Raw genomic sequence first — 63435 nt, 5'->3', positions numbered from 1 at the left:
AAGGAATGATTACTTTATCCTTATGCAAACCTCAGCATGCTTTTTTATAACTTCTGGAAAGCTATAATTTGGATTACAGAGCAGTAGTTAGGAACAAAATTTGTCTCTCCCTACCCCCTTTCATTTTCATGAGAAACCAAAAGATCTTATGGGAGCTGAGAAAACTTTTTGATTTCAGAATCAGAAAACCATATATTAAATCCCATCATGACATAGTTTAGCGCTGCCCAGGGCCATACAAAACAGCCATCTTCAAAGCATGATTGCTCCTTATCCAAAACCATCACTCACTCTGTACTTCCTTGGTTTTCAGTGTCATTACTTAAACTATCTGAAATGTTTCAATTTAAAAATATACAATCTAAACATGGAACATTCTTCCTTGTTCATTTTTCTTTGTTGCTTGAATATGAGACAGATAGTCCAGTGGTAAATTTGACATAAAGTATCTCTGCCTAAAGGAAAAGAACAGTGAGGAAAAAAAAGGAAAGGGACAAAAACAGCAAGATTGTGTTAAAGCACACAAAAAGGGACATAGGTAGAAAAAATTCTCCATATCATAAGTATCCTGCTCTCTCTCATTTTTTTTTTTCTCACTAATGCTATCCCTATTCGTAGGATGGATTCCCCCTTTTACCAATTTCTACCATCTCTGTCAATTGAAATTCCTTCTCCTATCAAGTCTGAGAGTAGAAACTCACTCCTCCATTGAAGTCTTCCTTATTGCTCCCCATGGAAATAATCTCTCCTGCCTTATATTTCTTTTACACTATGTTTTGTCTTATCCTTTGCAATTTCTATATTCTGCCTCATAATCATTTGTATATACACTTTATTTTTTTATTAAAGGTTTTTATTTTTCAAAACATATGCATAGATAATTCTGCAACATTAGCCCTTGCAAAACCTTGTGTTCCAGTTTTTCCCCCCTTCTTCCACCCCATTTCTCTAGATGGCAAGTATATGTTAATATATGTTAAATACAATATATGCATGCATATTTATACAACTATCTTACTGTACAAGAAAAGTCAAATCAAACCTGTTATGGACCAGAACTCTGAACTTGAAACAAGGTACTAAGTGGAACTGATGAGACAATAATTATCTAGTTTAGCATGATGTTCTCTAAGTTCAGTATGATTGATTTAATCTTACAACAAATAATGGTTTCCTAGTGACATAATGATTGGTTTATACTCAGTGTAGGGCATATAAATTAGGAGCCTCAGCCAGGATTCATCTGGAGAGATTCACAAAGGCAGAGAAGACAAGAGACCCGGAGATAGGAACCTCTCAGAGAGGTAGAAATTCAGAGAGCCAGAAAAGACAAGTGGACAGAAAGCTGGAGGCTGGAGCACAAGTCCTTGGACTCAGATTCATCCCATTTCACACCACCTTGGTGGCAGGCTCTCCTGTGGCAGGCTCTCCTTATTTTCTCCACTGAAACCAAGACTCCGGAAGGCCTTTAAGAAAGCTAATCAGCCCCAGGAAAGGAGCCAAGATTTTGAAAGAGATAATAAAGAATTTGGGCTTTAACATCTGGCTACTCTTATGATTACTGAACTGAAATGAAGGCTGCTTCCAGAGACCCCCAAGAAAATCAAACCAGAGAACATTACACAAACCAGAAAAGAAAATAATGAAGAAAATAAAATGCAAGCAAACAACAACAAAAAAGTGAGAATACTATGTTGTTAACCAAACTCAGTTCTCAGTCTCTCTGGGTGTAGATGGCTCTTTTGATCACAAGACCATTGGAACTGGTCTGAATCATCTCATTGTTGAAGACAGCTATATACATCTGAATTGATCATCATATAATATTGCTGTGGCTGTGTTCCTGGTTCTGCTCATTTCATTTAGCATCATTTCATTCAAATCTCCCCAGACCTCTCTGAAATCATCCTGCGTGCCATTTCTTCTAGAACAATAATACTCCATAGCATTTATATACCATAACTTATTCAATCATTTTCCAACTGATGGACATCCACTCAGTTTCCAATTTCTTGCCACTACAAAAAGGGCTGTCACAAACATTTTGACACATGTGGGTCCCTCTCCCTCCTTTAAGATCTCTTTGGGATATAAGCCCAGTAGAAACTCTGATGAGTCAAAAGATATGCACCAGGTCAAAAGAGTTATCTGATAACTCTTTAGGCTTAGTTCCAAACTGCTCTCCAGAATGATTGGATCCATTTAAAATTCCACCAACAATGTATTAGTTATACACTTTGTTTTATTAGACCATAAGCTTCCTGAAGGTAAGAACTATGTTTTACTTTATCTTTGTATCCCCAATGTCTATCACGGAGCTTTTCTTTAAAAGTATAGCTCAAGCATCACCTTCTACATGAAGTCTTTTATGATCCTCATCCCCCCATTCCATTGACCTTAATGTAAACAACTAATGTGAGGCTACATTCCAAAACTTTTTGGATGAAGGGAAAATGTCTATTCTTGATCTTCTTAAAGGAGATTCCCAACTCACTGTTATTTTATTTCTCATATTATCACATAGTTACCTCCTTTCCATTAATTTGTAGTTTTCTTTATATTTGTCTTTTATGTATTTTGTTTCTTGTTCTTTACTGCTACAAAATCTACTACTATGAATATTTTGATTATATGAGACCTTTCTTTTCATGTTTGACCTCATCTGGTCTATACACTGGGATCTCTGGGCCAAAGAATATGTATATTTTAGTTACTTTTTTAAAAGCATAATTCCAAATTGCTTTCCAGAACAGTTTGGCTTATTCACAATTTCAAACCCAGAATATAAGTTTATCTTTCTTTCATCAACTTTTCTAAAACTCACTATTCTCATATTTTGTCATTTTTGCCAATTTGCTAGGTATGAGGTAAAACCTTGTTTTGATTTGCATTTTTCTCATTATTACTGACAGAGTATTTTAATATGGTTGTTCTTTTTTTTTTTCAGTCTTTTTAGCATTTGTTCATCTCACTTGGCCATTTATTCATTGTGGATAAGCTCTTGGTCATATATATTTTAGTAAATTCTGTCTATATCTTTATAAAAGACATTTGGTAAAATGATTTTCCCCTGATTATTTTTCTTTTTATTCTGATGTTGATTTTGTTCATTCAAAAGCTTTTCAATTTCATGCTACTAAAATTATTTTATTTTTGTGATCTCTTTATGACTATATATTTAAAAAAATAAATTTGATGCTTTTCAAAATATCACTGTCACTTCCCATTGACTTACTCTCCACCCCAATATATCATGGAAATACAGTTAGGAAAAACAAATAAATACATTGGCCAAGACAGTACATGTATCTTGGGCAGATACTACAGATGAACAATGAATGAATTAAATTCAGAATGGACTAGAAAAAGAGATAGGAATCAACCACATCTAGGAAACTATATATAAAGTGCTTTTAATGATTTAAACTTCTTCCTGTTTCAAAACTTCATCTTTTAAACTTTGGTTTTCTCCCAACAATGCAACTAGCATGCAATGTCCATTAAAAGTGGCATGAATGAATATAGAAAAAAAAATCAGTTATTGAGTATATATTTTGTGCCAAGTACTGCTTTTAAAAATAGCAAGTGTAATGCCGGAGAAACTGAGACAAGAGGGAGATTAGAGAGTTTTTAATATTTTATTTGAATGGGAGAGATTTACGGCACCAAATAGATCCATGGTTTGGTCCCAGGGCTGAATGAGACTATGGTCTCCAAGAATCCAGCATCCAGCCACCAATTCAAGTTCTCAGTGACGTATTTATACACAGTAGCTAAACAAAGGCAGGGGGGTGGAGTCCAAACTCTGGTAAGCTGGAATCTCCAGGCAGAAACTATCAATCGTTCTGATAGGTTGGGGGGTAGGACCATAAATTCTTACTAACTGGGAGATAAGAAAGTGTCTGGCTAGAGACAGAATGTCTGGATTCCCCCTTTATGAGTTTACACATTGACAATTTATAACCTCTGAGTTATACCAGTTTTCATGAACCAGAGGGGGGGGTTACAACTAAGGGGATTGAGGCTGAACAATTAAGGAAATTGAGGCAGGACCAATTAGGGAAACTGAGGCAAAACAATTTAGGGAGACTGAGGCAGAACAATTAAGGTAACTGAGGCAGGACCAATTTAGGGAAACTGAGGCAGGACCAATTTAGGGAAACTGAGGCAGAACAATTAGGGAAACTGAGTCAGGACAATAAAAGAGAACTGTGGCACAACAAAAAATAGCCTTTTCCTTCAAGGAACTTCAGGATGCAATAAAGCATAGAGAGAAATGGTGTCAAGGGGCAATATTAAAGTTTTGAAAAGTTAAGAGATGGTAAAATACAGGCATAAATATAGACATAAAAACATGAAGGATATGTATAATTAGAAAAGGACTAAACTAGTCATGTCATAAGGATTGAATGGATTAATACATGCATCACAGTCTATCTGGCAAGGATTTGGGTGGCTGACTTATGAAGGAGCCCAAGTCACTCAAGTCCCTAGGAATTTTATTTCTTTGTAGTTCAAGAAAAATTAAGCAATTGAAGGGTCAGAATGGAAAGTCCAAGTTTTCTATTACAATGGCATTTTAAAAAAATCTCTCAGGAGAGAACACAAGAAGAGGGAGGCAATGTGAACCAGCAACATAGCAGGAGTTGTGGGGACATTAACAGTTCCTCCTTACAAAATCCACACTTCTTGGGTAACCAGAGAGATAAAAGTCAGTTGGACAAGCAGCAAATTATAAGATTTTTGTTTTATTGTGAAATCTCAATAGAGTAACTAGAGCACTAAAATAAAAACAGATACACTGAGGGGAATGTGAAAGAGTTAATGGTCCTCTCTCCTTTATTTGCCTTACTTTAGTAGGGTGAGACCACACCCAATTCTGCATTCAAAGACTGATGTGATCCAATTTCTTTTACATTCTTGTCATTAGTCTGTGCATTTCCTTGAGGTCATTGGTTCAAGTCATTACGGAGTGACTGTTCCTTGCATAGTCCTGGGATTCCAATCCATTGTTAGTTTTCTCTTTATAACCGAGGCCATAATCACTAGTCATTTATATGTTTCACTTACACTTCCAAAGGCAGAATTACTAAGAATTTGGGTCTTTTAGTTTTTCCCATCAGTTTCCAAACATGGTCCTATCATGATACTTAATATGTATCCTGTATGTAAGTACAGGAGATGCTTTGTAAACTTAAAGCATTATTACATAAATATCAGCTATTATTTTAGCATTACAATAATAGATGAACAGTTCATGTTCCATACTTGTTTAATCATGGTCAATAAAAGAACCAGGGGAAAGTCTTCGATCTGTTGGGATCTTATATCAAAGAGTGGAGTCCAGATGTTTCAAGGTGCTAAGACCAATTAAATAGATGTTAAGCCTATTAAGACAAGCATATATGGGTGTATTCAAATACATACATACATATAAATATAAATATATATATATATATATATATATATATATATAGTTTATACAAATATATACTTACAAAAACCATAATACTGCTCCCAAACCATCATTTCTCTATATGCCTTAATGCTTCCTGTTAGAATATAAGCTTCTTCAGGGCAGGGGCTATGTTATTAGTACAATACTTAGCACAAAATATACATTTAATAAATGATTTTTATGCATTCATTTATATTACTTTTAATGATTACAGCAAGAAGTAATAATGTAGTTCAAGAACAGGATGACTTTTAGTTAATGATAGTAGTTAAAAGAAAGTGTTCATTTTGCTTAACATGAGACCAAGTTATGTATGATTTGTGGTATGTGTGTGTGTGTGTGTGTGTGTGTGTGTGTATGTTTACTAGGGTAAGGGAAAAGTCCTTACACTTGCATTTTTCCCACATGAGAACTTGTCTATTTTAAAACAAAAATAAGCAAGGGAGGTGGTTCTAATCACAGTCACTTCACCAACCTTTGTCTATTCCATAATCCCTATTATTTTTACTTTAAATATATATATATATATATTAAAAATATGAACTTGATAATCATCCACAAACATCAATATATACAAAGAACTGAAAATTAAAATTCCTGATAATATCCTAGATTTACTAAGTAAAGTTTCTTTTTAAAGGATGTCACATGGTAGTTAATACTGTTCTTATATTTGCCTCTTCTAAAATTCTTTTTTTTTCTTTTATGTATTTTAAAATTTCATTGATGCTTTTTTCTTCTCTTTTTGTAATATGGGAGGCACCTGCCAATGGCTGCTGGAGGTCTAACTCAGACCTATAGAATGGATCTCTTCATGTGAGAGGATGACGATGACAATACAAGGAGACTGAGAGGCAGTTGCATTGTCTGACCTCTCTCCTGTTCCCTCTGCCTCCAATTTATCTCATTCCTAGTCCATAAGCAATACCTGTGTCAGCAAAGGCTGCCCTGCAACTCCTTCAGATATTATGATTCACAGTTATGGAGGCTCTTGGAGAATTGACCTGCCCCTTCACTTAGCCATGGTCCTTAACATCTCTTGTTTTATATCACTATCAATATCTTCTATACTCCCACACAACATTCTCCCTTTTGATAAAAACTTTCTCTTGCAACAAGTAAATATAATCAAACACAATAAATGTACATTGTATTGGTCATATCTATTGCATTTTCTCTGGGCTCACTCTTCCAACTTGTGCTGATACTAGTGGCATGGATTTCAGAGGGGGATATTTATTTTGTATATACTTACAGCATATGTATACATGTTTCTCTGGGTAGAATGTAAGCTATTTGATGAATTTCTTGTTTGTCTTTGTACCTCTGGTACCTAATACAGTGTCTGGGCAACATAATAGATTCTAAATAAATACCTGATTAATTAACTGATTGATAATTGTATAAATTCTATGATTCAGTAAAACCATAATATTTGTCACCTTCCATATATGCTCTGTCTTTTCTCAAGCTATTTCCTGTGACTAGAATGCTTTTACTTGTTGAATTCCATAGCCATTCTTTGTGGTTGTTTGTCCTTCATTTTTTTCTAAACATATTTCCACATTTATCATGCTGCACAAGAAAAATTAGATCAAAAAAGGAAAACAAATGAGAGAAAAAAGCCAAGTAAGCAAAAAACAACCAAAAAAAAAGTGAAAATACTATGTTGTCATCCACATTCAGTCCCCATAATTCTTTCTCTGGGTTCAGATGGCTCTCTCCATTACATCTCTATTGAAATTGGCCTGAATCACCTCATTGGTGAAAAGAGTCAAGTCTAGATGGTGGATCATCACATAATCTTGCTGTTGCCATGTATGATATTCTCTTGGTTCTATTCACTTCACTTAGCATCAGTTCATGTAAGTCTCTCCAGGCTTTTCTGAAATCAATCTATTCATCATTTCTTTTAAAACAATGTTCCATTACATTTATATATCACACTATGCTTAACCATTCCCTAGCTGATGGCATCCACTCAAGCTTTTAGTTCCTTACCACTACAAAAATGGTTGCTACAAACATTTTTTGCACACATCAATCTTTTCTCCTCTTTTATGATCTTTTTGGGATACAGACCCTGTAGAGACACTGCTAGATCAAAGGATATGCAGAGTTTTGTCCTTTTATTTTCAAAAAGGACCAATGACATTATGGGATGATATCTTAACCTGAAAGCTAGATTTAAGTGAGATAGAGCTAAACTAAGCCATCAATTTCATTCTCACTTCCTGAGTCATTGAAGTCAAGTGGCAAGGCAAAAGTTATGACTAGCAATAGCCCAAGGGTGCAATGGATGAGCTTGACTTCTTTGAAGTCTGACCAAACTTAAAGCACTTCTCAGAACCTGCTTCAGTTGCCTTTACAGCTGTTCGAACAAAATGTTCTTATTTGCTTACCCATCTACCCAGTGAAGTCTTCACATGCTTGGGGTAGTCAGCCTCCTAATTCATTAATGAGTTTAAGACCTGTCAGATCCCCTAGACCTGATCTGTGCAATTACTGAGATGGTTTACTGGGTTGTATGAAATGTTTAAGGAGGACTAACACCTCTGGTGTGAGGGCTGCTGAGCCCTTTTCTGTCTGATTATTTGGAGTCTTTCCAGCATGAAGAAGAGATTCTTCTCCTTGCCAAGGAAAACCCTCCTACATGCACCATTGATCCAAGTTCATCCCATCTTTTTCAGTTATCCCTTCTATTATCCCCATACTATCCTTAATCTTCAGTGTTTTCTTGGGTACTGACTATTCACTCTTTGCCTACACACTCATGTTTTCCCTATCCTTAAAAAAAGACCCTCAGTTGACCCAACCATTTCTAGTATCTCTCATTTCTTTATTGAAAAAGTCATCTATAGAATATTCACTGTTTCTATTTCTTTTTCTCTTACTTGATTACAAATCCTCTGTAATTAAGTTTCTGGTTTCATCATTTAACTGAAACTGCTCTCTCTAAAGCCAGCAATGATATAATTTATGATATCCTTTCTTCAATCTTCATCCTTCTTGACCTCTCGGCCATTGTGCTAGGGAAATAGACATAAAAGAAACATTTTGTACTTGAGGAATTTACAGCCTACTGAGGGATATAACAACTAGAAGATAAATAAATATAAAGCAATTTCAAGAAAGGGAGGAAGGAGAGATAGGTAGACACACACACACACACACACACACACATACACACAAAGAGAGAGAAAATTTCTACCCCTAGCCTAGTACCTTGCTCATAGCAAACATATAATAAAAGTCTCTTGAATTGATTTGAATTCCACAGTCCAAGAATCTTAGAAAACTTGTGGCAGTCTAAGTTGTGGTCTGTCTTTATATTTTCACATTGTCACTAAAGTGGCTTGGAAGAAGTTTGATCAATTATGCCTTCCACTCAATATTGGCTTCCTCTAAATTATTTATTCATGTTAAGTAGTAAGAATAAAATTCTTTTGGAGAATCCTAGGGAGGGGGTAGAGAATCTGTGTCAATGGAAAGAAAAATAGGTTGTTTAAAATAAACTACAGGAAAAGAAATTTACTACAGGACAATTTCTAAAAGTTATTGAATCTATAATAATATCCCCTTAACTATTTATATTTGGGGATGATTTTAAATCATGTATTTTGGCGCTTGTTCAGACTGGCCCTTCATAGTCTGTACTGCAATAACTAACAATACTATTCTCTTCATTTGTTTGTTAGATAAAATACCCAAATCAGTCCAAATTACATGGAGACCATTTACACTTTAAATTACTTTATTCCTTTATTATGTTGATTCTTTTAGTGCCAGAAAATTATAATTTATTTATCTTTGAGGCTACAGTGAATCCTTGGAAGTTTTCAAGTATTTATTGACATACTCATCTATTCTACCTAATTAAATACTAGGATGACACAAATGGAATTATTATTTAGCTTAATCCTACAGTAGAGCCTGGAACAAACCATTTAATTATTCCCAATTTCTTAAAAGGTATGAACTAGCAAATTCAGGGAGAGTCCCACTATATCAGGCTAATATCAGTATTATCAAAAGCAAGGATGAAAAGGAAGGAAGAAAGGGAAAAGGGAGGAGAAGGTGAAAAAAAAAAAGCTTCACTATTCTCCCTTTTTCTATTTGGGGTCCATTTCTTTAGCAGATTAAGAGTAATAGTGCATGTAATGAAGCTTTGCATATGGCCAGATCATCTAAGATGGAAGCATCCATTTGGGAAATGCCAGGGACTCACTTCTGAAAGAAGACATTCTATATTCCTCTCCCTTGTGGGTGTGGTAAAAATCAAATGAAATGATATTTGTAAAAAGTACCCAGAATATAGTGGATGACAAATAATTATTTAATCCTTTCTCCTATTCCTTCTCCCCTGAGAAAGAGCAGATAAGTAAAGAAAAACCTTGAGGGTGGTGTCATAACCTAGAAGTATCCATAACAAAAGTCAAAAAAGATAAGATTTGATAAAAAGCCAAAAGACATATTTGTCAATTTATCAATTAAGAAATCACTAGTTATTTTAGAAAGAACAATTTCAATTGAATTATGAGATCAGAAGCCAGATTTTAGAGGGTTTAGACAAGAGTGAGAGGAGAGGAAATAGAGGTGCTGATATACTTTAAAAAAACAGAATGGTAGTAATAGAGAGTCTAAACATGTCATTGGGAAGCAAGCAGTAGTCTTGACTCCCCCCAACACAATCGGTATATGTATATATATATATATATATATATATATATATATATATATATATATATATATATATATATACATATATATAATCAGTCTAGATATATAAATAAGAGTAGGTGACTAGAGAAATAGTGTGATTGAAAAAGGCTCAGTCTCAGAGTTACAGAAGATAGAGGGAGAAAAGAAGAAATTTCAGATAAAAAAAGTTTGTATTATGAAATGACATCCCAGAGGACACACAGAGGAAAGACTAGATCTATCTGGAGTAGAACATTGCAGGGGAGGGTTGAAGATGATGGCTATAAAGGATTTGAAGAGTAAGGATTGAGTTAGTTTCATATAAATGTAGATAATGTTAAACAATGCAGAAACAATGCACATGAAGATGAAGGCAGGAATGTTTAAATCCACAGTGTTGAAGGCAACTAGCCATCAGAATTCTGTTCAGTGAAATTTGAAAAGCAAAATCCAATAGTTAAACATTCAACATACCCAAGGGAGGAAAGATATGTAGAACTGCTTCATAGAAATGTATAATAATGAGCTTTGGAGAAGATCAGGAGGGTCATCAATCTGAAACTAGACGGCATAAAGGACAATAGACAATACAATAGACAGGTTGCTTGATTATGAGACTAAATTCCATAGGACCACACATGGGAAACCAAAAACTGAAAGATTTGAAAGAATAAATCAATGGTCTGGCTCTCTGGAAAGATATGGTAAAAGTGAATGTAGTTTCACTCATCTTTAGACAATATCAAAAGTCATCTAGTTTAATACATACATTATGTAAGACTATGCTCTACAACATGCCCCCAAAGGAGTTACCTAATTTTTTTTCTTAAAGCTCTTTAGTAAAGCAGAATCTATTATTTTTAAAGGCAGCATACTGAGCTTTGTATATAGCCATAAATGTGTGGAAGACTTTCCTAATATTGAGCCTAAATTTGCCTCTGAAACTATCTGCTGGTTTCAAACAAAACAAGCTTAGTCCTTCTTCTACATGACAGCCTTTTTAAGATCTGAAGATAATTATTATCTCCATCTCCTTCTGCCTCTTATTCAAATTAACATTCTCAGATCCTTTGACCAGTTCTTCTGCAGCATTATTTTAAGACCCCTGACCATTCTGGACATCTATTTCTTGACATTCTTCACCTTATTAATGATCTTCCTATAATGTGGTACCCCAAATTGAACATCAAATACTCCAGGTATACAGTATAGCAGGACAGTCATCTCCCTAGTCCTATACACTATGCCTCTCAACATAGCCTAAGGCTATATATATTGCTGCTTTTTACTGATACTGAACTTGCTACTCAATAGAATCAAAGTATTTTTTTTTACCTTAACTCTTAGTATAGTCATATTTCTAGTACTATATATGTGAAGTTGATTATTTGGAGCCAAGAACAGAATGTTGCATTGATCCACATTTTGTAGTTTTTAGCTTATAGTCTGTTGAATCTTTTTGATTTTAATTCTATTATCCATCATATTAACTCTTTTTTCTCAATGGTCTGCAAATTTCATAAGCATGCTATCCAAGCTTTCTTATATCCATGCTGATAAATACGTTGAACAGAACAAAAAGAGTCAAGGACAGATTCCCTGGGCATTCTATTAAAGGCCTGTTCCCAGGTTAACATTATTCTAAATCATTCTTTTTTGGGTCCATTTATTCAACCGTTCTGATCTATCTAATGGTATCCCTCCAACTTGTCTACAAAAATATAAGATTTTTCTCAAATGCTTGCTAAAATCCAGGAATACTACCTCTATATTATTTTTTTGACTTTTCAGTCTAATAATCTTGTCCTTTCCCCTCTTCCCCCCCCACCCAGACAAAACCATACTATAGTCATCTACATCTTTGGTATGTTTTATGTTTAAATGATAACAATTTCTCTTTGTTCATTTTCTAGGCTACAAAGTCAGAACAGCACTGACTGAAATCTACATGCATCATCTCCCTCTATGGCAGATTCTATTTAGTCTAGGAAACCCAATATCTGAGTTTTACTGCCAATCTAACCTTAACCCAGAAACAAAGTCTAACAAAAGGCTCTCTTAAGACACTACTGATGGTTGTCACATGTAACTTCATCAAATTCCAGCTCAGTTACGGTAAAAGAAACATATCAAAGAGTCTACCTTAACTGCACTTTCTCCAGGACAATTCAAGATTTCTCTGGGAAATAGGGTCTCCCTATGTCCTCTATAAGCTTTGATATGCCCAGTAATTTTCTATGGTTAAAAAAAAAAGATATAAGCATTCAGGAGTGTTTTAAATGAGAAATTTTAAGGTTAAAAATTTTATTTTCTCAATGTTCTTTCACAAAGAGAGCTCATTTTGTTTTCTATCTACTCTGAGAACTACCAGCTACTTCTGGCTACTAATTTAAATTGATGTCCTAATGCAATTGCCTATCCTCTTTTGGCTACCTTGGAAACTCTGATAAAAACCAGAGAATAAATCTTTTTTAATATATTTAATTTAACATTACTGAGAAAAAAAAACAGATATCTTTCTTTTGGGCAAAATAATATTTTTAGCACATGAATTGATTCTTAAATATAATCTATAAGCAATTAAAATATAAAAGTATTCTCAGCATCACTCAGATCTAAATTTGCAGTATTTTAACCTCTAATTCTGATAAGCAATTGCAATCTAATATTGTAGTCTTTGGCCTCACAATGACTTCCCCTTCTTGTCTGAATGCTTCAATTCTAGGTGATAGTATTAAATGATAATGAATGGATGAGAAGGAATAGAAAAAAGTACAAATCAGGGGATAAACATTGATATGATAAAAACAATGAAATTTTAACTAGAAAATTCTCTAAGGAGAGACTAAAGAATTTAAAAATATGGAAATAGCATAAAAACCCCAAATTTTTTTTTTTGTTTGTTTCACATAATAACAAATGTAGTGTGTTGATCCGGAAAGTAAAATTAGGAACCTGGAAGATACAAACAGACTTAGATTAGCTTTAACTACATCTTCAAGATAATGGTCAATGAGAAAATGACTTAAAATTCATAGTGTAGATAGCAACAGCATAAAGATTCTATGCATCAAAAACTATTCTATAATGAAACAAAAGCATATTCAAGTTGATGAGATTACAGGGTAATAAATCTACTTTTGAGATTTTACATCTGCCTTTAAAATGGGTGGATTTATACATTAATTACTCTTTTTTAAAGTTTTAAAAAATTTTTTTAAAAGTTTTTTTAATTAAAACTTTTTATTTTCAAAACATATGCATAGATAATATTCAACATTCACTCTTGAAAAACCGTATGTTCCAAATTTTTTCCCTCCCTTTCCTTCACGCCCACCCCTAGATGGCAAATAATCCAATATATGTTAAACATGTGCAATTCTTCTATAATTATTTTATGTTAATTATTCATTATTTATATAATTATTTACATATACTTATATAATATGTATGTTACATATTATAAATAAAATATAAACATGTATATTACATATTATGTATCATACAATACAATATATTTTATATTAATATTATATATTAGAATATTAAATATTATATTACTTATAAAATAATGATTAATATTTATATTGCTTAACATTGTCAATATTTCTATGTTAAATCTTTCCACAATTATTATGCTGCACAAGAAAAATCAGATCAAAAAGGAAAAAAATAAGAAAGAAAACAAAATACAAACAAATAACAACAAAAAGACTGAAAATGTTGTGTTATAATTCACACGGTCCCCACAGTCCTCTCTCTGATTATAGATGGTTCTTTTCATCACAAGATCATTGGAAGTAGTCTGAATCATCTCATGTTGAAAAGAGCCACATTCATCAGAATTGATAGTTATATAATCTTGTTGTTGCCATGTATAATGATCTCCTGGTTCTACTCATTTCACGAAGCATCAGTTCCTGTCAGTCTCTCCAGGCCTCTCTGAAATCATCCTGCTGGTCATTTCTTACACAACAATAATATTCCATCACATAAACACCATAACTTATTCCATTCCCCACCTGATGGGCATCCATTCAGTTTCCACATTAATTACTCTTTAAGAAAATAGGAAGATTTCTTGGTTCAGCAAGAATATTCCAGGGCAGGGCAGGTATCCTACATATGAAGAGCCATATTGTGCCAATGCCTTTGCTAAAACTAATTGAGTCAAATGCTGATTATCAGTAGGAAGCATACCAATAGAGATTTGTGAACAAAGGTTTTAGGAATCCAGTGTTTGAGTTACTCCTAGAATCCTGAAAATTATAACAGCTCTCTAGGAACTCAGTTGGTGACAGAGCTGCCCTTTTATCCTCAGCCTATAAAAGGCAATTAAAAGGCTTTGGTCAGAAAGAAAAATTGTAAGAAAATCTATAGGAAGAGAAAGAACATCAGCAAAACTAAGACTAAGGTATGAAGGGCCTTGGGAGAGAGAGAGAGAGACTGTGTGTTTTTACACAGTCTTCCTCTGGAATCCACTCAAAGTTGCCTCAAATTGGCAGAAGCAGAACAACATTGCAGTTTTTTGTGTTCTCATCCATATGGCTCAAGAAGCAGTAACTGAACCTCTTAACCACATAGCCCTAGGAGAAAATGGAATATCACGACAACCAGCATTCTGGATAGAAGAAGGAAGATTTTAATTGGGTGTGCCAAATTCTAGGCATGTTCTGGGCCTCATACTCTAGAAAGGGAAGAGGAATACGAAAGAAATAAACATTTATTAAGTGCCTACCATATACTGAAGACTGTGCTAAATGCTTTCCAAAAATTATCTTATTTGATTTGAGAGTGACAAATTGGAGAATAAGAGATTGAATCACAACATAAAGAAACTAAAATCTGTACTTTTTCCTTTAACACATGTTATTTAGATTGTGCAGATCTGATGAGAACAGGTACAATGTCTCTTGGTAAATCCATTTTTGTTTTCAATTGAGAAAAGCATATACCCACAGGGTAAGTATCAAAAGATTAGCACCCTTTGTAGGTCCCTAGGGTGATAGATGGGACTCAGTAGAAAATCCTCAGTAGAGGATTGAATCTGCTCCTTATGGGGTAGTTAGTACTTTATATTATTTCACATCTTGAGCAAGGTTAAAATACAGCTATTTTGAATCTGATATGTATTACTTTGAGCAGTAGTTCTCAAAGTGTGGTCCAGAGAATCCTGTGAGTTTCTTGTAATGCCATAGAAACTGAAGCAAGATCAAAATTAGAGAGTTATAATATTTTATTTGAAAGGGAGAGATTTACTGGGACCAAATGGATCCATGGTTTGGTCCCAGGACTAAATGAATCTATTGTCTCCAAGAATCCAGCAATGAATGTTGGATACAAAGATTCTTTTATAGGGTAACAAAAATGATGACATAGTGGGGGTAGACACCTGGGATGGGAATGACATAATGGGGGAAGGTACCAGAGAGGGAAAGGCACCTGATATTCTAATTAACTGAGATGGGGAGAAGCACCTAATATTCTAATGATGTCTAAGATATAAGATCTTTATCCTATCAAACATTCTGATGATTAAGAGGGAAGGGTGGTGTTGCAGGATTGAACATTACAATTAGGAACTGAGGCAGAACAAATTAGGGAAACCAAGGCAGGACAATGAGGGAAACTGGGTCAGAATAATAAAAGGGAACAACAACACTCTGAAATCCTTTCAGAGAGTCAATAAACTCAAAATTAATTTTTATTTCTAATATGGTAAATATCTACAAAATTGTCCACATAAACAAAGATTCTTTAGACCAATCCTTAAAAAATTTTAATAGTATAAAGATACTGAGAACAAAAGTTTGTGAACCATTGACCTAGAGGGCTTGCATGGGGGCTGAGGATCCTTTAGATCACATACCATAGACATAAGCTACATACTGAGGATCCCAAATGAAATTCTGAAAAGGAGAAAAATGAACAAAAAAGAGACTTCTGAGGGATTCCAAGATTGAACTTGTTCTGTATAAGTCCAGAGTCTGGGTTCTGTTACAGCTTAACTTTTAACTTCTCAAAATACTTTGCATCTCAGAACTCATAGAATAGGATTTAGACCTTTGGAGAAAAAATTCTTTGAGACTTCTGAGTTAGTAGTTTTCAATTTATTTTTTTTTCAGATAGGCCTTATGGAATCCTAAAAATTACAAGGAATATCAGAAGTTATTTAGCTAGATCTTTTACCTTATGAGAACACAGTCAGTCATGTTGAGTTGAGGGTGTTCTGTATGACTAATTCTTCATCACAAGTACATTAGAAAAGCATCTAATCAAACAAAAAGCAAAGGCAAATGGATTCAGGAGTGTTCTTATGAGGAAACAGAATGTAAAGCAAGAAATGCAGAGATACTTTGTTAGAAATGAATCATCACTAAAAAAAAAGAGAATAGAAACACCCACAGATTTCATTATTCCTTCCATAAAGGGAGAGAAAAACCCCCGCAAACCAAAAATTTCCTCTATTTTATAGCAGAGAACCAGAGGAGATGGAGAACAGAGTGGGAGGAGAAAGGACAGTTTTCTTACATATTGTATAGTGTTTTAAATTAGAAATCTGAACCTGGAGACTCCTATACTTAATTTCAAGTAGTTTATTTGTTAAGCCACTGTCTGATTAATGAATTTTTTAACATTCTGGAATAGGTATCAACCATGTACTTCTCAGCCTGTAAGAGTCAACAATTTGCCATGATAGTTGTAACTGAATTGATAATTTATGAAATTAAATGGGGGCAGGCACTGAAGGCAGGCTGGTTTTCTGACTAGGGAAAAAAACCACAATGACATCAGGAAATAGGGTTGTAATTACTTTAATATTCATATAGGCTATAGTGGCAAAAAGGTGTAGAGGCAGATAGCTTGGGAAAGGAAATAGTAAAGGACAACAACCAAGTGAAAAAGAGGTTGAGGAAGGGAAGAGGCAGAAAATATCACTTACCTAACTAGATTAGAGTTGGGAACATAGCCAGCATGGACCCAGAAGGGGGTGTGGAAGAGTGCTGCAGGCTGGAAATACAGGCATTTGAGGTAATATTTTTATAAGGTTTTTAAGGGAACAGGCTCTTATCTGTGCCACCTTGGAGTTCAAACTTAAATATCATTTAAATATCCAAATAATTTCAAAGTTGTCAGTAAAATTTTTAAGTTTACATGTTCAGGTCACCTTAACATTAACAACAGCATGTGGGGATCTGATGGGTTTTATTGTAGAGGTCTGGAATTTGTCTGGGATTTACATATTATAAGACTAAAAGGCCCTGACAGCAGAGTCTAGATGACTTCCCCTGGTTCAGCATCTATTACCAGAATGTGAATTTTGATTAGTACATGATTGTATTTGTAAGTTATGCTCCTTTGATCTTTGGGACAGTTTTTTGTATGTGACTTTGAGATTCTCCTTTGCAATCTTACTTCCTCTTATACTAACTACTTATAAACTTATTTAGTATATTTATTAGGAGAGAAGGATAATTAGGAGGACCAGAACATGATACAATTTTAACACACATTACACAGCCTCTACTTGGGATACGCTTACCCCACCTTCCTATACCAGAAGTGTAAAATATTTCTTCCTCCTATCTTACATCTTTCCCAATATTTGCATTTAGTGTTTATGAATTTTATGCTTTCACAAAATCAAATTCTTTTTTAAAAAATATCAAAAGGAATATACAAGAAAACAACAGAAAAATAGATGAGTATTGTTTAAATGCCAAGCTAAGTTCTAGGCATACAAAGATAAACAAAATACTACACTATCTCTAGGAACTTACATTTTATTGGGAGAAATGAAACTCATATACAGACAAGGTAGAAAGTGATAAGGTAAAAAAGAGATTAGAGTCCTAGAAATATTTGAGGGAAAAGAATAATATTAGCACAATGAACAATTCAGATCTTACATTTTATAATAGACAAAATGCATATGAGATTAAATATAGGAATACTGTTCAACTGGATAATTCTTATGTTGAGTATTTCTTAAAAAACTCAAATGTCTAAATTTCTCCAGATGTTAATTTTTTTAATGAAAGGTATTCGAAGTTATTTTGATTCATGTATAGATATTTTTAATAGGTATGTATACTATGTATAGATAGCAATTTTTTTTTTTACATCATTGGAAAGAAATTGTTTTAAATTAGTTTTTTCTACTGGGTAACCTAATGTTAAAAAATAATATAAATTCATATTTGTTACAAATAAAAATGTTTTATATACAGTGATTGGACCCAGAAACTGCATTAAGAATTCTACAATGTAAATTGTTTGGGAGGTGGGCAGTGCCTGGATATAGGAGGAAGGTCAGTTTGGGGTTAATTTCATTATATAACAATGACAGATTAGTTCTTGGGCCTAAATGGAAAATAAGAATGTATTCAATTCAATCCAACAAATCTTTTTAAATGCCCAATATGTGATAGGCACTGGGGGAAAAAGACAAATAAAATGGTCCCTGCCTTCAAAGAGCTCACAGTTTAGGAGGTGGGGGAGGCTACAAGAAAGGCATGAATCAAGTACAGAGTAATTTGAGGAAGGAGAATGACTAACCATTAAGTGAATCAGGAAGTGGCATTTGAGCTGAGCCTTACAGGAATAATCCATATTCTCAGAGGCAAAAGTGAGAAAGCACAGCCTCCTAGGCATGGTAGGTAGTCTGTACAAAGACACAGATATAAGAGATGGAATCCTGAATCTGAGGAACAACTTGTAGGCTGGATTGGCTAGAATATAGAGTAAATAAAATGAGTCACATGTAGAAGGAACTGAAACTAAATTATAGGGGGCTTTAAATGTCAAACTGAAAAGTTTGTATATTATCCTAAAGACATTACTTCTCCCTGGAACACTGTTAAGATATGAGTACAACAATTTAATAAGAACACTGATAAGTTAGAAGGCAACCAGAAGAAAGAAATCAAAATGGTGAAGGGCCATGTGTACATGTCATATGAAGATTGGTCAAAGGAACTAGAAATGTTTATCATAGAGAAGAGGAGACTCAGGAGGAGGCAAATTAGTTGTCTTTAACTGTGAAGGGTTGTTATGTGAAGGAGTTATTAGATTTTTCCATTGGGCCCAAAAGGACAGGACCATGAGCAATGGGAGAGAAATTGCAAAGAGGCAAATTTAGATTTGATATCTTAAAAATCAAAGCTGTAAATTAAGACAACTCTGAGATACCACTACACACCTGTCAGATTGGCTAAGATGACAGGAACAAATAATGATGAATGTTGGAGGGAATGTGGGAAAACTGGGACACGGATACATTGTTGGTGGAGTTGTGAAAGAATCCAGCCATTCTAGAGAGCAATTTGGAACTATGCCCAAAAAGTTATCAAACTGTGCATACCCTTTGACCCAGCATTGCTGCTATTGGGATTATATCCCAAAGAAATACTAAAGAGTGGAAAGGGACCTGTATATGCCAAAATGTTTGTGGCAGCTCTTTTTGTTGTAGCTAGAAACTGGAAGTTGAATGGATGTCCATCAATTGGAGAATGGTTGGGTAAATTATGGTATATGAAGGTTATGGAATATTATTGCTCTGTAAGAAATGACCAACAGGAGGAATACAGAGAGGCTTGGAGAGACTTACATCAACTGATGCTGAATTAAATGAACAGAACCAGAAGATCACTATACACTTCAATGCTATATGAAGAGCTATTCTGATGGAAGTGGATATCTTCAACATAAAGAAGATCCAACTCACTTCCAGTTGATCAATGATGGACAGAAATAACTACACCCAGAGAAGGAACACTGGGAAGTGAATGTAAATTGTTAGCACTACTGTCTATCTACCCAGGTTACTTATACCTTTGGAATCTAATACTTAATGTGCAAGAAGAAAATGGTATTTACACACATATATTGTATCTAGGTTATATTGTAACATATGTAAAATGTATGGGATTACCTGTCATTGGGGGGAGGGAGTGGAGGGAGGGGAGGATAGTTTGGAAAAATGAATACAAGGGATAATATTATTTTTAAAAAATTACTCATGCATATATACTGTGGGAAAAAATTCTAAATAAAAAAAAATCAGAGCTGTGCAAAAGTAGAATGGGCTGCTTGGAGAAGTGGGGGGTTCTCCCTTCTTCAAGCACTTCAATAACAGACTTGACACCCATTTGTTGGTGTGTTATAGTAACTTCTTTTATGTATGAATTGGACCCAATAGCTGCTGAGGTCCCTAAAATCTATGATTCTGAGCTATGGAAAATCTTTGAGGAGTACAATAGTAAGATCTAATCCTTTGGGATATCAAGGATGCTTCTAGAGACTTTATTATTGTTTTTGTAATAGCTTTTCAATTTTATGTCATTAGATAGTCTTTTTGTTGTTTCTTATATATAATATCCCATCTCCTATCTTTGTTGTCTTACAAGTCTGTCCCTATGTATTCCAGTCATTTTTTTAATGAAAGGTATTCGAAGTTATTTTGATTCATGTATAGATATTTTTTATAGATATGTATACTATGTATAGATAGTAATTTTTTTTTTACATCATTGGAAGGAAATTGTTTTAAATTAGTTTTTCTACTGGGTAACCTAATGTTAAAAAATAATATAAATTCACATTTGTTACAAATAAAAATGTTTTATATTCAGTGATTGGACCCAGAAACTGCATTAAGAATTCTACAATGTAAATTGTTTGGGAAGTGAGCAATGCCTGGATATAGGAAGAGGGTCAGTTTGGGGCTAATTTCATTATATAATGACAGGTTAGTTGTCCTTCACAGTTAAAGACAACTATTTTGCCTCCTCCTGAGTCTCCTCTTCTCTATGATAAACATTTCTAGTTCTTTTGACCAGTCTTCATATGACATGTACACATGCCCCTTCACCATTTTGATTTCTTTCTTCTGGTTGCCCTCTAACTTATCAGTGTTCTTATTAAGTTGTTGTTGGAATACAATCCTTTTCTCCTTCAGTTCTGAGAATCCTTCACTTCTTTCAAAGTTCAGTTCATGTTACTTCCTATAGGAAACTTTTCCTTATCTTCATAATTAATGCCTTTCTTCTTTTCCAATTTCTTTGTATTCAATTTGCATATATTTTCTATTTATTTGTGATTACATGTTGTTTCCCCTTAATATAAATTTATTTTTTCTTTATTTCTAGAATTTAGCACAGTACCACAAAATGATTTACAATTGTTGAATGAGTGAATAGGTAACTATTACAATAATTCAGTTAGAGTACCTGAGTACAGCACAGAGAAGTTATGAATAGAGTTCCAATGATACAAGTGATCATGTTGGCATAGATGTTATCCAGCTAACTCCACTTTCTTTTTATATGGCTGGATTTTTTGCAAATTCCTATCTTTTGTTTAATTAAGAATTTTCTAAACAGCCCTAGCTCCTTTAGCCAGGCTTCACATATATATCATAGTTCTTCACCACCTTGGTTTATTTCTTCTGGACACCCATTAATTTATCAATGTTCTTAAATTGTGGTACCTATACAATATTCCAGGAAGAAGGTTCTCTAATGCCTCTAGAATAATATACATACTCCTCAACTTGACATTTAAATTGTGAAAAGTATCTTTTTCCCTTCTTCTATAACTTTTTTAAATGACCTTTTATATATAGGTCAGGTATATTCACTTGAAATTCAGTGTGGTATATGGTATAAGATGTTGGTCTAAACTTTTTTCTGACAAATACCTTCCTAGTAGACTTCCTTCCACTTGGATCAGCTTCTATCAGTTTATCATCCCCAAAGGCAGAAGCCAAACGAAAGCATATTACCAATGGTGATAAAACATAAAACATTCAGGTTTTAGTCCCTTCTTTGCTAAAGATTGTGATGTTCTTCTCTAAAGTGTAATGTTCTCTGGGAGCAGGTTTCTTGGGGAGCTTCTGGGAGCAGCCTTAGTTTCAGTTCAGTTCAATAATCACCCCGAATTCAGCCAGGAGTTAAAGTCCAGATCCTTTATTGTATCCTTTAAAGTCTTAAATCTTTTCGGCCTGGTTAGCTTTCTTAGAGGCCTATCTCTCTCCTTGGTTCTGAGAACTCTTGCCACTAGTCCTTTGTCTCTGCCAGCTTCAGCCTCTTGTACTCTCAATGTCTCCAGCCAGCACAAAGGTGGAAGTTGGAATGAATTTGATTCCACCTCTGAGAGAGTGGGCTTGTGGGCTTCTGACTTGTGAATCTCCCAAAAGTCCAAGAGTAAGCTTGTCCTTTAGTGGGCTTGTGAACTCCTCCTTATATATGCTCTCTAAAGGTGTGAATTCCTTTAAAGGTGTGAACTAAGTACATAAGCATTAGCACCTTGTTTCAAATTCTGGCCCATTACAAAAGATATGCAAGATATACTGAGAACAAATTCAGCAAGATCACTTCAGCACCCAAGCATTCTAATTTACTACAAACACCAAAAAGACTAAAAAGAGAGAAAAAAGGGGTTTTTTTAAGTCCATTGTATAAGGGAACTAAGAAATATTGTAAAAACCTGGCACCCTTTAAGTGAGATTTTTAGATATAAGATTTCCTTTAAAGCAGAGATGGGGAATATGTGGCCTAAGGCTCACAAACTCATTTGGTCTGGCCCTTCCAAGATAACCAATGAGCTGAAAGCTAAGTACAACAACCTCATACTGCTTGAACTCTATAAGTTGATAATTTTGTATATGTCCCATGAATGATGTTAAAAATATCCAAATGGCTGTTGGCAGAAAGAAGGTTCCATACCCCTGCTTTAAAGAGAAAAGTTACTAAAGAAATTATATGCACAACATTGGTAACTAACATATCAAAAGGGAAATTTCTTTGCTAGAGCCAAAATTCATGAAAGCAATATTTTAAAAGGATCCCTAACAAAAATTTTAATAAGCTCTATTCACTTCCAGGTAGGAGGAAGTAGCTGGGTAACCCTGGACAAGTCACTTAATCCTGTATATTGCAGTTTTCTTATCTATAAAATAAGCTGGAGAAGGAAATGGCAAACCACTCTAAATTTTTTGCCAAGAAAGGTCCAAAAGAGGTCACAAAAAGTAGGACATGACTGAACAACAACAACAAAAAGAAAGCAAACAGTTTATTTTAAATAATGAGTGCTTTAAACATTTATGGAAACAACAGAATATGTGTGTTAAGAGACATGGTTTTAAAAAAAAAAAGGTGAAGTAATAATCAAAAGGACTCCTCCAGCATTTCTCAGAGATGTGCTCACCTCACCCTGTGTCTCCATGTAGACTTTGCTTATTATGTAAGCAGGAAAGCTCAAAGACATTCACTCCAAGTCACATAGTAGGGAATCTGACTACATAGCAAAAGTGAAGAGCACAGTAAAATATCTGTCTCTCATTTCCTGGGAGTTTGTCATAGTACTCAACCTTGAAAGGAAGAATATAGGATGGAACTTTTTTTTCTTAAAAAAAAACAAACAGTCTTATCCCCAAGAGATAAAAAAGATTTGTACAGCTTTTAAAGGAGAATTTCAAAACATTAACAACCATATAAAACACTATGAATCATATACAAGAGAAATGAAAATTAAAACCATATGAAGTTTCAACTATCAAACTGGCAAAGATGGTAAAATAGAAATAGTATTGGATGGGCTAGAAAGATTCCCCAATACATTATTAGTGGAGCTTTAAACTGGTCCAACTTATATGGAAAATAACTTAGAATTTAGTGAGAAAAGTTATTATGCTGTTTATACCTTTTATCCCACTAATCCCACTATTGGGCATATATACTAAAGAAGTTAAAGACAGAAAGGCCCATACATACCAAAATATTCATAAGAATTCTTTTTGGTAGCAAAAAAACCAGCTCAAAAAGTAGGAAGCAATTGGACAAATCATGTTATATGTGCAATAAGAATCAATGAATATAAGGAATCTAGAAAACAGAACATTAGTCATAGGTTTTCTTTAATATAATTTATTCAGAATTTTAAAACATTTTCACAGGGATTTAAATCTCCTATCAAGTCATTCCTGTTTCTCCAGCTTCTCAAGCTAGCAAACACAAACTCTTTGTAGCTCAGAACCAAAAACACCTTGTGCCCAAGTTTTTGTGATCCTATAAATCTAATGACTAGTACTTTGTATAAACCCAAGACATAGGAAGAAAGAAAAGTCACCAACATGCCTTGATTAGGAAAACAGGTTTGGAACAATCTATTCATAATTTGGTATCCAAGAAGCTTTACTTTGAAGAATTATATTACTATAATTCAGGCTTCAAGGGCATAGCATTTTCATAAGACTCTTTTCATTGCTGGTGAAAATGATGACTTCATGGGAGTCATAGTGTGAGATAATAAGTAGTACAAGAGCTTTGAAGAGTAGAGACATTTTCAGTTCCTGCTGTGATAGTTTCAATATTCACCTTTGCAAAAACTTGTGTTCCAAATTTTTCTCCCTCCTGCACTTACCTACAATATAGATTAAACATGTGCAATTCTTTTAAACATATTTCTAAATTCATCATGCTACACAAGAAAAATCAGATCAAAGGGGGAAAATGAGAAAGAATAAAAAATAAGCAAATAACAACAACAAGATGATGAAAACACTAGGCTTAGATCCAGAGTAAGAATCCATTGTTCTCTCTGGATGTGGATAGTTTTTTCCATCACAAGTCTATTTGCCCTGTTTGTTTTTTCTGAATCAATTGGGGTCAAGTTACTTGCCCAGGGTCACACAGCCTGTAAGTGTTAAATGTTTGAACTCAGGTCCTCCGAGTTCAGGGCTGGTGCTCTATCCACTTCACCAACTAGCTATCCCTTTTATCCAATCTTTAAAAGCACACATTCTCATGCTATAGATTATGATAAATTTAAAACTACATTTTGTAATGTCAAACCTGTTTTTAAATTTTCAAAGCTGGGATATGGCAGAAAAAGCTACAATAGGGCTGAGAGTACTGATTTGAGCCAAAAAGTATATCAGGTGAAGTATATATAATCTAGCTGTATCTTCTCTTTTTCACTTTAAAGTAGGGAAAGGATTTTCTACTTGCCAATCAAATTTCATGTGAATGTTACAAGATGTAAAAAGTTACTAATAAGTAATAGTTCTAAGCATTTTTGCTTATTTGGATGAAAGAATGTTAGGTATTATTTTAATAGGACATGTCTCAACAATACCTTAGACTAAAACATAGGCCAGCTCACAGAATTGTAGCATTTCCTGTTCCAAGACACAGCCTCAGGCACAACTCTAAGTTATGGATATGTAGGATGCACATTCCATACCTTTTGTCTAACTCAGTCCCTCCTTGATCTCTTATAGAGAGCATGTTTCTGGGCTTCTCCCTTTCATAAAACCGGATATGGAATAGGAATGTATTAGTGATCCCACCAGTGGTTTCAACATCATTTACTGCACTGAATGGCATTCAAAAAGTCATGATAAAAGTTCATCATGAAATATACTAGCAGATTAGATGTACTGGTGAAGTCTTGTTGAAATTAACCACTACAACAAAATGCATTAAAAATGGCAAAGTGTCTTTATGGTACTTATAGGGAAACAAAAGTGTTCTTTATTAGGGAGAGTCTATGAAGCAGTTGTATTTGAGGCTCATGAATTCTAAAATTTGATTCAATCGAATTGACACCAAAAGTGGAATGATAGAAGTATGTTTCAGATTTGGGAGGGTCCTCAGAAGTTATCTAATCCAAATATTACCTAAATTTAGCATTAAACTTTTCAACAATATTTCCAATAAGGGATCATCTAACTTCCACTTTGTATTATCTTCACTGATAGTGACTACATTCCAAAACAATCCATGCTACTTTGGGACAATTCTATCAGTTAAAGTTTTTCCTTATATTGAATAGAAATCTGCCTTTCTTTTCTTACCCTGATCCCACTCTCACTCAATACATGGTAATTTTAATCTCTTTTACATATAAAAATCATTCAAATATTTGAAGACAGCTATTATGTCACCTCTAGCTCCAAGTGTTCTCTTCACAAATCTAAAAGCTTCCATAGATTAAACAATCTATGTACAGCATAATTGTGAGTTCTCTCACCACCTTGTCCACCCTTCTACAGACAGGCTCTAATTTGTAAATTGTTTTCCTATATTATGGCATCCTCACCAGATCCAATAGTCTAATGGTGGTCTTACCAGTAATACAATGGTGTTATCTTCTACCTTGTTCTACACATTATCAGTACAAAATATGTGGCTCCTTATTGCCTACAGAAAGTCATACAAACTCCTTTGGCATTCAAAGTCCTTTCAATTGGGTTTCCAATTACCTTTATAGTCTTAATATAATTCTCATACATTTTATCCATGATTCAGTCAAAATAATGATCTCATTATTCCTCTCATATAATCCTTCATCCATCATCTCCTGTCTTTTGGATTCCCCATGTTTAGAATGTACTCCTTTCTCATCTATATTTTTTAAGTCTCTGGTTTTCTTCAAAGCTTAGGTTAAATGCCATCTTTTATATAAAGACTTCTTTGTTTTAGGGGGATTTATGCTTTTTCTTTTCAAAACATATGCATGAATAATTTTTTGATATTGACTCTTGCATAAATTATGCTTTAGATTTTCCCCTTCTTCCCCCTACCTCCTCCCTTAGATAGCAAGCAATCCAATATATATTATACATGTTAAGATATGTTAAATCCAATATATGTGAACATTTATACAATTCTCTTGCTGCACATGAAAAATCAGATCAAAAAGGAAAGAAAATGAGTAAGAAAACAAAATGCAAGTGAACAACAAAAAGAGTGAGAATGATGTGTTGTGATCCACATTCAGTTCCCACAGTTCTCTTTCTGGGTATAGACGGCTCTCTTCTCACAAGATCACTGGAATTAGCATCAATCATCTCATTGTTGGAGTCACATTCATCAGAATTGATTGTCCTACAATATTGATGTTGCCATGTACAATGACCTCCTAGTTCTGCTCATTTCACTTAGCATCAGTTCAAATAAGTCTTTCCAGGTTTCTCTGAAATCTTCTTGCTGATTGTTTCTTATAGATAATTTCCATAACATTCATATACCATAACTTATTCAGCCATTTTCCAACTGATGGGCATTCACTCAGTGTCCAATTTCTTGCCACTATGAAAAAGGCTGCCCCGAATATTTTTGCACATGTGTGTCTCTTTCTTTCATAAGGACTTTTTTGAACTTTCTTCCAGGAGCTAATAATGCTCCTCACCAGCTACTAATATCTCCCCTCCAAAGTTAGTAGTAGTTCATTTTTCAGTCATGTACAATTTTCTGTGGTCCCATTTGGGGTTTTCTCGGCAAAGATACTGGAGTGCCATTTCCTTCTCCAGCTCCTTTTACAGATGAGGACCTCTAAGATTAAGAGCTTCTGACTGCCTGGGGCTCTATCCACTGCACCTCCTGGTTACAAAATTACTTTGCATTTACTTTATATATACACACACTGAAATGTGGATACATTATTATCTTAGATAGAATATAAGCTCATTGAGGTCAAAGGATCCAGTACTGTGCCTGGCATTTAATCACTTAATACAGCCTTTGGATTTATTGACAAAATTTGCTACCTAAAATGTTTCCATTATAGAAAATGTTTATTTTGCTTGTTTTCTCTGTCAAGGATAATAGTTTTTGAACTAAAATATTTTTAAAAATTATCAGAGAAGTGAAATATACTATAAGTGAAAAGAAAGCCCCTAGCTACTCACCATGAGTTGAAGCCATTAAAATTTGAGAAAATACATTCTAAAATACATTCTAAGATCTAATATCTGATTGCTTGATGAACTGGTTCCTTACCACCTTACTTACTCCTTTACTAGACCCTACTATATTCTTCAATTATAATCCTAAATCTCTTTCCTTTCTTAGCTGACGTCTATATCTGCAATTTCTTTTCTCTCATGGACTTTACTGTCCTTTTCAACTGAAACTGTTTTTACTGAAGGATTGCTTTTACTAAGGATGTCTTTACCTATCTGCTACATATGATGCAACTGATCACTCTTACCTCCTGGATATTTTCTTCTGGGTTTTCATGACACCACTGTTGTCTGGACCACTTCTTATTTATCTGACCATACCTCTCTTTTGTTGGTCCATCATATAAATCACATCCTCTCTTTGTCAAATATTGTCTCCAAGGTTCTGTTACAGGCCCCTTTTTCCTCTCCTTAATAACCTCATCAGAGATCATGAGCTTAATATTGTCTTGTCTATGCAAATGGATCATGGTTCTAAATCATTTTATCAATCACCTAAGTATCAATCTCAGTTCAACAAATGTCTAATGGACATTTCATATGGAATATCCTACACATCTTAAAAGTTAACAAATACAAAAACAAAAACTAAACATTATCTTTCGTCCTAATCTCTTCCTGCTGTTTTTGTTGAAGGTAGATGTCTCAGATTTCTAATCTTAACATTATCCAGGACTTCCTATTCTCCTTAACCTCATGTGTAATCAGTTGCCAAATCTTTGTGGCATCACTTGCATCAGATTCCTTCTCTTCACTCACATAGCTACCACCTTTAAATCCTTCTCTCCTTGACTGTGGCAACAATATCTCAATTGATGTCCTAAGTGATCTCTCCTCTCTGTCCTTCCCCATTGTTGCCATAATAATTTTCCTTAAGTACAGAGCTGATTGACTCCCTACTCTCTCCAACTAATTTCTCTTGCCTATAAGAAATATAAACTATCTTTCTAGCCTTATCAGGAAACATACTCCTTTCCATGCTGTCATCTAATGACTTCTCAAACATGAAATTATGGTGTCCTGGTTGATCTTCACGATTCATCTCTCCCCGTTTCAAAAATTCTCTACTCAGCTGTCAAAGAGATTTTTCTAAAGCACTGACTAAAGATCATGTCAACCTATTATTCAGTAAACTCCAAGGGACCTATTATTACATCCAAGATGAAATATAAAGTTCTACTTGACTTTTAAAACTCTTCCCTGCTTGGTTCCTTCCTATCTTGCCAGTGTTCTTACACTTTATTCCCTTCCACTAACTTTAAAATTCAGCACCCTTGACTTTCTTTCTGTTCATCCCATACAATAATCTACAACCTAACTGTGCCTTTTCATTGACTGTTTTCCATGACTGTCCTCACCTCTGCCTACTGTCTTCAAGACTGAATTAAAATACTATCTCTGCAGGGTGTTTTTCTCAGTATCTTCCCTCATTTCCATTTTTGCTATACATATATAAAAATGTGTGTGTATGTGTGTGTTTGTGTGTGTGTGTGTATTTGAATGTATTACTGTTTGCATGAAACTTCCATTAGAATGTAAGCTTCCTGACAAGTGGTTTTTGGGTTTTTTTGGTAGACTTAGTTCAGTGCCTAATGTTTAATAAATACTTATTGACTGATTGCCTATTCTGTGCTTTATTCCTGGAATTCACTCCCTCTCTACCTCTAGTTCTTAGCATCTTTCTCTTTTTAACATGCAATTCCACTGTCTTATTGCTTTAATAATGCCTCTAAGCCCAGATAGAAGCTAAAGATTTACAAATTAACCAAAAGATGAACAAGTTAGTGATTTATCATTTAAATATCATGATATTTTACTAACTGTAATCATAATGGTTAAACTTGCAAAGAAACAATATGTCCATTTTCTTCTCATTTGTTCTAGACTGTATTTGCCTGGGGATGTAGCAGGCATGTTTTTTTGCCCCCACAAGCTTAAATATCGCTGTAGAATTGCCATATAAGAATTTAACCTGACCCTTCATTTCCCCATGGTGGGAATTTGTCATTGGGCTATATTTACAATGTGCCTCTCCCTTTTCTATTTCTTTTTTTGACAAACGTTTTCTTTTCTACCATTCTTTTCTTAACCTTGATAATTTTATAATGAGGTATTGGCATATTTAGTTGTATGCACAGCCAATTGAGTTTAGTGAAGAAATAACTATCTAAATCTAATTTTAAAAAATTTAATAGGAATTATGGGATTTAGAGCTAACAATAGATCTTAGAAATTATCCAGTTCCCTCATTATGTAAATGAGTACACCGAGACCAGAATAGAGGAAAGCTTTGCCTAAAACTATGAAGAGGCATAGGGATATTAAGATGCCAGTACAAACCAAGTGCATATCCCAGCTGCCTTGATATTGAGATCAGGGGTTTCTTATCTTTTTGTATCATGAAACTTGTTGATAGTCTAATAGACTCCTCAGAATATTGTTATTAAATGCATAAATAAAATATAGAAATGTAGAGGAGACATATTAAAATTTTTTCCATCCATGGTTAGAAACCACTCCCTATCCCAAAATCTAACTGGCATCTATGGATTTCACATTAAGAACTTTGCTTTAGATTTTTACAGAGCCATGTTGAGAGGGTAGATCCACTTTCTTTTGTACCTAAATCTTTGTAAATCTCAAGTCTAAAATCCCATTGTTCACTTATATCATAAAATCCATACCTTTCAGAGTTGTTATGAAGTTCAAATGAGATCCCTCATCTGTGCATGTCCTCCAAAGCTACATTATACATCTCTTGTAAAGTCAGACAGAAAATGTTTTGTAACTCTAAATAGCAATTTTTAAGTAATATTCAAGAACATCTAAAGACATTTCCGCAGATGAAACTTCTGTTCCCATCATTCACAAAAAATTGTATCCTAAGAATAATAACTAGCATTTATATAGCATTTTTAAGGTTTTAAAAGCACTTTATAAAATATTTTGCTTTGTTGTCATAACTTGGGAAGGTCAGTGCTATTATTACCCCCACTTACAGATGAGAGAACTCTGGCAGGCAAAAATTAAAGATGCTTGCCCAAAGTCATACAGTTAGTACCCAATGACACATTGGAACTCAGGTCTACTTTGACTCCAGATGAAAGGATGGAGGACACTGAATAAAATATCCTGCAGAAGGTGGAATTTGAATTTAGTCTTGAATCCAGCAAGCAAAAGGGAGGAGGACTATTCCAGGCATGGGAAAGTCAATTAAAAAGCACCCTTAGGTTGCAGAATATTATATGCGATGAAAAGAAAGAAGGTAGAGGATGCTGGATTTTAAAGTAAGTGGAGGGGTATGAAGTATAAGAACACAGGCAATATAGGAAGGAACCAAGTAGGGAAGGGTTTTAAAAGTCAAATAGAATTTTATATTTCATCTTGGATGTAACAACAGGGAGCCCTTGGAGTTTATTGAATAATAGGTTGACATGATCAGACCAGTGCTTTAGGAAATTTCTTGACAGCTGAATAGAGAATTTTTGAAACAGGGAGAAATGAATCATGAAGGTCAGGGAGGGAAATTGGCATAGGAAACCGCCAATGAAAAGGCAGAGTTAGGTGGTAGAATGTTGTATGTGACAAACAGAAGGAAGGTCAAGGATGCTGAATTTTAAAGGAAGTGGAGGGAAATAATGCCAGATTGTAACTCAGTTCTACTTTGATTCCAGGTCCACTATACCAACTGCACAACTCTGCTGTGCCTAGAGCAAGAAAAAGTTACATTAACCTTGCTAGGGTATATTATATGGGAAACAGAGGAGGGGAGGAAGGTAGAAAGTATAGGAAGGTACAAAAAAAGAAAGAGGAGCATAACCTTTGGGCTCTTCTAATCTCAATGCTTGTGCCATTACTTTATTAAAATAAGGTAGCAGAAATCTTATAATGGATTTTCCACACTTAATGCTTATTTCCTATCTTCTAGTTAATGAGTCTTTCCTGATCCTAGAAAGGTTGGTCCTACAATTCTTGAAGGTCATAGATCTAAAGTTGTAAGAGATCTTGGGCCATAGTCCAAATCCATTTTGCAGAGTAGTAAACTGAGAATCAAAGAAGTTAAGAGGTTTGCCAAGTTTACAGTCTGTGTATCAGGCAGGAGGAAGTTAAGAGTGCTGAGCCTGGAGTCATGAAGACCTGAGTTAAAATCTAGTCTCAGGCACTACCTATGTGACTCTGGACAACTCAAGCTCTGTTTTATTTAATCCATTGTACCAGTTAGCTGCCCTGGTCTAGTTATAAAGGGATTTAAAGTCCAAACTGAGGATGTTATATTAGATATTGGAAATGATTGGGAGTCACTGGAGTTTATTAAGTAGGGTGGGTGATATGGTCAAGCATAGGTTTTAGCAATATCAATATGTAGCTGAGTGGAAACAAACAACCTCTCCCCATTCTGCTCCAACCCCAAAAAAACCAAACTATTGCAGTAATATCAGAGGAGAGGCATGATAGAAAGTAAAATTAACAGGCCTTAGGAACAGACTGGATATGGGGAGAATGAGGAATCCTAATGAATGCCACCCTAAGATGGCACTCAAATTTGAGTGTAGAGGATTGTTGCAACCTCAACAGTAAGAGGAAAATTAGTAAGTAGAGAGGATTTGGAGGGAATGGTTAATGAATTCAGTTCTTTGAGTTTTACAATGTCTGTGGAATATCCAATGGGTGGTTAAGATGCATATCTAAAAATTTGGAGAGAGGTTAGGGCTAGATCTGAGAATCATGAGAATTGGATCCATAGAAGCTGATGAGATCACCAAGCCAAATAATCGTCTGGAAGATTGGTAATAAATGTGTGTATATACATAAACATGTATCTAATGAGCATACATATGCTTATATATTATCAATAAGGATATATGTGTATACTCACCTACATGCTTACATATATATACACACACATATATGCATGCATGCATATCTCATTTTATTGCATTTTCTTGAGTTTCACATTGCATTTTTTAAAGAACAATTTTAAAGTTTGTGGCAATCCAACATCCAGCAGCTCTCTCCACACCATTTTTCCTTACAGCATGTGCTCATATCATGGCTCTTTGCTACATTTTGGTAATTCTTGCAATATTTCAAACTTTTTCATTAGATTTGTTATGGAAATCTATGATTGATGATCTTAGGTATACTACCGAAATTATTTTGAACAACAAATTTAAACAATGTTGCATGTATTGACAGCTCTGGATTTCCCTACTCCCTGAACAATTGAAGGATATCAAATAAATTTAGTTGATAAAGCAGCAGCAGAGCTTGTGAGAATAGACTCCAATTATGAATTAAATTCTACTTTAAGTAAAATGCAGTCAAACAACACTGCATGCTACAGAAAAAAAAAAAAAAAGACTTTTATGAAAGGAAGAATCAATCTATGAGGAAAACTTCATTGTTGATACAATTTAAGTAAATGCCACAACCAACATGTCCTTTAGCAAACACCACCCTAATCAGTAGCCACCAACATCCAAGTTAAGACCAGCTAAAAGAAAATGAATTCTTTTTTTTCCCCCCTGAGGCTGGGGTTCAGTGACTTGCCCAGGGTCCCACAGCCAGGAAGTGTTAAGTGTCTGAGGTAACATTTGAACTCGGGTCCTCCTGACTTCAGGGCTGGTGCTCTATCCACTGCACCACCTAGCTGCCCCAACAAAGTATTTTAAAATGAAGACATGTGCAGGGTTATTTTCAGATGATGATTTTAAATCTAACTGGGGTATTTGCTTATTTCCAATTTTCTGGTTCTTGGAGGAACATAAAGCTAGAATTACAAGGACCTCAAAGGTCATAAAACCTAATCCAAGGGTGTACTCACAAACATATGTACATAGATATGATCAGAGACAGAATTTGAAGCTAAATCCTGAGACCAGATCCAGAGCTTAAACTACCATTCCACTAAGACATGCAAGGTCTTCAATAGACTGGAACTGACTTCAGGAGGACATTCTTAAGTGTTGGGTGTGGAGCTTTATGATTCAGTGCTCCATCTCCACTTTTTTTGTCAACATCCCCCTTTTGCATAAATTTGTAATCATAGAATCAAAAATTTAGAGCTAGAAGGGACTTCAGAGATTATTGGACCAAGATAGCAAACTGCATAGCCCAAATTCAAAACCAGATGCTCCCACTCCCAATAGTGCACTCTCCACGTTGTGCCCCTAACTATGGACTCTGCCATGTCACAGTAACTGCTTCACCAGGTAAGCTCACCTCACCCCTGGAAGTTCCCTCTGTCATTTCAAATTCTCCCTCTTTTTGCTAGGTTCCTGCCAGATTTCCTTGTTCGGGATGCTATCCCATGCCTTCATTCGTTCTTTAATGTTCCCTTTAAGATTATCACTCTGAGATTGCGATCCCTTTTCTGACCTCGGAGATCAGGATCTCCCAGGCTTCAAGGAGTCTGGAGACCGGACCCATCTTCCCAGGGTAAAAGGAGCAATAGCATTCAGGGGCAAATCAACTCCCATAGAAATTCTCATTCAATTGAGAAATCCTGGTCTGATCAGCTCAGGCTGTCCCAGCCCCCCCACCACATCCTACGGCGGGGCTCAGCTCCTTGCAGAAGGCCTAAGGTAGCTTGCTCAGCTGCTTTCTGCCCTCTCAGCGTCAAATTCCATTTCCCCAATAGGTCTTTGCCACTATAGAAGTCAGTGTCTTAGCAAACTGATTTATATCCAACAATAATCTTTCATTTTGCAAGTAATAATTCGGGAATAAGTGAATCCTTTCACTTTTAAGCCTGCGGCCGATTAAAGGGGACTTTTAACACCTCTCTTATTGCCACGAACCTCACGACCAGCAGGAATTGAGGGGACTCAAAACTCGGTCACCCAGGCTGCAGACTAGCATGCCTGGGGTTGGTCACTCCGCCCCCCCTTAGCTTCCTTTTGTGTGTCTGCTAGCATACCCGTTATTGGAAAGAAGAGTCTTTTGTATCTGCGTGTCCTGCACTGAGCACGAGCCAGGCAAGGAGGAGGCGTTTAATAAATGCTCGGTGACTTGGCTCCCAATAGCCGCCGCACTCCGCAGGCTTGCGCAGCGTCGCGCTTGGCCGGCGCGGAGAGCTCCACTCACTAGCCGGGGTGCTACGGCCCTGGGGGGGGGTGCTGAACATAGTCGCTCTGGCAGGCCCTCCCAGCTCGGGATGCGCCCCACTCAGGGAAAGCTCCGCCCTGAGCCCGGCCCCGGAAATGCTCGCTGGCTCCCGGTCTCCCCGCCTACGGCTTGGGACGCTTCCTTTTTTTCCAGGCCAAACGCCGCCTTCGCCTCCCCTAAGTCCCCTCCCCCACTGAGGATCCTTTCCCGCAGCTCCCCGGCCTTCCCTGCTCTTCCGAAGGGAAACCCGGGGAAAGCAGCACGCGAGCCGACCGGGTGCGCGTGCGCACGAGCAGCTGCAGGGCCAGGCGCGGCTCGCCACACGACGTAGGCCGAGACTCAGGTCCGGTGCCCGGGTCGTCCCCCCCCCCCCCCCCCCACCACGGAGCGGACGCGCCTGAGGACTTCGGAGGGTGAGATGACCCCGAGCGTCGACCCGCTCCAAGGGAAGGAGGAGGAACGACTTCTCTTCCTTCCTGTTCTTTCCTCCCTCCCAGTAGAGGAAGATAGACGGAGGAAAAGGAGGAGAGAGGAAGTCCCTTCCCAATTCTTGCGGCACCTCCCGTGGACACCCTTACTTCCCCGCCCCCTCCCCGTATCCTAGCAACGCCGCTGACGTACAGCTGCGGGACGAGGTTGGAGGGAGGGTTGGGGCAAGGGAGAAGATTACAGGACTACACTGCGGCTGCGCAGCAGGGAGCACTCAGCTCCGCTTGGGGAGGAGAGGGACGCGCTGGGGCTTAGTGCCCTAGCCGTGGCCTGGATGGGCTGGTTCCTAAGTGAAGGGTTTTAGGAAAAGGGCCTGGTAAAGGGAGGAGGAGGGGGCATGAACTTTGGCAATCCAGGAGCTCCTAGAGAGAAATGTACCTGAACTGCAAAATGGAAAGCTGGTCCCTCAGCTTTTATTGAAATAATTTTTAAAAGTTTGAAAGAAAGCACATGAGTAATTTCCTCCTTTTTTTTTTTTTTTTTTTTTTTTTTTTTGGTAAATGCGAATGATTACAGGAAAATCCGCATAATATATATATAATCCTTATAAAAGGATTTTTGCCTACTCACTATCTGCTAATGTTAAAAACAGGTTTCTGCTACTTCTCAGGTAATCCATTAGCTGGTAGAGCTTCCCTTCTGTTCTACTAGAAAATGGAACTGGAGCGACCCCAAAGTCATGATATTTGATTTTTTAAATAAGTCACTTTAGCCACCAAGAAGTGGTTATCGAATGCATTTTGTAGGCAAATGGCGCTAGATGAGCTCTCGAATACTTTTGAATGCAGTGTTTCATTGTATTTCTCTGTCGGTAAGCTCCTACTATGTGCTGGCGTGAGTGAACAAAAAAAGGCCAAAGGTAGATTCTGCCCTCGAGAAGATAAAATGTAAGCACACAAACAAGCTCTATGCAAAATAAAGAGGAAATAATTAATGGAACGCGGAAAGGCGCTAGCATTAGGAGGGCTTAGCACAGACTTGTAGATTCTAAAGCCAGTATCAATCATATGGGTGATAATCTTGTACCTTTTTTTTTTTTTTTTTGGCACAGAACGATTTGGGAGTGGGGTGGAGGGAGGGCGTCAGTTTCATTTATAGCTTTTCCTCAACAGCACACTGAAGGATGTTTATTCCAAGATCTCTGAAAGTCAAAAAGAACGCTTTAGACGATGAAAAGAGTTGTGTGGCTAAGAAGCTTAAACCGCAAGAAGAGAAACTGACATCAGAAGAAGAGAGAGAGATCCCAAATGAGGCCTTAGCGGGGGAAGAATCCTCAGTTCCATCCGAGGGACCCGGCCCCGACTTAGACTTCCCGCCTGAGTCCCACGGCCCTTCAGCTGCTGTTGGCGGAGCTGAGCCGAGTGCTGAAGACCGCTGTGTTCCAGAGGAGCCAATAAAGTCTTTTTCTAAAACTCAGCGCTGGGCAGAGCCGGGGGAGCCTGTCTGTGTTGTGTGCGGTCGTTATGGAGAATATATTTGTGATAAGACGGATGCAGATGTTTGTAGCTTGGAATGTAAAGCAAAACATCTTTTACAAGTCACTGAAAAGGAAGAAAAAGTAAAGCTTCTGAAAGGCAGCTCTGAGCCCGAACCTCCCCCACTTGATGCTCTTTTTGCCTATCAAGAACACTCCTTTATTTTAAACCTTCAGGATGACCAGGTTGAAAACCTTAAACAACAGCTCGGAATTTCAGTCCAGGGCCAGAACGTTCCAAGGCCTATCATAGACTTTGAACACTGTGGTTTTCCTGAAGTTTTGAATGACAACTTGAAGAAGTCAGGCTATGAAGTTCCAACTCCCATTCAGATGCAAATGATTCCTATTGGACTTTTGGGAAGAGATATAGTGTGCAGTGCTGACACAGGCTCAGGGAAAACTGCAGCTTTCCTACTTCCTGTTATCATCAGAGCTTTGGAAAAAGTAAGTTAAAGTTCACGTGTACAGTCTAATCTCCCAGTCCCTTAATATCCTGTTCTAAATTGTAAAGATATGAACAGAACCACTGGGTGGTAACCTTTTTATTTTTTTAACCTTTAAAAAAAAAAACAGAATTGTAGTAAACACTATTTGCTAGGCTGGGGTACAGTGGATTTTCCTAGAATCAGGAAGAAGACTCATCTTCCTGCGTTTTAATCTGACTGCAGTCTTTACTAGCTGTGTGACTCTGGGCAAGGCTCTTAACCTTGTTTGCCTCAGTTTCCTAATCAGCAAAATGAACTGGAGAATAAAATGGCAGAACACTCCAGTATCTTTGCCAAGGAAACCCCACATGGGATCATGAAAAGTCACACACAACTGAGATGATTGAACAACAACAAAAAACCCAGTGAAATCAGGACCAGTCAGGGCCTCGAAAAATTATCGTAGAACAAAACACAGAATGTCAAGTTGAAAGAAAGACTTCACTGTGATATCTCTTAAAACTTAACTTAAAAGCTCATGTAAGGGAAAAAGTTTATGAAGGAAAATAGCTCAAAAATATTTTCTTGTCAGATTTCCAATGAGTAATTTTCAAAATATTTATCATTTAAATGAAATTCTGAATACCTCTAATTAATGGATATACATAACCATATATACACATATGTAGGACAACCAACATAGATGGTTTAGAATCCCTAAATAAACAGATCAATAATTTGGAAGAAAGCAAGCATATCTTTTGGTCATTAGCCTTTGTTTTTGAAGAGGACCAAAATGACATCACTGTGTTGGGGTCATGGTACAGTGTGTCTGACTGTGGCTGATCAGAGTAAGATGAGCTCAGAAGGCTTTACCGAAAGTTGGGCACAAAGAGTCTATACACGAACATTTGGAATAGTGTTCTCTCTAAATATGCACATCTTTCCCTTCTTTTGAGTTAGTACAATTCTGCTTTGCTTATAGAGCACAGTACCTTCTTTGATGTGGGCACGCAATATTGGGTGGTCTTTTGCCAGTGTCTCCCATATTGCACAATGGATTCAGAGTTTTTCAGAGAAACTTTGAGAGTGTCCTTGTACTGTTTCTTCTGACTTCCATATGAACACTTCCCTTGTATGAATCCTCTATAAAGAAATCTTTTGGGCAAATTTATATTTCACATTCAAACAATATGGCCAGCCCATTGGAGTTATACTCTGCAATAGAATTTGAATGCTTGAGCTGAAGGACCATGGCATTATCTAGCCAGGTAATCTTTAAAATCTTCCTAAGACAATTTAAATAAAAGTGATTCAGTTTCCTGGCATGGCACTCGTATAGTTAAGATTTTGTTGGAACAAAAGGTTTTGCAATTGTCAATGCTGAAAAATTATCCATGCATATATCTTGTAAATAAAAAGCTATTTTAAAAAAAGGCACGAAACTTGTAACCTAGATTAGAATGTAATTGAGGAATGTTTAACAAAAGAAATAAAAATACAATACATTAAAAAAAAATTTGAGATATTAAAAAAATATTTCATAAGCATACAATAATTTGGTCAGCACAACGGCTCTATAGACCTCTTTTATAGTCAGTCTAATACCTCTTCTTTTCCACATTTTTCTTTGGAGCCTTCCAAACGGTGAGCTAGGTCTAGCAAGGCATGTGTCAGCCTCATCATCTGTGTGTACATCCCTGGAAAGTATACTGCCAAGGTAATTGAACTTTTCCACAACATTCAAGACTTCTCCATTTGCTGTAACTAGTGGTTCCACATATGGATGATGTGATGCAGCTGGGTGGTGAACCTCTGTTTTCTTGGTGTTGATTGTTAGGCAAAAGTCAGCACAAGCAGCAGAAAATTGATCGATACTTTGTTGTCTCTTAGCCTTAGAAGTTGCATTGAGTACACATAAAAAAAAAAAAAAAACAGGATATAGAACAGAATATATAAAAATAAAACAAAACAAAACTTTTTATGTGTACCAACTTAAAAGATTAAAAAGAACTATCCATAGTATAATATCCTATTAACTGACATCACCATAATCAGGCACCCTTCCATATTAAAACAAATGGCAGCCAATAAATTTTTCAGTTTCCTATCTTCTGTAAGTAAAATGAGAGTTTTGTAGTTCAAAGGCATGAGTGCCAAATCTAAAATAAAATTATCTGTAAGGTTCTAGGGATACAATGGTTGGATGAATGATCCAACAAATGAGTAGGAACCACAAATGACCAAATTTATTTGTGAATGAAATTTGTCTTCCTTCCCACTTTAGAGGTGTATGTACAAAACAAAACTTTATGGGAGATCTTGGAAGCAAGACCTGTCCTATCAACAGGATAAGGAAAGGTTTTTTTGAAGGAGGTAACATTTGAGACTGGTCTTAAAGAAAAAGTAGGAATTCATTAGGCTGACACAAGAAGAGAAGGAATTGTTTGGTTGGGAATAGAAAAAATAGCCTGAAAATAAAGGAAAGAGTTTTGAATCTGGTAGAAAGAAGTTGATAGATCACAGAACAAGAATGGAGAAAAAATAGCATAAATGAATTGCATGGGCCTCAGAAGGTAAAAAAATCATTACAGGATAACTAATGTTGAAAGAAGAGTCCTTACAGGGATAAAAAAGATTTCATGGTTAATATTCTTAATGAGTTTTTTTTCTTTCCTGTATTTCTAGAACATAACTCCGTCAGCACTTATTCTCACTCCAACCAGGGAATTAGCCATTCAGATAGAGAGACAAGCTAAGGAGCTAATGTGTGGCCTGCCAAATATGAGAACAGTTCTACTTGTTGGAGGTTTGCCTTTACCTCCCCAGCTCTATCGTCTGAAACAGAATGTTAAGGTAAGAACCAATAGGGCATTTATAAGCAAAGGAGGAGAGCAAAGTTTATGTTCAGAGAAACTTGTAGGATTTAGTTTTAGATAGAGTTTCCTAGCAGACATTTTCTTCTCAATAAATATAATTTTCAAGGAGTAATATTAAAGGAGAATAAATGTAATTTCCAAGGAGTAATAGTAAAGAATAAAAGAACAGCTGATTGCAGGATTAAGAAATAAAGGGAAGTAAAAAAAAAGAAATAAAGAGAAGTGGTGCTCAATAAGAAGTCTGGTCAAGAATGGGTCAAAACTAACTTAATTTTAACTGATAACTAGATTGAAAAATGAATATTGATATGATCATCCCATGTTTTAACACAGCATTTGGCAGTTTCTTGTGGCTTTTTTTGTAGGCAGGAAAGAGGAGAAAGGAATAAGATTTTATGTAACATCTATGTGCCAATCACTGAGTTAAGGGAAAAGCATAATTACTTGATGGAAAATTTATGAAAGAATAGTATCTTGTAAAAAAATTTTTTTACAAACAGCTAGTAAGCATCTAAAGCTAGATTTGAACTTGGTTCATTCTGATTTCAGTCCTAACACCCTCTCCACTGTGCTAATATGGGCTTGATGATAGTTTGTTAGGTAGATTTATAATTAATTATGTTAACCAATCTAAAGAATATTTTTTTAATGGGTTGATGTCATTATGGTGGGAGGTTTTTTGTGGAGCGTCAAGACTGTTTTATTCAACGTTTTTTTAAAACAATGTCATGGATGAAGACATAGAAGAGAATGATCCCATGAAGCTGGATAGAGTAACTAACATGTCAGGTGACAGAACCAAGATCCAATAGAGATCTAGATCGGTTAGAATGATGGATTGGATCTAATAAGGTGAAATGTAATGGAGAGAAATGTAAAGTCAGATATGTGGATGCTGAAAATCAACTGAGCCAGGATGAAAGCCAAGATACTAGACAGTAGAGGACTGAGAAAATGATTCGACTGGTTTTAATGGGCTCAGAATAAATCAGCAGTGTGACATGATAGCCCCAAAGCTAATGCAAACATAAACTGTGCAAATAAAAACAGAGCATCCAAAACAAGGGAGTTTATGGCGCTACTGCCCTCTCTGTCACATCAGAGGTGTTCTGTTCTAGGCACAACATTTTAAGAAGGACATTCACAGATTGTAATGCGTCGTGAGGAAGGCAACCAAAACATTGAGGATACTGGAAATTATACTTTATAAGGATTAGTTGAAGGAACCAGCAATATTCCAGTTAATTCTAGCAGTCTGGAGATTTAAGGGTATTTTCATAAGAGTACAGAGTAGTAATACTCAGAGTAATGTCTTTACTATCATGTGTTTTAGAGGAAGGCTTAAAGCCTAACATGAGACATCTCAGAGATGGCAATTACAGTCACAAACAAGGATGTTGCTGAAAGCTTATTCATACTGTTTCAGAGCAGATTGAGGAAGAGGGGCTAGTGATGGTGCTGCAAGGGATTGCCCTTGTATTTGGCACACTCAGGATCTGCCAGTCTAATCACTCCCTTCTGGTTGATGGTCAGAATGCCTAGGTTTTTTGTCACTTTTGCATTAGATAGTTTCGTGATGAAGGGATGCACCATGGATTTGTATAGAGAGAGGAAAGGATCTCTCTCAAGTACATTTGCTTTGTGTCCTGCCTCCGATATCCTGGGCATGGAAATGCTAAGAAGGCCCCACCTTTATACATACGTGGCAGGAAGTTTCAAGAAAAAGACAAGTAGAATGAGCACATCTAGAGAGGAAGCATGCCCAAAAGACCCAACAAAACCAAAGTTTTTTTTTGTTTTTGTTTTGTTTTTTTTAATTGAACAATCAGAAAACATTCAGTTTGAAAAAAAAAGATTTGGTGGGAAAGAGAGGGAGAAAGGAGTGATGAGAGCAGACTTCCAGCATTTGAAAGATTGTCAAGTGAAAGAAGAATTAAACTTGATCTTCTTAGCTCCAGAAGGCAGAATTAGAAAGTAAGAGTGTGTGTTGTAGAGAGGCTCTATTTTGGCTCAGTAGAAGGAAAAACTTTCTAAGAAGTAAAGTTGTCACAGGGGTGAGGAATGGGCATGGTAGAAGGATTTATTATCCGGATGCAATTGGAATAGATAATCTCTTAAATCTTTTTCCACTCTGCAATTTCAGTTAGTAAACATTTATTAAGCACCTACTCTGCCAGACACTGCTGATTTTGACATTGAATTATTCTGTGGTGTGTTTGAAAGGTAGAATTTGTTAGGTCCTTTGTTGACTTGCTATGTATAATTTATTGGAACTAGGAGAGACCAATCTTACATATGAAATTACAAGTCTCTAAATCCACTCCCATCTCCCCATTTTTTTTCTCCTCCTTATTTTGCCTTTCTTTTCTTTCTTTCTTTCTTTTTTTTTTTTTTGTAAGGTTATAATAGCAACTCCTGGGAGACTTCTGGAAATAATGAAACAGAGCTCTGTGGAACTCAATGGTATAAAAATAGTCATCATAGATGAAGTAAGTGTTTTTAAAAATATGTATTTTTAAAATAATAAATTGTGGTAAAATACCAAATAATGTGATTTGAGGCAATTTTTAATGTTGAAAACCTATAACTAAATATAGGGATTCTTAATTTGCTGTCTTTAGATCTTCAACAGATCTGTAGATTGATATATAGAATCTGTGAACTTGTATAGAAAAAAAAAATATATATATATATATATATGTATATATATATTTGGGTTTTTTTTCTTATTTCCACTAACCTTTGGTTTCCATTTCGGTTTTATACATTTTATTTTGTGTATTTAAAATCTGATTTTGAAAAAGGGTTCATATACTTCACCAGACTGCCAAAGGGTCCATGGCACAAAAAAAGTGAAGAACCTCTGGTCTCAAAAAAGCAACAAAGCCAGGGTGAGCCACATATACTGAAAAGACAATAACCTTTCCCTCTGATCACTCAACATGCATTTGCATACACAGGGTGCTACTTTTTTGACTCAGGATGCTGACCAGAGCTTCTGGGAAGGGCAATGTTCTGTCTGATCTTTTAAATAGGGAATTAAACCAAATTTATAAAAATAACAACTATTCACCATTGATAAATAGTGAAAGAATATGAATATGCAGTTTTCAAATGAAGAAATCAAACTTATTAATAGCCATTTGAAAAATTCTCTAAGTCATTATTGATTAGAGATTAAACAAATTAAAACAACCTGAGGTACTGTACATCTCACACCTCTTAGGTTAGTTAACATGACACAAAAAGAAAGAGACAAATGCTGAAGGCAATATGGAAAAATAGGGACATATATATTGTTGGAGTTGCAAAGTGATGCAGCCATTCTGGAGAATAATTTAGAACTATGCCCAAAGGACTATAAAACTTCATATCTCGTGACCCAATCTGAATCCCAAAGAGATCAAAGATAAAGGAAAATACCTTTATGTACAAAAACATTTATAGTAACTCTTTTTATGAAGAAAAAGATTTGGTAACCAAGGGGATACTCATCATTTGAGGAGTGGCTAAACAAGTTAGGGTATATGAAAATGATTGAATACTGTTGTGCTATAAGAAATGATCAGGGAGTTGGTATCAGAAAAACCTGTAAAGATTTACGTGAAGTGATACAAAATAAAGTGAACAGAACCAACTTTTGGTACCATGTGGCTAGAATTAGGAAGCTTGGAACCTGGAATAGATTGGAGTCATCATTAGAGAAGCCTTTCTTGATCCTTCGCCAATTATAGTGTCCACTTCTAGGTAGTGCTTTGCATTTAACTAATGCAAAGTGGGGGGGGTGAGTGTAAATATATGTACGATTAAAATTTGTATATGCTGTATATTCTTTTATGTACTTATCTAGAATATAGAGTAGAGATTATTTCATTCTTTGTACTTGCATTCCTAGTGTCTAGCACAATTCCTGTCACATAACTGGATCTGAAGAAGAGAATTTATGAAAAAAAAAATCAAAGGCTCTTGTTATTAAAAAAAAGAAAGAGTTCTGTGGGCTTGGAGGCATTCTAGAAAATGACTTATATGAGAAAAAAATGGAAATCCTCATTAAGATCTTTTTTTTTAAATGAAAGAAAATCAAGAATCAATGACTGAGCCTAGAAGTTGGGGAATTTGGCATGCATAAGGAATTTGAATAGGATCCAGTGAGACAGAGACAAAATAAAAACACCTATTACATAGTATCATAGAAGTCAGTTACAGTGACAGTGCAGTACTCTAAACAGGTAACAGAGAATGAGAACTGGGGAAAGATTTTTGAATTTTACTGGGAGGATAATATTTTGAAATTGTTGACATTTGAAAGCATAGATTTGATGAAATATTGATGTTGGTATCTAGCTAATGAGGGATTGATAGTGGAATGACAGGTGATGAAATGGAAGCAGCCAGGAATATACTGTTTTTTTTGAGAAGTTCGGCAATAAAGGGGTTAAAGCATAGGGAAACTTAAATTTTACCTTGTCCATTGAGTCTCTTGTCTTCTTTACCTTTGACTTTTATATTTTCAGGATAAGAACAATAACTCATGTTTATATTATAATGTATATTTGAACTATTTAATAGTTAGCATCCATTTAAATAAGATGATGCTATAACAAGGTATATAATGTTATAATCTTTAATAATGCTTTGAATGTATGCAGTATATTAATGAAATAATTTATGTAAAATGCTTTGTAAGCACTAAAGTATGACATCAATATCACCTAGTATCTTTCTTATAAAGTACTTTCTTAACCAACAACCCTATGAGATAGGTGCTAACAGAATTATCCCCATTTTATTTAAAGATAAAGAAACTGAGACTCAGTTGTAATTTGCTACAAAATGCATTATGAGGAAATCTCAGAAGCAAGACCAGAAATCAGTTCTTGATTTCTTGTCCAGGGAACTTTCCATTTTATTATCTGACCTCTCATGTCCCTTTTACTACTAAAGGGGATAATGTATTTTCTTATATTTTCCACTTTCTTTTTTTCTAACTAGATAGAGGGAGTATTATTTCTTAAGTTTATACATAAGAAACTGAAATTCAGAGAGAGTGCCTTCCCTAAGTCCTATGGTATTTGTTGGCTAAGGAATAGAATTTTGGCTTTTGGCTTTCTTACCCAAAATATTTCCCACTGGACTCAATACTCTGAGTACACACACACACACACACACACACACACACACACACATCTGTTTTAGAGTTGATCTTTGTTTTAGATTTTGGCTTTGGGCAGTTTTTTTTTTTTTAATAGTAGTGTTTTTTTTTATTTATTTTAAAACTTAAATAGAAAATAGACAAAATGAAAGAAAAGAGAAAAAGAAAAAGAAATTGTCATGTGTACTGCAGAACATATAAAAGGATTCAAAATGTTAATATATTTACATTTCAAGAAAATGTATATAATAATAAAACACTTGTATTCAAAATTATCTAGTTTTGCTTCCCTGTAAGTTTTCTTTTGTTGTATGCTGTGAACTTTTTAGTTTATTCTTTCTTTTCCCTTTCTTCCCTGACCCACCACCACCTTCAAATAGGCTACAGTTAAGCATGAATATATTTACATTTGTGGGACAATTAGTTTTTCACATGTGAGATGGTAATATTAAGATATGATCATTTGCAAGCTAATCTAGAGAACAACAGCAAATTTTTTAGAATATTTGAGTGCCACGACTAAGTTGAATGAAGAATTAAAGAACAGTGACATGTTTTCTTTTACTTTGTCTTATGTGATGGTGATGGATGCTCACAATATTTACAATGTTGAAATCTCCGCTACTTTATTTTTATAAACGTAGCATTTTGTAACTTTGTAATGATTTCATTTTAGGCTGATACCATGTTAAAAATGGGTTTTCAACAGCAAGTTCTTGATATTTTGGAAAACACTCCTCTTGATCGTCAGACTGTTTTGGTTTCTGCCACAATTCCAGCAAGCATAGAACGTCTAGCAAACCAACTTCTTCACGATCCTGTGAGAATTATCATTGGAGAAAAAAATTTGCCATGTTCCAATGTCCGTCAGATTATTTTGTGGGTGGAAGAACCTTCCAAAAAAAAAAAGTTATTTGAAATCTTAAATGTGAGTAGAGAAATATACTTTTACAATTAAATTCTGGCAGATAATGGGAACATTCTTTTCTCCAAATTTGTACAATAATGATTTTAGATGGAATTGATATGAAAATTTGATATATTTGATTGAGCTACTACTTTTTCCCCTAACTTTTCCTGAAAGTCTTAAGAAAATTAGATTTTAGAGTTGAAATTTAAAGTTGAAATTTTAAAAATTGAAATTCTTTTTCTTTAAATACTCTTGAATCTTCATGGAGAAAAATCTTAACAATTTCATTTAGTATCATAGATCATAGGATCCTAGATTTAGTGTTAGGATTTTAAAGAACTTAGAGGGACCTTAAGGGCCACTGAGTCAAACCCTTCATTTTACTGACAGGAAACTGAGGCTGATTAAGTTATTTGTCCTAGTGACTATATGAGAAAGGATTTCAAAACAAGTCTTTCTGACTTCAAGGTCAGCATTTTCTCTTCTCTGTGCCATATGTGGACACTGGCAAATTTTTTAAAGTTTAAATAATGAGAGTACTTTAGTTATATATGGTACTTTTCCTTCTGCAAGAAGTATTTAAAGTGTGCTCATTGTCCCTGATGACTTATGATTTGTTTTCAGTGCATTGATATTGGGGTAAAAAAGTGCAGTGCTGAGAGAGACAGAGAAGATTGCATTATTTTTCATAATGACTAACAATAAAGTAACCCCTGAGAAAGAGGCTTACCCATTTGAAACGTCTTCATCCTCCCAAGCTTATTTAACCCCCTCATATGGGGTTAAAAACTACTTTTAAGTGCATAAGAGAAAATTGATTTTTATTTAGCACCACACTTATTTTTATTTTTAGGATTTAAATTAAGGATGGACATTTCAGTATTCTTTTTTGAAGAATGTTTTCATTTTTCCCAATTAACATGTAAAAACATTTTAACATTCATTTTTTAAAATAATTTTTGAGTTCCAGTTTCCCTCCCTTTTCCCCAGCATTCCCTATTCCTTGAGAAGGCAAGCACTTTGATGTAGCAAAACATATTTCCATATTAGCCATGTTGTGAAAGAGAATATAGACAAAAGAAAAATGAAGAAAGTAAAAAAAAGTATGCTTCAGTCAACATCCAGACTCCATCAGTTCTTTCTCTAGAAGTGGTTAACATTTTTCATCATGAGTTCTTCAGAAACTTGTAACATTTTAATATTTTATTATTCTTAAGGGAATAAGAAGTATATTGGTGTAACCCTAATTCTGTCTTCTGAGAAGGGGGAAAAATTGGGTTGTGCACACTTGGGACAATATTTTAAACAAAATGTTTGGTTTTTTTTTAATCCCATGTCAGTTATAATAACTATTTAGCCTGTTTGCATTTTTTTACCATCGATAGTGTGTTGTAAATAATCTAAAACAGTTTTTTCAAATGACTTTTTTTTTTTTTTCCAGGATGAGAAACTCTTTAAACCGCCTGTGCTAGTGTTTGTGGACTGCAAATTAGGAGCTGACCTTTTGAGTGATGCTGTTCATAAAATCACTGGGTTGCAAAGCATATCTATGCATTCAGATAAATCACAAGTAGAAAGAACAAGGATATTACAGGTTTGACTCTTCTATTATGTATGTTTCTTCCAAACAAAACCTCATACACACTATATATATTCTTTCTCATTTCCTCTTACGTGTTACTACCCAGTTCTTATAGATCTTACAATTATCCTAAGACTTTAAATGAAGATTATTATTAATCTTTGAAATAGAAATCAAATCCTCATGAGTTTGAATCCCATTCATTCTGAAATTGTCAGAATTTGGGCAGAATTTTTACTAATATGGTTAATAGTGTTAACAAAATTACTGGAGATTATGGGGATTTTAAGTTACTTAGGAGAACAGATTTTTTCAAAATTTAGAATTATTTGCTAATTAAAATAAATCCCAGTTCCCATAATTTCCCAGCCCCTGGTCTAAGTTGTCAGTATTATCTCTAACCCACAAGGGTGCTCAGAATCTCCCATTTTATTAATACTTAAAGTTAGCATTCAGATATAGCATTTTATAGTTGGGAATATATGAAAAAGTTTCAAAAAATGACAGTGACAGGTTTACAGCTATAAAGCCACTAATACATAGCTCAGCTGGACATGGATTAAAAAGAACTAGTCTGTGTGTACTGATTTAATCTCTCTGTCATTCTAATTTATATTTAATTTAAGAAACATTTATTAAATGCATGGCATTGTGCTGAGTAGTAAGGTGACTAAGATAAAAATCAAAGTCTTCCATCTAGGATTTTAAATTCTACTGATTCCATCACTTTCTAATCCTTCCTCTCTTCACCATCAACTACTTCTCCTTACCTCCAAAATATTGATTTTCTAGAGAGATGGATTTGGATGGATTGGTTCCTGAAATAGACGTAGCATTTGTAGGACTACAGGTAAATTTTATCCATGAAGAATATATATATTTGAAAGAATGTCTCCTTTCTTTTCATATAATACAATGTGAAAACCTCCTGACTTTTTCCCAACTCTGCTCAAAATGTTACCAAAGATAACATTAGGGGATCTCTGAGTCACATATACTTTGAATCAAATTATGTCCCCCATGACCCTCTTGAGATAGTACATCCTTCTTATGACATGAAAGCAAATCACTTTATTGCTTCAATCTTCTTCTTCTTATCTTTTAGAAATGAGGGGGCTGGACCAAATCCTAAAGTTCTGAGATCTGTATCTTGCATGTTATTCTTGCTTTTGAATCACAAATCAGGCTTTCTCCCCCCTTTTCTGACAGTGGAAACATATAAGCCTATTTACTATGAAGCAAAGAAATTTATAGCATATAGTCTGTCTGCAGGGTATTGAGCTTGGTACTAAGTGATTAAAATTATGATCCTTGCCTTCAGAAAGTTTATAGTCTAATTAGAGAGATAAGACATATTCACATATAACTTGTCTAGTTATTTCAGTCATGCCCTATTCTTTGTGACCCCACTGAGGGTTTTCTTGGTAAACATACTGGAGTGGTTTGCCATTTCCTTCTCCAAATCATTTTTACAGAGGAGGAAACTGAGGCAGACAGGATTAAGTGACTTGCCCAGGGTCACACAGCTAGGAAGTATTTCAGTCTGGATTTGAACTTCAGGCCCATCACTCTTTCCACTTCATTACTTAGGTGCCCTTATGTAACTACTACACAAAATAGAATCAAATAAGTACATGGAAAGGTTTAGACAAATGCTGGAAGAAATATGAGAAACTGAGAAAGAAGCACCAGGACAGACTAGAAAAAGCACTACATTTGAAGTCTGGGGACCCACATTGAAATTCTGACTGATTTTTACTACTGCATGAAATTTAATCTTGTTCTGAACTTCATAAAATGGGGTTTTATATCAGAATCTTAGAGCTGTAAGAAATAATCCATATAGACTAGGTTGCCTTTTGGTCACTACCTAAATACTATGAAATAAGTTCTAGTGGGGGAATATCGTGTAATACCTCATAGAGATGATATATGAACTAATTCTTCAAATATAGGTGAAACTCTAGAAATTCTAATTATTCATATAGAAGCTTATATTTAATTACTGCAACAAAATGTGTATTGCTTTTTTGGCAGGGATTATTTCAAGGAGAGTATGAAGTTGTAGTAAGCACTGGAGTCCTGGGACGAGGATTAGACTTGATCAATGTCAAATTGGTTGTCAATTTTGATATGCCTTCCAGTATGGATGAATATGTACATCAGGTAAAAAAAGAAAAAAAAAAAAGGTTTTCTGTGATATCCTAAATATATGGGATAAATATATTTTGGAGCTCCCTTTTAAAATATGCTGCTCTAATGTTTCTGGGAGTCCATTAATATGAGTCTTCCCTCTATATTCCAATAGAGATTACTATTTAAATGAATACATTTGTACCCAGCAAAGCAGAACCTTTTAGAACCTTTCTGTTTGATGTAAATCTTGTCTTCTATGATTTCTAACATAAAGAGAATTTTTCTGTTTTCACAAAAGCCTTCTGCACACTTCCTTAGCCAGAACATGCTAGAATTAGAATGGAATTAATTATGAATGATTTTTCTTGCTTGTTGCTTTCACCTGCTAAGATAGCGGATGGGTGTCTAAAGTGGGCTACTAACATGGAACACTTTGAGATCTGGGCTATGTGCCAAGGACATCCACTCTGCAGCTATAGATATTTTCAATTTGGCAGCTGCTGATGACTTTAAGAGCCTGTTCCCTGTTACAGGTTTGCAGGAATGAGGCACCACCCAATATTCCATCCCTGCCTTGTGTCTCTGCTGGAAAGAAGGGTTTATCTGGATTTTTGATTGGCAGTTCTGGAAATCACCTGAGAAATGAGAGCTGTATAAGTGTACATCCCAGTAACTTCCAAGATCACTTTCTAGAGCCAAGGATAGCAGCCTGGCCTTTAACTTCTGAGTTTGGTCTAGTTATTCCCCAGTTGCTTGGGAGCTATTTTTAGGTACCTATGGAAATTAGAAACATGATTATAATGATTCTCTCTCTCTCTCTCTCTCTCTCTCTCTCTCTCTCTCTCTCTCTCTCTCTCTCTCTCTCTCTCTTTCTCTCTCTCTCTCTGTGTGTGTGTGTGTGTGTGTGATAAAAATTTTTTTCTTTTTTTTTGAGATGGTTTTTGGAAGTGAATTTTCAATATTGCCAAAACTTGCTTATTTACCTCTGATGGGTTCTTTTAATTTAACCATTTTGAGGAAAATCTTTCTAATAGGAGCTGATACTTTTCCTGCTGTTTTAATCAGTTTACATTGAATGTACAGGTATAAATTAACAAAGATCATTTGATCCACTATGTTTATTGTATAAATAGGGAACTAAATGCACAGTACCTTGTACAGCGCTTACATAAGCAGAAATGGAACAAAAATCCAAATCTCCTGACTCTTAACCCAATACCCTTGTGTACTATGCTGTACTGACAAATTCAGATTGAATTTATTAGTATCAATTATCATGCTGGGTTGTAACGTATCAGTGTCGTTGAGGAATGTCCTTAAAAGGCTCCAGACTGTCTTGTCTAGTTTTGCGTGTGTTTCTTAATTTTGTTTTTCTCTTCCCTCATTGCCAGCTGCCTTTCCTTGTTGCTGACAACAAGACTCTTATAACGCACTGTTGCTGCCACTCAGATTTAACTGTGAGCTAGAACACAGGGCTGGTTATTATTATGTGAAAATGAGAGTCTCAACTACTAAACTATATGGACTTTGCAAGCTATTTAGGCTGCTGGGTGGGGGTGGAGTGGTGGTAGAAAGGAGCAAAGTGAAATTTCTTTTAGTTTCAGATTTGTGGGTGTTTTTCCAAATGGTTCTGGTAAGAGCCTAAAAGTTTGACTTGGACAAGTGGAGGACATTATTGTGTATTAGTCAACAGCCTTTCAATTATTATAAAACCTGCTGGAAACAAAAGGACTTAATCCTGAAGAAACTAGGTTGTAATTAATTTTTTAAAAAAGATTTATGGGAAGGAATATTTTTTGTAAAAAGAACATTGGACAAGAAATTGGGAGTCCTTTGTTCTAGTCATTATTCTTCCAGTAACTTACTCTGATTTTGTAAAAGACACTTTACTTGAAAGGCTTGAGGTAGATGATTCCTAAAGAACCTTTTAGTTCTTAGCATTATTTGTGCATTACTTAAAGTGTTGTTACTTATAAATATGTAAATATGGAATGTGTGGTAAAATACTTTTGTCAAACTAATAAATATGAATCTATCTAAGGATTATACTTTAAAAAGGAAAAAAAAAACACTTGATTTTCATCAGTGTGACCAGTTTTTGTACTAATTTAGATTGCCTTTTCTCCATACCTTGATAAAAGACTGTTTGCTACTGTAACAAAAACAAAAGCTCTTCAGGAGCCTTGTAACTAGTTAGATTGATCCTTAAAAGACAGGCACATTGTCCATTTCCAGACTTAAACATAAAATCTTTTCATGTTGGTAGGACCTATCAGACCTTAAAAACCCCAGGATCTCCTTCATGCCATAATGAAAGATCTGAGCAGCATTTAACTAAAGGATGCCTTTTATCAACCAGTATGAATAGATCATGGACTGTATGTGGAAACATGCCCATTTGTTAGATGAGGAGGTTTAGTTATATTGGCAGACAGAAATCCTGGCTTTGGGAATGTTGATGAATTGGTTGAGGCAAGTAGCAATTATTTCCCGCTTGAGAATAATTTGGGTTTATTTTGCTTAGCTTAAGTTAGAGATAATTTGATGTTTACATTAACATCAACTGTTTTTCAAAGTACTGTGGCACAGTAGTTAAATTTGAATTAAATTTGAATATAGAAAATCAATCTAAACTTTAACAAATTTCTGGAAATGGCCTATAAATCATTTGAATGGAAATTAGTTATATTTGCCAAAGTCATTCTCGAGGTGTTTTGTCAAGGTTCACTTTTAGAGAAGGAGGAAGACCAAACCTGTGATTTCATTGGTATTAGGAACTTTGAGTAAGGAAACCAACTTCCTATAGCACAATCCCTTTAAGTCCTCAGAGGAATGCTTAAAGAATCCACAAGTTCATTTCTTTATATGGGAATTTATCACGATAATCTAAGAGAGTTTATTGCTTTCAGACGCCATTTATGAAATAGCTTTAATATCACATTTCATATGGGACTAGTATTCTAAAGCTGGCAGATAATCTCCCATTTAACTGAAGATTATAGCCTGAGTTCTTTCTGCTCTTAAGGCTTGACAATAAGCTAATATTAGTAAAACGTATTAAAATTATGTGTCTTCCCTTTTCTTTCCACTTGAATAGAGGCTAAGATTTAAAATGATCCTTTGAATTTCATTTACAGGTTGGAAGAGCAGGAAGATTAGGTCACAATGGAACTGCAATTACTTTCATCAATAACAACACAAAGAAGCTTTTTTTGGATATTGTGAAGAGAGTCAAACCAACAGGATCCATTCTTCCTCCTCAGTTATTAAACTCTCCTTATCTCCATGAACAGAAGAGAAAAGAACACCAAAGAGTTAACCAGGCGCAGAACACCCTAGTTACTGGTGATAATCTTATGGACATTATTAAAAAGCATGATAAAAGTCATTCTCAAAAGTAACTAATTGTGCCACTTTGGATAATCTTGTCATTGTGCAATATCAGTGAAAAATCTGCAAATTACTATTATATAGTATCTAAATAAATAGAGCATATTTATAAGGTAAGAACATAAGTTTGATTGTATTGTTTAAAATGTCAAACTTGGACAGCAGAAGTTGTACACAGCTGCTTTTCCTTCCTATTCTCTCTATAATGAGTGAGACTGAAAACAAAGGATCTGTTTTTATCCTCTGTGCAGAATTATTTTGAGAAGATTAAACATCTTTTTCCTTTAAAAAAGATGCTAGTTGTTTTCTTTCCCCTTCAGTCCAATAAACATATTTTGTTTACTATTTCTAGGAAGACATGTTGAGGGATTATTTTATATTAATGCCACATATTGCTTTGCCAGCTGACAACTTTACATATGCATGCAAAAAGATATTTTGATTCTTCTGTACTTTGTTTTTTAAAATATAATTTCTTTTTGATTTTTAAAAATATACTTTTATTAGTTCTTGGGTTGGAGCTAAAATGGTAGGTTAGCAGCAGCAACCCACCACCTGAACCCTCTCAACATTCTTCTTCAAATAACTTTAAAATTGTGACTCAAATCAAATTTTGGTGTTTCAGAGCCAACAAAAGTTCAGGGTGAGAGAGTTTTCCAGACTTAGGAGGTTCACAAGAAAAAGTTCTGTGGCTTCAGACTGGAAACCTGTTTGGAGCACACATGTACAGCCTAAGCAGTAGCGGCAGTTTTGGGAATTCTCAGCCCACACACAGGGAGTCAGACAATTGGCCAATAGGCGATTTCAGTGGACCTCTTGCTGGTACTGGGTACAGTTGGCCCTGATTGGCAACTCTATTGCCTATACATGGTTCTGGGTCAAATTCCAGGGAGGAGAGGAACACTTGTGGTTGGTCACAAGGGCAGGGCCCTGGTCACAGTTCTAGGACCAAGAGGAGTACAAGTACTTGTGACTGAAGGAGAGCAGGAACCTAAAGATCAGACTGCAGACCAGGAGAGCAGGAACCATGGATCTCCTCACATCACACTACCTCAGAAACATCTAAAAACTTATAGACCCCCAGAACTAGCTCTGAAAACATGAAACAGCTTGAAGCCTGGGACATTGTCTTCCCACTCTGGGTGAGCAGGGCCCAATTTTAATATAAAATTCAAAGTCAAGAGATAAACTGGAAAAATGAACAAACAACAAAAGAACATGACCAGAAACAAAATATATTTATTATATATTATAATGTCAAGGTATGTAAACTCAGAAGAAGCAACAATATGAAAATAGCTACAACCAAAGGTTCAAAGTAAAATGTTAATTGGACTCATGCCCAGCAAAAACTAGCATGTGTAATCCTCCTTCTACAAGAATGATCAGTCCTTTCTAAAGTTTTATTTTCAAATCCACATAATTATTTTAGGGAACTGATTTTATCATAAGGGGAAAGAGAATGATGTTAACATTTATATTAAAGGGTAAGAATGAGATTTTTTAGATTATGTATTTCTGAGATTTTTATCCCACTTTTATTTCCAGTGATAAAATTTATTAGACAGTACAGCACAGTGAATAGGGAATTGACCAAAGAAGCAAGTAGATTTGGATTCAATTCTTGTTTTTAACACATTCTGGCGAGGTACCCTAGGCAAGTCACTTAACTTAGCTCTAGTATCCTTATTCTAAAGTTTATTAAATTCTAGATCTTTAATTTTTTCTTTCCAAGCAATATCAGAAATAATGAATTAAGAACATTTAATTAAATCATACTCAGTGCCTTGTTCCTTTCAACCTCAAAGCTTGGAGGTTGAAAGGAAAAAGGCTGTGGAACAGAATTCATAAAAGTATTGGTATTTACCATGGGATATGCTAAATCATCCACGCCTCTATTCTTTATCAGGAGGTCATACTAACTTACACTCATGCTGGCAAAACCAATTGAGTTTTCCCATAAGAGAGGTTGACTAACCATACCATGTTGTTCCAACTCAACTCTAAAGGTATTAGGGGTAATCCAGGTATAGAAAAAGTTATGGAGTTACTACTTACACTTTAGCTTCAAAGACCCCACTCTTATATCTTCCATTACACAAATCAGTCACAATGATTCCATTTACTCTTAAACATGAAATACTAAATGAGAAAGCAAAGCAAAAATAATTGTAATACAACATGTAAAAATAGAAGACAAAAGAAGGGCCAATAAACTTTTATAGTTGTCTACTTATAAGCCTGAGCCACATTCTTCCATTTAGCATGTGGCATCAGGAGTGAAGAATGAGGGAGTCTGAGCACACATTTGTAGAACCCTATCAATGATGTAGCAGTTCACTTTAATTCTGGGTTTTGGAAAGCTATCAGGTCTTGCTTTCTATAGGCAATGAGGGGTTTTTCCATTTTGAGCCATAGAGAAAAGTAAAGATAAGCAGATAAGGTTTTTTTTTTGTTGTTGTTTTTGTTTTTAATTTTAGTTTTTTGTTTACAAGATATATGCATGGGTAAGTTTACAGCATTGACAATTGCCAAACCTTTTGTTCCAATTTTTCTCCTCCTTCTCCCCCCACCTCCTTCCCGAGATGCCAAGTTGACCAATATATGTTAAATATGTTAAAGTATAAATTAAATACAATATATGTATACGTGTCCAGTTATTTAAGCAGATAAGTTTTGAGGAATTTCCCTTCTTTCTACAGAGAGAAGACAATCCTTTCCCAGCCAGCTTTTCACTGACAACAGAGAATTCTCTTTTCTCCAACTTTTTAAATACCTGATCTTTGTGAATGAAGAAATAAAAAATCAGTATAACACAAATAGTCCATACACAATAGTCCCATTGTCCCAAAATAATTCTTTTATTCAAAATATCCCTATATGAATTCCAAAGTATTAAAAATATATTCAAATGAACTAGTGGAAAAACAATGTATTGTAGCCATTTTTAAAATCAGTCATTACTTTATCCTCTGAGCTGCTTTTACTCATCTCAGTCCTTTTATTTGGAGGGAGAGAATTTTCTCAGATCCTTAAAACTGTGTTTCTCTTCAAGCTATTTTTCTCTGTTTCATACAAAAAATGTGTCATTTCAGCAAATAAAATGATCATATAAGAAAAGAGCACTACCTATGCCCATTTTCCACTATTTTTGATTGTCACAGTGGGAGCTAGGAAATGGCAATGTTACAGTGGGAGCTAGGAAATGGCAATGTTACAGTGGGAGCTAGGAAATGGCAATGTTACAGTGGGAGCTAGGAAATGGCAATGTTACAGTGGGAGCTAGGAAATGGCAATGTTACAGTGGGAGCTAGGAAATGGCAATGTTACCATGGATTCAAAAAAAGAGCTTTTGTGCCCTATTGGAATGAAAAACTAAATTACATTGTAAATAGCCAGTATTTAGGAGAGACCTGAATCCCTGAAGGGTAATGTAACTACAGTAACACTACAGTTATTCGACTATCAGATATAGCTGACATCTTAACTTACTGGAACACATACAACATAAAAAACAAAAAATCCAAACACTGAAGGTATCTACTCAAAAATATTTCTTAGTGCAACTACTCAGCAAACATTTCAACAAATGAAACTGAAATACACAGAAAACAAAAGATGTAATGATTATTAGTTTACTCACTGACCCTGAATTTTCTCATTGTCTCATGATAAATGTCAAAGTCAAGAAATGTTAGCACCAAAGCTACTGTTCTTGAGTGAGTAGAAGAACAAAGAGTTGTGGGGGGAAAGGAGGAAAGGAGTGTAAATGGAAGCAATAAAAGAAGTTAGCAACTGCGATTAGAAGGAGTGGCTGGATTGTTTAGAAACTGACCTTGGCAAAGTAGAGAGAAATGATAGCAGAGAATAGGGATAGCCACAAGAGAAGAAAGAGAGTAGGTATTAGCCAGACAGCAGAATACACTGGAAGTATTCTTTGTAGAGACAAGCAGCTCTATGTAGCTCAGTAGCTACTGGACTCACTCTGTTACTATACAATAAAACTTAATTGGGTTATTCTGAATACAGAACAGTGATGGCTTATGCTATTACATTAAATTTGCGTCAAGGAGCATTAGAATCAGACCTACATTCAAAACTCAGCTCTGATACTATTTGTGTGACCTTGGACAAGTCATCTTACCTTGTCAGGTAAATGTCAGGTAAAATGAGATAGTATTCTAATAATAAGATTAAGTAATCTCTAAAGTGCTTACAACTCTACATCCTATAAGTTTTTATCATTAATGGATATAAGGATAGCCAGGTGGAACAGTACATATAATACCAGCCCTGGAGTCAGAACCTGAGTTCAAATCTGGCCTCAGATACTTAACACTTACTAGCTGTGTGACCCTGGGCAAGTGACTTAACCCCAATTGCCTTGTCCCCCCCCCAAAAAAACCCAATACAAACAACAAACAAATCAATAATGGCTATAGGTAAAATTATGTATGTTTCTTACTTAAGTCAAAGAATGGTATAATTCCTATCCACTTGATATAGTGCATACTCAGATAAAGATTTTCATAAAAATTGTTTAAGTCTATCAACAGTTCAATAAATCAAATTAAAGCAAGTAAACAAATATTTATTGCATACCAACTATGCACCAAACATTGTGCTAAATGTTAGGAATACAAAGAAATTCAATAAAAAAGTCCCTACATTAAAGTATAGTATAGTAGTATAATTGGGAAAACAATTATGAACAAACAATTTATATGTAGAAAGAATGAATTAGAAATAAATTATAAATAATCTCACAGGGGAGACATTATTATTAAAGAGATTTGGAAAATTATTTTTGCAAAAGGTAAAATTTTAGCTGAGACATGAGGAAGTCAGGTAAATAAGCCAATAGGTGGCTATGAAGAAGGAGAGAATTCTAGGCATGGGGTATAGTTAGCAAAAATGAAGAATCAGGAGACAGAATACATGTAAGGAACAGTAAAGATTACAAAATTTAAAAATTGAGTTCTTAAGGAGTTGACTCGAAGAAATTTTCTATCCAGGAAACCTATTCATTAAGACAGAAATTGCAATATATAACAACCTCTCAGTTGACACAGTACAGAAAATAATATATTCTAACTATTAGGTTTTCCATTTAACAATGTTAATCCTACTTCCGTTTGTAGTTGCTGAATTATTACATGACAAAAAAGATTTAAAGCAATAATTGTTTAGTAGTTTAGAAGATAGACATATTTCTACAAATCTAACCTCATTCTTAACCTTCCATTTTCAAACAATAAATAAGATTTTTTTTTTTTTTTCATTTGGAAAAGGTTTGGGGAAATAACATTTTTCAATGACTTTTTTTTTTTGTAACTTCAAGGTAGGATTTTCATAAATTTATATTAAAAATTCTGGCAATGTTCCCTATTAGCAGTAGTTTGGTATTTAAGTATTGTTGTTGTAATAGCTAGAATTAATATCAAGTTTAGAAAGCTTCTGATCTTCTGGTTAGTATACATGAATTTAAGGAGAATATCCATCTTCTGAAAAATTCCAGTTGCCAAGCATTGACTTCTTCTTGGATAAAGTACAACAAATTCATTGTGTATTTTAAAGCAAAAATATCAGCACTAATAAATAAATTAAATACATGCCAAATAGTATGTTTATAAATAATCTGTGGTTTCAACATATGTGAGGTTTTAAACTGTTGGGAAGTTTTATTTTTCTTGATTCTTTGTAACAAAGTTGATCTCTTGATCCTATTTGTTCTTTCTTCTCTGACCCATTAGTAACTGCTTAAATACATGCTACTATTTTCTCCTATCATCATATATAAACTGGAAGTTGTATTATACCAGATTAAAGTTGTATATGTTTTTAAATTTGTAAAACAGGTTTTTGTTTTATTTAGTTTGCACCAGGATTATACTCAAGATCTTTTCAGCATACTATAGTTACACTTAGGGAGATATGCATTTATCCAAATGTTTGCCACTGTCTCAGAGGATGTCTGGTGTGAAGTCCAATTGGGAAAGAAATCCTCTGTAGATAGTGAAGTCTTTTAGATGTTATTATTTATGATGAAATTGTGCTGACTACATCAAGACCCAGAAATTAAATTCTTTATTATTCAAAAGAGATCAGTCTAATAATACATAAAGGAAAAAAAGACAAAGAATTCTTTATTCTTTAGTTGGAATAAACTTAAATAAACTTTTTCATGGTCTTAATTATAATGGATTTGGCTGCCTCATCTATAAAGTTATTTTATCTATTCACATACCTAGGACAGATACTATAGCTGGAATATGAATTGGGGCCTTTTGATTCATGTGTAAATTGGACTTAACTGAGGCAGAGTTGCACAAAGTCATCATGCACAAAGTGGTGAAGCCACTACTATCCAGTGGCAGAACAGAATTAATGCAATTGGTGATGACTCCAGATTTTAGAAGGAAACAAAAATCAGGCTAGATTACATTAGAGAAATTATGTAGTACTTTTAATGTTCCCAAGATGCTTCCCAGAACAGAGATCCATAATTTTTTTCAACACAGATTTCCTCTCTGTTAATGTATGGTTATGAAACCCAAAACATTACAATTTCTGAAGATTTAAAACTGCAGAAAATTTATAGAAAGATAAGAGGGAGAAAAAGGTAAGTTACAAATAGGTTGCTTCATGTTTCCAATGTGACACTTGGGCTGGCCTGGCCTAGGAATAATGTTCTTTGTAAGTTTTCACCCACACACTCGTCTATCAAGAGGGAAGTAATTCTAAACCTGGGATCCTCCAGGGTATAATCTCTGGAGGGATGGTGACCTAAAGATTCAGCAGCAGGACAGATGCAAGATGATGCTTACAGGGCACCTAATTCAAAATGCCTAGTAGAGACTTGACCTCAGTAGAAAGATCTGGGCTGAATATATAGCTCTGGGAGTTATCAGTATAGAGATGTAACTAAACTCTAGGAGTGAGGTGGGGAGGAATGGTTAAGAGTATAAAGGGAAAAAAGAAAAGAGTATAGGATAAGACTATAGACTATTTCCAAAAGTAGAGGATAAGACATGAATAATCAATTATCTAGTGAAGGAAACAGAGAAAAGGAGACTTAAGAGAGCACTGTCTCCCCCCCCCCCAAAAAAAGAGTATTCTAAGAGAATAAGAGTATTCAAAAGAGAAAAGTGGTCCTCTGCTACAGAGAGGTCAGGAAGGATAAAGCCTGAGAAAAGGTCATTGGATCTAGCGCTTAAAAAATCATTGTAAACTAATAATTACTTGTAAGATAGGAGATCTAGTTTCTAGGCCCCTGTGATGATGGTAATCACCTCACAAGAAAGAAATTTTAAAATTACTTTGTGAGTTTATAATGAGCAAAATAGGAACATAATCATTTTAAAACTGTTTAGTAGCTGCAGGGCAAAATTTAATAAGGGCAAGTAAGTTTAATTTTAGCCTCAATAGTAGCTCTATAAGATGCAATATGATATAGAAGAGAGAGTTCTTTTTTAATTAATTTTATAATTATAACATTTTTTACAACATTATCCCTTGTACTCCCTTCTGTTCTGAATTTTCCCCTACTTCCCTCCACCCCCTCCCCTAGATGGCAGGCATTCCTATACATATTAAATATGTTATAGTATATCCTAGGTACAATATATATGTGCAGAACCTAATTTTGTTGCTGTTGTTGTTGCAAAGGAAGAATTGGATTCGGAAGGTAAAAAATAACCTGGGGAGAAAAACAAAAACATGCTAACAGTTTACACTCATTTCCCAGTGTTCCTTTTCTGGGTATAGCTGATTCTGTCCATCATTGATCAATTGGAACTGAATTAGATCTTCTCTATGTTGAAGAAATCCACTTCCATCAGAATACATCCTCATACAATATCATTTTTGAAGTATATAATGATCTCTTAGTTCTGCTCATTTCACTCAGCATCAGTTGATGTAAGTCTCTCCAAGCCTCTCTGTATTCATCCTGTTGGTCATTTCTTACAGAACAATAATATTCCATAACATTCATATACCACAATTTATTCAGCCATTCTCCAATGGATGGGCATCTATTCATTTTCCAGTTTCTGGCCACTACCAAAAGGGCTGCCACAAACATTTTGGCACATACAGGTCCCTTTCCTAGAAGAGAGAGTTCTGACCTTGAGTCAGGAGGACCTGAATTTAAGTCTTTCTTCTAATAAACATTAGCTATGTGGCTATGGACATGTCACTTAATCTATAATTCCCTTAGTATAATTACCAATTTACGGCAGTAGGAGTTTACTTAACTAGTATAGGGCCAATAGAAATCCCTAGCATCAATGAAATTGCTCTGAAACAAAAAAGACAAAAAAGTAGATATACTTGTTCTGAATATATCTGCTTCATTTTAATACCTTTGCTATTTGGTTCCCTTCCAGTGGCAAGGGTTACACTTACCTAGTGCCCAGTACAGTGCTAAGTACACAGTAAAGCGATCTTGAATAGATGCTAAAGTAGAAACACAGGCCTCTATCTGATTATGTGACCAAATCTTTAAGGGACTATGGCCAGAGCACTCAATTTTCTCATAAATTTATTCATCTCAGATTGTCCATCAGTAATGTATTTGATGTGCTCCCCCTGGAATTTATTATTATTATTATTATTATTATTATTATTATTCAGCTTTAATAAAGTAATATGATCTTTGGTTCCTTTGACTTCTTCTGACATATTTGTTTACCCAAACACTTTTTCCACTGGCAAGATGACTTTTCCTTCTGATTCTTTGTTGTTGTTGTTTAATTTAGTTTTATATATAGTCCATTGCGTGCTTCTCTTCACTTAAGACCTATCTTCCAGAATCCCTTCTCTCAATTGTACAAAAGATATCAGCATATTTCTGTCAATATGAAGTGAAATCCTTGCCTGGCTGATTCCAACAGGATACACCAGTCAAGGACACTCTAATTTGTATTTTGTATTGATTTTTTTACATAGCTTTAGGAAAATTAATGAGACTTTTGGCATGTATATGTTTCCTCATTTTTCTGAAATGACATTACTATTCATTTCTTAGCAACTGTTTGGGAGAATGTTGGAAAATGATTTGAAAACTTGAAAAGGAATAAATTCTCAGCCTTCCTACCAGATTCTCTCATGCCATGTGTAGGATGGGAATTAACTTCTAGTGCTTAATATTTATATTAGAGTTAATGACAGACTTGCAGAACAGCAGCTTACAACACTGTGGGATAAATTGTTAGAATTTAGCTAACATCTGTCAGATGAAAAAACAAACAAACAAACAAACAGTAAATATCCAGTTGACATAACTACCAATGATAGTAGGAATGTCTTCTTATAGAATCCCAGATTCAGACTTGAACACTCTAAGAAAAAGCCTATTTTAAAAGTTTCCAAGATCCAGAGTGCAAAGATTTTATGAACAAAATATGAATTTTTTCTAATCTGTAATTAAACAAATAAATTTCATGGTCCTTTGTCTTCTGGTTTTCATCTATTCTTTTTTTTTTAATTATTGAAATATTTATTTAACACTAAATAGCTCTATAACCCTTTGCTAAGGGTTGTAGAGAATGTAATTATGTATGTATTCTAAGGATCCTGCTCTTTAGGGAACTTAGATTTTAGGTGAGAAGATAAGACATTTTGGAGCTAATATTTTTTTTGTATTTTTTTCATTTCCTTTTCCCTCCTTGAGTAATCTTTAATATTATATAATTAATTTAATTCAATGTATATCTTTATTTAATATGTACATTTAAAATGTTTTATTGATTTTTTTGCAACATTGTATGATTTTTCTAACTGTTCACTCAATAGAACCTCTGTTTGTAATAATAAAGTTCAGTGAAGAAAATAAATGGATACATTAACCATATTCAATAATGGATGCCTCATTCCACAACTTTAATCTTCTACTTCTCTACTGTGAAAGGAAAAGTATCATTAACAGGATACAATTGTGGCGAAACGAATATACAAATTTTTGATGGAGGAGAAGA

The 63435-nt window shown here is 35.1% G+C and overlaps 1 protein-coding gene across 4 annotated transcripts; it reads left to right on the top strand.

Moving 5' to 3' along the window:
* Window positions 1–35146: 35146 nt before the first annotated feature.
* On the top strand, window positions 35147–53747 carry DDX59 (DEAD-box helicase 59). Of its 4 annotated transcripts, XR_012489055.1 has the most exons (9): window positions 35147–35428; window positions 36617–37425; window positions 40095–40262; window positions 42685–42774; window positions 46114–46365; window positions 47789–47941; window positions 48722–48779; window positions 49967–50095; window positions 53203–53747. XR_012489055.1 is itself a non-coding variant. In XM_074308719.1 (8 exons), exons 2-8 carry the CDS (start codon window positions 36628–36630, stop codon window positions 53464–53466), a joined length of 1854 nt encoding a protein of 617 aa, XP_074164820.1. In that variant the 5' UTR covers window positions 35147–35428; window positions 36617–36627; the 3' UTR covers window positions 53467–53747. The 4 variants fall into 4 exon arrangements, 3 of the variants coding, with proteins under 3 accessions (XP_074164820.1, XP_074164821.1, XP_074164822.1); XM_074308719.1 differs by lacking the exon at window positions 48722–48779; XM_074308720.1 differs by lacking the exon at window positions 48722–48779 and having other exon boundaries at window positions 35340–35610; window positions 36627–37425; window positions 53203–53569.
* Window positions 53748–63435: the final 9688 nt, after the last annotated feature.

This window comes from Sminthopsis crassicaudata, chromosome 4 (assembly GCF_048593235.1).
Source record: "Sminthopsis crassicaudata isolate SCR6 chromosome 4, ASM4859323v1, whole genome shotgun sequence".
Lineage (NCBI taxonomy): Eukaryota > Metazoa > Chordata > Mammalia > Dasyuromorphia > Dasyuridae > Sminthopsis > Sminthopsis crassicaudata.
The sequence above is the reverse complement of the archived record's forward strand: the minus strand, read 5'-3'. Positions and strand labels throughout refer to the sequence as shown.

Coding starts and splice junctions, on each gene's coding strand:
- DDX59 (XM_074308719.1), top strand. CDS start 36,628: ATGTTTATTCCAAGATCTCTGAAAGTCAAAAAGAACGCTTTAGACGAT. Junction 40,263..42,684: donor GTCTGAAACAGAATGTTAAG/GTAAGAACCAAT, acceptor TTTTTTTGTAAG/GTTATAATAGCAACTCCTGG. Junction 50,096..53,202: donor TGGATGAATATGTACATCAG/GTAAAAAAAGAA, acceptor TTTCATTTACAG/GTTGGAAGAGCAGGAAGATT.